At 35.3% G+C, this 72,089-nt stretch overlaps 1 long non-coding RNA gene across 1 annotated transcript; it reads right to left on the bottom strand.

Moving 5' to 3' along the window:
- Positions 1-37,915: 37,915 nt before the first annotated feature.
- LOC140685870 (uncharacterized) lies at positions 37,916-60,980 on the bottom strand. Its single transcript, XR_012059309.1, has 3 exons — positions 60,700-60,980; positions 38,518-38,578; positions 37,916-37,995 (listed from the first exon to the last, which is right to left on the bottom strand). It is a non-coding gene; the product is annotated as an uncharacterized lncRNA (long non-coding RNA).
- Between the last annotated feature and the right edge of the window lie 11,109 nt (positions 60,981-72,089).

The raw sequence follows: 72,089 nt of genomic DNA, 5'->3' as shown, positions 1-72,089 counted from the left end.
ACAGGATAGTTTGTGACAAAGTTTGGATGTGATGTTGACTTTTTAGTCTCCTTTTCTGTGATGAGTCAACAACCTTCCTGGCTTAATGAAGCACCTGGAGAGGGATTTATGACAATTAACTTCCTTCTGCAGGATCTTTCTTTAGGCAAAAAAAGAGAAGTTCAGAGAAGGATTCTTCTTGTATGTTCTGTTTTTTGAGAGCCTTCAACCCAAAACAATCAAAATGCCAAGCAGCATATTTTCAGATTGCATGTCCTGAACTCCTTCAATCCCCAATCCAAGTAATCTGCCATCTAAGATGTAATTTTTATGACACAAAAATAGAAACCTTAATTATGTCCCCATAAAAATTCTCTCTTATATACTTTTCTTTCTCTCAAAGAAATGTGAAATTCCTATCTTAGTTTCTCATCTTTCACTTTACTATATCCTAGGGTGGTTGTGTAAAACTTCTTTTACTTAAGTGTTTTACTTACAGATACATTTCCTGATCTGGAGTTACAGGTGGAGTAGTTGATTGCCATGGGTATGGCAAAGAACATATTGTACCATATTGAACAATATAGCACAGTCGTTAAAAGGGTAGGCTACAGATCTAGTTTTAATAAATTCAAATTCCATCTTTTCCTCTTACCAACTGTATGACCTTAAGAAAATTATTTAATATTTCCTGTCCACCATCCACTTATGCAATATTGAAAATGATAGTAACAGTATCACAGATGTTTTTCAAGAGATACTTGTAACATGTAGCTTGATACATGTAAGATAAACTGTGGCTAGTATATAGTAAGTGCTTATTAGATGTTTCTGTTTATCCAGATAAATGTTTACTACTGACCAGTGTCACTTGAAAATCATCATGAAAATCTACTTTAAATCAAGGTTTTAATTCTTTATTTACTATCTCTACCTCAACCCCAACTTAATAATTTAAGTCATTATGAATACTGTCCTTTTATGTGAACAAGAGTTTTGAACAAAAACTTACTACACGGTTATAAATGTTGAAATAAAAGATGTACTCTCCACACCCAAGAAAATGTAGAATGGAATAATATACTCAAGACATTTAAAAACACTCCTTCAAAGTCTAGTGTAAACTATACCCTTTCCATGAGGTTCTCCTCTTCTGCATGGATAGAGTTGGCACAGAGACATCAACTCTGTATACTTCAGCCCATAGGAAGGGGAAAAAAGAGTGAAGTTTAAGGATGTGAACCATAAATCTCACATGTCATTTTCCCTCGTATCCAGGTGTCTGGAACTTAGTCACATGCCCACATGTAATGTCATGTGCTCAATTAAAAGTCAGAGGATTCAGTAACTGAAAGGCAATAGGGGAGAATGACCAGTTGGCATGATCTGACATTACTAATATATAATAATTATAATTTATGTGTTATAAGTGCAGGTGGAATGAAAAGGACAGAGGGAGAAAAGTTAGCAAGGAAGAGGAAGGAGGGGAGGAAGGAAGGGAAGGAGGGCAGAAAGAGAAAATGATAACCATTAATAAAGTGTATGTCTGTAAGATTTTACCTGAATATTATTTTATTTATAGTAACTCAGAGTGAGGACATCAATTATGAATTAAATCATAAATATATAGAAAAGGTAGAAATTTGTCCATATTTGATACCTGGATAAGAATTGGAAAATTCAAGGGAAATATGAAGGGTTTTCTAAAAGAAAACAAACAATAGTGTAAAAAACAAACAGTGAAGAAATATGTATGATATTTGAATGGTGGGAACATCAGTATGGCTATAATAGAAAAGGAATATTAAAAGTCATTCAGAAAAGCTTAAATTCACATGTAATGGGTAAGAAATGAAATAAGAAACAATTACATTTTTAAGTAAGAGTGGTTTAATAGAAGCATTTTTAAAGAAGATCCAAAGGCAGGATTGATTTGGAGAGGAATGGCATAGAGTCAGAAAGTAAGATGAGGAGACTCATAAAGAGTCCTGAAGTTAAGGCAGGGCTGGAAGAATGGAGATGAAGGGATAACCTGAAGGATGTTTCTAAGGAGGAACTGAAACCTTTGGTACTTCATTTGGCTTAGGTGCCATGAATTCTGAGTTTGCAGATCTTCTCAGCACATAAAGGAATTGGTCTAAGAAAAAGTAGACAGAAGCCCACAATCCTTGAAGCCAGTGAGTGCCAAAAAAATGTTTCATTTACAGAAATTTTGCTGAGGAACATTGCAATTGATATCTGTTACTTCACTGGCACTTCTTCTTGGCTGAGGAATATTATTCTGGTTTCTAATGATAATACTAAGTCTGAGAACCGACAAAATTTTATTAAACAAGTGGCTCAAGTTAAAAAATAGCTTCTTCATTACTATTCAGGATTTCATCAGCACAGAACAATGAGAATGGAACTTGGGTTTCCTTCTTTAAAACAAGCAATCAAATGCTTCAGATTCTAAAGAAATTGAAATATAAACTTAACCTCTTAAATCACCCCATGATAATATTATTCCAACATCATAAACTCAGTTACAACTAAAATTTAAAATAAAGCATTTGGCATTGATTATTTACAACAAAATATTATTTCTTTTGTTTGAGAAGAAAAGATTCTAAGTATATTCTGAATATCAAATAGAGTAGCTCTGCCACAGAAATACATTAATGAATTAAAAGTTAATTATAATATTTTCAAAAAAATACAGTTACAGATCCGTACTCTTTGAAGCTTTAGGCACTTCACCACCTTTAGAATTAAGAGTTAATTAGAAATCTAAAATTAAAATTGCTTCATTAATAGAGGTTTCATTATTTTTCAAAGGAGAATTCTTAGATCTTTTATTGATACTGTTGCTTTTGAATAACATGATGAGCATAAATTACTTTTACTCTTTGAGATATTTTCAAACTAATGGCTTAATTTGCCTTGAAGTTTTAACTATGTGATGACAAAACCTAAAGAAAAAAATTACATTTAGAAATAAAAGAAGAAAGAAGGGAAGGAAAGAATGACAGAAAAAGAACAGAATCAACTTATTTGGATGATTTAAAATCAGTGAGGGTAAAAAAACGTCGGGCAAACAACTCAACAGAAAGAGAAACTCTGAGACATCAGACGCAGTGAACGGCTAGGATGAAAAAGGCAAGGTATTTTCCTGGAAATAGGAGATTTGCCCGAAAATACAAATGCTGTATAGTGAGCCTCTCAGGCATTTTCCACTGCGTGTCTCTCAAAACACCAGCTGCCAGATTTTCTCAGAAGAAACAAGGAATACATTCAGCATATTACACACACGTCCCACACACATATACACACACACAATTAGGATTTAAGAAATGTCTGTTAAAGAAGCTCCTTTTCAGAATCTTCTTATTTACTAGAACTGAAATCGAATCATAGCAAAATACTGTGGGGCATATGGTCTAGCAATAGGAATTAATCAATATTTTCTCCCCATACATTTCCAGGCACACAATATCATAAGTCATTCAGGTCTTGGTCCAACTTCAGATGTTAACATAAAAACAGTGTCACAGCTCCAGAACTTAGGTTATCTTTAACTTTTTTCCATTTCTTTCTTTAGGACATTGTGTTCTACAAATCTCAGATTCATTATGTAAAAGATCATCAAGCTACTTCATGTTCTTTTAGGGGTGTAATGAATGTCTTGTTTTTCTCCTTTCTGAAACAAATGGGAACCTTAAACTCCGTCTGCATAGGGCATGTTGGTCCTTGTAAATAAAACTTCCAATCTGTTGTTTATTTCACAGTGACCAGTAAGAACCCATCACCAGCTAAAAGGCTCCAGCTGCACTTTTCCTTTACACAGGAATGGAAGTTTTGCATTCAACTGAGCCCCTAGCTAAGTTCTCAGATCTTAACAAATATTGAATGGCTGAATTTCCCATAAATTGAAGATATAGTGATTTGTTTTAGGTTGGACAATGTACAGTTGTTTATTCCTAGGAAAAAAAAATCACTTGAAAAAATAACTCTCCTATCAACAACAGAAATAGTTAACATTTATTGAGCTTACTATATGCCAGGCAGTGTTAGCAGCCTTATGTAATTCATTATTTCAGTTTCTCACAGCTTTGCTGTTATAATGTTATCAGTTTTGTTGCCATTATAAAACTGAGGAAAAAACAACTTGTTCAGTATCATCCACCTAGTAAGAGTCTAGTTGAATTCAAATACAGTCATTCTAACTCCAGAACCCACACTGTTAATCATTATATTAGAAGACCAGTTGGATGCAGGTTATTCAGAAGATAGAAGTACTTAGAAAAGGATCAAATTAGAATCATCCTTAAATCAATCTTAAATCCAAGTTGGTGGATTTCTCTTCTTAAGCTTTAGTTATGCTTGTGTATCTCTCTCAAAATTTGAACCACACCAATAGAGTTTTAACATTTTTTTTATTTCTAAATATTCAGTGTCTATATCCTATGTCATTAAATGGCTTTCAAAGACATAATTTTAATGACTACAAGAGAAAAACATTATTCACTTGAGTGATCCAAAGAATTGTCACAATTCTTTAAGTCACTCAGCATGTGTAGCTTTGGTTAAAATGACTACAGTTTTCTTCATTTGGTGGACTTGATTTTCTCCTAAGGGATCAGAATGTTTCAGTGGATCTGTACTTTCTGTTTGCATTCTGTATAAGCAGTTCTGAAGCAGGATGAAAACATTTAGCTTAATTCTCTAACGCATCTGCCATTGAAATTCACAAGTTCATAGCGTATGGGATGGTCTTGCCTTGTCACAGAAGCAGCTGGAGACGCACCAGAGAACTTCATTAGGGATTATCTGAGAGGACAATGGAATTTCTTTCAAATATAGTTAGATTTTTTTTTCATTCTTCCAGCTTTAAAAATATGAAGGATCTCATTTGATTAACTTTGTCCATGCATACTCACTGAATTCGGTAGAACATTGGAGATCACAGTGAATATAGGACCAGAGAAGAGAGCATTTGCTTTGTTTAAGACCAAAGGATGCTTGGTTTGCATGCTTCTGTCCAGAATAATGGAGAATAGGTTCTCACTCTAAATCTGAGTTCTGTTTGAACACTTGCTGCTCATTCATCTCCTTGCTCAGTATTTCCTCCTTGGGGCTACTTAGATCTCTATGAGAGTGGTACAAAGAGTATAATCAAAATCAAGCATTTATTTCGTTTTCCTGTTTACTTTTTCTTCCACTGTGCAGAAAAGACTGTGCCATATATGGATTTAAGTAAAATAATCCATTAACAGATCACTTGAGGAAAGAAAGCTAAATTACATTCTCTGTTTGTAGAATATTATAGCTTAGTTAAGAACCTCCATGGGGCATTCTGAAAATGCACATGATACAGGCTGGAGGTGGGGAGTTTTAAAAACTAAACAGTGAGTGGGGAAAAGACAATCAGCTGAATGTTTGAAAGTACACAACTGGGCAGCCTAATTGAACATGTAGATTTAGTCAAAACCCACTAAATTTTTGTGTACTGTGAAGTATAAGCAAACTTAAGTAAAAGCAATACATCTTCTCCAAATGTGGCATATTCTTAGAGATAATAAAATAAATAAGCAGAAAGAGAGAGATGCTTTCTTTACATTCTTAGAAACTCTTATGCACATAAGTAGATTGGTGTTCTGTTTCTCTGATTCCCTCCAAAGTGGTTGTGCTTTATTAAACTCTCTTTTTAGGGGAACAGCTCACTTTCCTTTTTCTTATCAAACATATGTCCAAAATAGAAAGGACCATCTTATTAAATGAACCCACTTCCCTGATGTTGCTGTTGAATTGGATGAAGAATAGATATTTGACCATAGCCAATCAAATCGTAGAACCCTTCCCCTGGCCATAGTAATTCGTACAACTGATGGGCACACAAACTGTATTGGCCAGTTGGTATCCTTCCTCAATATTTTCTCACTCAATCTGAAAGTAAAGAATTATTTTCTCTCTGGTGATAAAACTTCAAGAATTGAGATTTTTATAGACTTACCTCCTGGTATACTGAAATGCCAAATGGAAATAATGAGTTCATCATATAGAAAAAGGAGAGAGAGAGAAATAATCCTAACTTGTTAGAGAACTTTTGAGAATCTAATGAATATAGTTTATTTCATTTTAAATGATGTTCATGAATTTTGTAATGAAATAAAATACAGTCATGTAATAAAAACAAATATGAGTCTAAATGCAGAGCCCAGTTCTATTTGACAATGTGAGTGTCTTTTTTGATTAGAAAGAATTAACGGAAAAAATTAAGTCCAGTTATCCTGATTTTTCTGACATTGCTTTCCATTTAGCCACTTGTTTCATAATTTACTCTAGAGGAATACATTGTTCACCATCCACAAGATCTTGGCTTTTTCTTGTTCTGTTTGGTAAAATCCTTGAAAACACAGATTTTATTGTCGAATGTACTTACCATAAAATGCCTTAGATTTTGTTCAGATATTTGAAGGGCCAAGAACAAAGAAAAAATTATTTTAAAAAGGGCATTAGAAGAAAAGAAAGCTCACAAAAAAATTAAAGCTGAGGAAATCCACATCATTCTCATTTATAAAAAAAATCTGATACTATGGATACAGAAATAATTAGGGTTCCTGCTATTTAAATTTCAGCCAACATTTGTTTAGCAATGATATATTTAGCTAAATAGTCATTTAGCAAGTTTCAGATTCTGTGTTAGGTGTTTAAGATATGAAAATTAATAAGTATGACCATTTTAGCAATAAACATTGGATATGTGCTAAAGCATTTATTTTTGATAATTTCTGATTTGGTATTTTCACTCGTAAAAATCTATACAATTTGTGAACCAAAACTTCTGTAAAAAATAGTGTCTGTTGAAAAGTTTAAAAAGAAAATAAAACCTACACAAATTCTCCCTTGCAGTCACTAATAGCTTAATTAAGTTATTCAAAATGAGTTTATTTGCTGAATAGGCATCATTGATGAAGTCAGAAAATTGCTGTTGCTATGAGGGAAGCATATCGGTATGATGCAGGGAACTATCATTTGGCAGATCCGAGCCTAACCAGAAGCTACAGTAAGTGTTAGCCAGTACGTGCTAGGTGTGTTGACCTTCATTTGTCTCCTTTGAAGTTTCAAAGATCAATAAAAGGTAAAGTAAATGAAACAATGGCTGACGGGCTTGTTGTGTACTGCTGCCCTAGGGACATAATTTATTCCCCTGAGATTGTTTTGGACATATATTAAGACACTGCCCATCAGCATAACATGGTTGAAATGTTCCTGTAGATTTTAAATCTGAGTTAAGAGAGAAATCAGGAAAAACTTCCTGAATTTTCCATGTGGGAAAAAACTGTTTTTTGATTTTAAAATAGTGAATGCCCTTATAATTTATAAAAATATGCAGTCATCAAGATGTCATAAGTCCACGTCTTTGATCTCTGTGGTGAATTTCTAACTAAAAATTTATGTTAGCATTCCTTCATTTTTGTTTGTACTATGTTAAGCAGTCCGCATGACCTTACAACACTGTGCAGAACCCTAAATTTTGCACTCGGAGTGTGTATTTGCTTTGGGGAGAATTCAAAGACAAAAATGAGGAATAGAAAGGAAATAGAAAAGATGATCTAATTACAATTAGAATAAATTTGTATAGTAGAAAGAAATGTGTAAACCAGGGAGAAAAAGAACAACTAGATATATTTAGGTAGAATATTATGTGGGAAACAGTCCAAGCAGGGGAATCATAAGGAGTATATTTTAGTTCAACTTTTATCCTTAGATAGCTGTGTGAGAAAACCCTGAACTGTGGCCTTCATTTTCACCTCAGACATGATTTCCAAAGCACCTCAGGATCTGTGGTGTTTAAGATCTCTGAGGTCAAAGATGCTACGATTTTATGATGGTAATGACAGGAGAGAGATGGAAGAACTTATAAGAAAGAGAGCATAGGTTAACTCTGAGGGGCTTCTTAGGGGAGATCAGTATTTTAAGAAGCATGGAATAGTAGGAAAGAGGAATTTCAAAGGGAAAAAAAGACAACATGCAAAGATATCCTAAATAACTCAACAGTCAGCCAAGAAAGAGTACTTAGACCAGATATCTTAAAATGTTTTCACATTTATTTGCATAATTGAGGCAATATGACGGGTTAGTCCAAGCACAGTGTCTGGACTTCAATCTCTGGAGTCAGAATAAAAACTCTGGCACTTAGTAGCTTTCTGATTTTGGCAAATTGTCTTCACTTCCTACGGCACAGTTTCTTTCCATTTTGGATAATTAGACTTCAAATGGATGGTAGAATCTTATTGGAAAAATGTTTCTGGTAATTTAGCTTATTGTTTTAAAACTCTGATCAGTTTAAGAACTGTTTATAATATACTAATGATGTAACAGGCACTGTTTTGGGGGTTCAAATATTAAGTAAAAATTAAAATATAATACAGGGGAATCTGAAACAGTGGGTAAGAACAATAGCCCCAGGGACAGATCACTAGGTTCCAGTGGTGACTGCAATTCTTCCTTAATGTTTGACTCTAGGAAGTCACCCTACTTCTTTGTTTCTATTTGCTTGTCTACAAAGTTTAAAAAATAACAGTATCTAGAATTATTTTGAAAATGAATTAAGAAAAAATATAAAGAACTTAGAGGGGCACCCAGCATAGAGTAAGGGTTTAAAATTATTTAGTATTATTATGGCTTAAACTCTAGAAAGAACAAAATGAATTAAGCTAAAACTAAATAGTAGTATTTATTGTCAGCAATTTGCTTTTCTAAGATAAAATTCAGGTTCTTCTGAAATAAATGAAGGTATATAGTTATTCAGTTCTCAGATCATGTCCACTGTTCGCAAATTAGTAAATTATTGCACCCACTTATCAACAGGGACATACTTGCTTTATCTCACAATACACTTCTGGTGGAGGACCTGGGGGAGTTGGATCTCTTATATTTTCTTTCCAGTTTTATTGAGATGGAATTGACATACATCACTGTTAAGTTTAAGGTGTACAGCATATCTTTTCTAGTTATCCAATTGTATGTTACATTCTGTTACCAAAAGTCCCTTTGCATGTTACTCCATGCTATACTTGGTTTCTCAACAGTGCCTTTATTTCTTTGGGCTGACTTGGAATAAGACTGTCTTAGTTAACTTATTTCTTTAAGGACTGGATTCAGGCAGGCTTCCTAAACCACCACAGAATCCCAGCCTGACATTACCTAAAAATGGCAAAGATGTGGAACAGTAGGAACTCTCATTCATTACTGGTGGGAATGTAAAATGGTACAACCAGTTTGGAAGACAGAATGGCTGTTTTCTTATAAAACTAAATATATTCTTACCATTTGATCCAGCAATTAACACTCTTTAGTGTTTACCCAGGTATGTTGAAAACTTACATTCACACAAAAACCTGCATACAGATATTTACACCAGCTTTGTTTATAATTGCCAAAACTTGCAGTTGACAAAGATGTCCTTCAGTAGGTGAATGGATACATAAACTGCAGTACATCTAGGCAATGGAACCCATTATCCAATGCTAAAAAAGAAATTAGTTGTCAGACCATGAAAAGACATGGATAAACCTTAAATGCATGTTATGAAATGAAATAAACCAAGCAAAAAAGCCCACATATTGTATGTTTCCAACTATATGATATCCTGGAAAAGACAAACTATTGAAACAGTAAAAAGAACAGTGTCTCCCAGGGTTGGGAGGAGGGAGGGATGACTAGTAGAAGCACAGAAGATTTTTTGAACAATGAAACTATTCTGCATTTTATTATTATTGTGGATACATGTCATAATAAATTTGTCCAAACCCATAGAAGTGCAACACCGAGTCAACCCTAATAGGAGCTATTGACTTTGAGTGGTTATGATGGGTAAATGTAGGTCAATCAGTTGCAACAAATGTATTACTCTGTTGGGGAACATTCATAGTTGGGGAGGCTATGCTGTGTGGAGGCAGAGGTATATGGGAAAGCTCTGTTCCTTTTGCTTTATTTTGCTGTGACCTCAAATACTTCTGTAAAAAATAAAGTCTGAATGAAAAAGCTGAATGAAGCTGGCATAATGGATGGGAAAGGGAGGTTAGGATGTCATTAGATGACACTGGAGAGACAGGAGTTGATCAAATTTTATAAGCCTCTTAGTTCACCTTATGAGTTTCCATCTTTATCTTTATCTAGCACAATGTGAAATCATTAAGATATTTTAAGCAAAGCGGAAAATAAAATGAATGGAGTCCCATCTTGACCAGATCAGTCTCGCTACAGTTTAGAGAACCAGTAACAAGTTGGTGGAAAGGATGTAGGGGGATATTTTGGAAACTGCTTTGCTAGTCCAGGTGTGACAGGAAAGTATCTTGGCCTAGTGTAAAAGTAGTGAAGATATAGAGAAGTAGATGAAATCTAGAAATTTAGGAAGTTATAAAGAACATTATAATGAATTAAATATAGAGTATAAAAGAAACAAGGGATACCAAATGTGACTGTAATTTCTGGCCCATAGAACTGAATGGATGAGGTTCCATTTATTGAGACAGGAGACTATGAAAGGACTTCAGAGGGAATAGTATGAGTTAAAATTGAACATGATGATTTTGAGGATCATTTTGGTTAGTTGTGTGAGTGTGGACCTGAAAGGGGTACATCTTAGCTGGGACTATATATCTGAAAGTCAGAGAACATAATGAATTAATTTCATAGCTAAGGATTAGGATGGAAAGAATGATAATATCTAGTGAGAAAATTATATGATATGGAGAAGAAAATAGAAGAGTTCCAAACTTGTCACTATGCTAACAGCTAATAGCCAGGTAAAGAGGATGATCCTTTAAATTTAAATGAAAATGATCTTTCAGACAGGAGGAAGTTAGTAAGGGAATCCAAAGGCAAAGAGAATATCACGAAGTATAGCATGGTCAACAGTGTTAAAATCTCCTAGGAATTAAAACCATAAAACATTACTTAGATTTGATGTTATAAAAATCACTAGTGACCCTAGTAAGAGCTGTGTCAGCAAAATTATGGAAGTAGAAGCCAGACTGGAACAGGAGGTAAAGATTCAGTACCTATGGTCAACTTCTAAAAACACTGACTCTAAATGGGGATGAGAGTTTAGGCTTTCTCATATATGTAAGAGGATGTAGCTTCTGAGGAATTGTTGGAGTGTGTCTAAGTATGTGTGTTTACATAGGAAAGGTGAAGCATATTTAAATGTCAGTGAGAGAATTCAGGTGATTATTTAGGAGATCAGTGGTCTGAAAGTGGTGTAGGGGATGAAAACGTTTCCTTTCTTCCCTTCTAAGTTCTTTGCCAGAATGGGATAGAAGCCTGGAGCTTCAAAGGGGAGGAGGGTAATTCACAGAACAGTAACAATAGCACATGTTTGGTAATTAGGTTTTGCTCTGCCATGCAGATAAGTTATTCAGATAAAGAGTTATCTCTGGTAATAGCTCTCTTTCTAGGCCAGGCCCTCTATCTAAATTTTTTAGGTAGTTACAGGAGAGATGAAAGTTTTTTCTTTAATCCCTAGGTCTTGATTGACTTCAGCTCAATCCACGTACCAAAGTGACATATTTTGGGGTGACACATTTTCGCTCCTCCCCAGGGGCAATATGAAATGTAACCCCAAATTAAGCTCATATATTCTCCAAGAATAGCATGTTTGTACGTTTTGTACTTTTCTACTTACACTTATATAGTATAATAGGGAAATAAAGTAATAAACGTATTTATTGACATGAGAAAATGGAGGTTCAAGATGTTAGACAATTTATCAGTAGCAAAAACGCTAAGTCTCTAGACTTTTTGTTCAATACTTTTTTAATGGTCTAAGGTGATGCTGAAACAGAGAACTGGATGAAAATATTGTCATAGAAGGGATGGACACCTTGAGTGGAGACAGATTTTGTTCTTTGCTTTAAGATGGAGAAATGAGAAAAATCAGAAAATATGGTTAACAAATAAAAAGTCCATATCATGTCAGCCTACTATCATATCTTTTAAGAAATGTTCCCTATGAAATTATTCTGAAGCTCTAGGAGTAATACCTGCTCATTTCTTAGGGTTGTGTTCCAGCAGTCCTCTCATGTAGCAAGGCCAACCACTGCTGATCTGTATTACTTTCTACACCTCATGTACAACATGCAAATTATCAAGTAAAGCTTGTCACAGTTGGCCTTGGCCGACTATTTCCAATATAATATTTGCATATTATATTCTTTAATGATCTATTTAATAATATACTGAACTTTAGCATTTGTAAGACTCAAAGCACCATTTCAACTTTTCTAAGACCTCACAACGCAGTTTTATTACTAATTCACAATGGCGTGCTAAATAAGGAAAACTTCTGCCAAAGCGTCTGTCATGTCATCCAGCCCAAATCCTTCCTGAGACTTGGCCTTGTTTGTTATACACAAATGCTATTGGCAGAACTCCACGGGAAAACATGTTCCTGCCAATCAAACCCCAGGAGGTGGGGGCAACCTGCTGATGGATCCACACTGCAGATTCAGTTCTGCAAAACATAAAAACTCCATGGTAAATGTTTTCTAAAACAAAATGTGGTGGCCCAATGCTGAAGTGTAAATGAAAATAAATTAACTACTCAGTCATAAGTGTTTTTAAAAATGGGTAGAAAGTTTATTTGAGGAGAAGGAGAGTATACAGAGAAAATGTGTATCACCCACTAGGATGAAGGATATATGTGCTGCATTATTTTATCATCTCTAATATACTCAGAGCATCAGTAGCTGACTAATTAGAAGAGAATAAGGAACAGGAAGGAAGTATGTATTTTTCTAGAATGAGACTTCCATAACACTCTGTTTTTTACCTCTGTCTGTAGATCATTATCACTTGGGGAGAATTTTTAAAATTCCAGTGTCCTAATGTCCTCAGCAGAGATTCTGAGTTAATGCATCCAAGGAGTGGCCTGAGCATCAGAATTCTGTCCTTTCTTTTGCTTTTACTTCATTTTTATGTGATTCAAATGTGGCTGAAACCACTACCTTAAAGTCAGCTTTCCAACTTAATCCAACTTAGTGTGGAATAAGAAGGGGCAAAAAAAGCACGTGGGTTTGTGGCTTCCTGAACCCAACCTACAGCAAGCAGTCGACCTAGATATGTATTTAGATAAATGAGGGTAAGCTCAAATTGCCAGTTGAACAAAAAGGGTTAGGACCCTGACTGCTACAAGTTGGGGTTGTTTTTTTTTTTTTTTTTACTGATTTAATTAAAGTTTTCACCTTATGAAGTTACAGCAGAGTACATAGTCTTGGATCTTTGATGATAAAGTGATTGTTTCTTCCAGGCAAACTTCATTCACATGTTTCTAGGACTTATAGATGCAATCCTTGAAGCCACAACTTTTATGAATACAAACAGTGTAATGTTCACTTCCCATCCCAGGGTGAATAAACTTCAGATCCTTGGCAATAATCTCACAAATTCTCTCCAAACTTCAAGTACTTAGATGCTAAATGATGTTTTTCTACTACGCTGAGGAAACATGCACTCAGCCATTCCCTGTCAAGGACTACCTTGCATGAGGATGTGCATTCTCTAGTCTGTCAACCTCTGATTTCTAACAGGGACACCCATGTTCTTTAAGATTTTCAAGACAGAAAACTCTTACTTTAGTATGTTATCCTCTTTACTCCCCAGAATTAATCTGTCATCAAATCCCATTATATCCTCATGGGAAATATCTCCTAGATTCTCTGGCTTCTTCCTATTACCAGGACCACATCCAGGACCTCCTTACTTCATTTTTGGACATGCTACATTCACCCTGCATAGGAGAAGAATCAGCATTTTAAAATACAAGTTTTAAGTTTTTCAAGAATAAATCACTTTCCTACAGCACTGATAAAACAATTCCCAGTAAATACCAGTAAACTTTTTTTTCTACCATGTAGAGAAAGTTAAACAATGTCTCAACATCTTCTATTCACATTTACTTGCTTCCCTTGAAAATTGCCCAAAGGGAAATGAATCCATTTAGTTAGGTGAAGCCTGAAATCCCTGTCCTACATCCTATTCTAAAATACTACAATGTGAATAGAAAGGACAGGGTGTTGGAGTAAAATATATCTGGATTCAAATGTTGTCTTTATCACTTACTGAGTGACCATGAGCAAGTTTCTAAGTCTCCTTATGTTCAGCTTGTTCCTTGTGAAATGGGGGCTAATAAAAGTCAACATGTTAAATTGTGGTGAAAGTTCTATGGGGAACAAAAAAAATCTCTTTATGTACCTGTTGTATCATAATGCCTTGAACATAGAAGGTCCTCAATATATGGAGGCTCTTATATTATTTTTTTTTCCTTTTTGTTTGTTGTTGTTTGTTAACAGCCTTTTAGTAAAACATTCTTTCTCTACCATGAAAAACCTTCACTTGGAAGAAAATGTCAGTCCTTTTTCAGAGGGGTTAATTTCCTTCTACAAGATTCAGGAACTGATGGCTAAGGTGTTATTTCTTTTTGTTTGCAGCATAAGTTTAAACCAAAGAAAACATCAAAACCTAGCCTTGCTTTGTTTAGTACGTGTCATAACTCAGAGATTCAAAGGATCTTTGCCTTTTAGCTTCCAAGTAAAAGGGGTTTATTTATGGTGTCTACAAAGGTAAGAACAAAATTTGCTAATTAGAAATTGAAAAACTTAGTCAATCAACAGGCCTTTGTTGTTAGGTTTTGATCACTACAAAAGGAGGAGTTTTGCATTTGCCTAGAGACAAACAAATGGCAATTTGTTAAAATTGCAAAAGAGCAGCAAAGGCTGTCTGTCGTTTTACTTCTTCCTAATATGCTATGAGTAGAAAGAGGAAGCTATTTACCAGCACACTAGTAATAGCATTTTTTCATACAGAAGGGGAACCTGAAAAGGCAAACTTATTTAGGCTTAAAAATTATTCAGGTTTGTCCTCCCAAATCAAACACCACTTGGGACAAATTCTTTGGTTCTCAGTAGCAGAGAACTTGTACTGGGGACAGAACCAATTTACAATTGGGAGGGAACTATCCTGCCCACTATTACACTTCTCATTTTCCTTTGGGCCATTTTCTCTACGTGAGAAATTGGCGAAGTCTGTACTACTGACAGGCAAGTTGAGGAAGAGACTACAGGGCAACGAGCAGAATGTGGACGTAAAGTCCTACTGTGAGTGAAGGAGCATGGAGGTAACATTTGAGATGATCCTTTTGTTTCATTCACCTGAATATTGGAAAGTGCTTTCTTTTGTCATAAAAATTGACTTGGTTAATTGGTGTCTTAAAATTACTGAAATAGAAATGTGAGTGGGAAGGAGTACCCTCCCTCCAACTGTGTGCAGGAGTTTGAGCCTGCAGGAGAGACGGGCACCCTGTGCTGTCCCAGGAGACTGAAGGAGAGGTGATCCTGTAGCAGTGAGCATGAAGCTTCTTTACAGTTTCCCCATTGAAATTCTTCCACATCAAATGTGATTTAGAAGGAGAATAGCAACAATATCAAAACATTACCGAAGGTTTTTCTCTTTTTCTCTTTCCCTATGCAATGCTTATTCTTCAAGCCCAGAGTCACTTCTCTATTCTCTGCAAAACTTGCCATTCCCACTTGCAGACATGGGAGTCCTCCCTTCACTGCCTCATAATCTTCCTTTGTAGAGAAAGGCTCGTTTACACTCTGGTGGCGGCCATTACCAAGGGCAAACTTTCAGCAAGGCAATTTAGAAATATGTCTGAAAAAACTTAAGCATTTATCAGGAATTTGTATGAGGAAAGTAAGGGAAATATATTCAAAGTTGTATGCACAAGGATATTAACTGAAATGTTAATTATAATTTAAGGATAATGACAGAAAAATTGGTTAAATCAGTTTTGGAAAGTCAAAAAATGTGTGTGTGTGTGTGTGTGTGTATATATATATATTCAACTGCAAAGATAAGTGTGTCAAATTTGTTAACAGTGCTTGCAACTTCCTGAATGGAGCTTAGATGAGTTCAGTTCCTTTTGCTCCTAAAATTGTATATTATTCCACAAAGATTATGTTCTACTCAGACAGTGAGGGAGAAAAAAGCATTTTTATAGTTAGGAACTCTAATTTCTATTTTTTGATCTCTTTAACTATATTGTCAGTTTCATAATGGTGGGGATTTTATGTCTTCATAAGAGCCCTCGTTTATTCCTACCATGTTAGTGATAGCTTCACATACCCACACGGTCATTTGAAGGTCATTTTGAGGTGTTTCTAGAAAGAATATTGATTCCCAGTATTGCCCTCCAACTGTTATCTGAAATCCCAAGAGAAGTAAGTCTGGAATCACTGAAGAATTTCAAACTGCACGGGACTAAAATCAGTAAGTTCCTCAAATCTGAGAATTTAATTCTAAATTTACTTTGGTTCTGAGAACAGGCGTTGAGCAATTCGGGGGCTATCTCCTTGACTGTCCTGCATTTTATCTGTAATGTATTCTACAGATCACTCTCCTTGTCATTACTCTCTTAAATCAAGCATATAAATGCCACTCAGGAATCAGAGCTGCTAGGTAGTCTGTGTGCATTTCACAGTGGGGAGAGCAGAGGTGAGAGCCCTAGCAGGAGGAGCCTGCTAATGAAGCGTAGCTTTTAACCTCTGATGAGGGGCTGTGCAGACCATGTCCAGCAGAGCATGACCTGCCTAGAAAGGAGCATCAGAAGCTCCCTGAACATCTCAGCAGCAAGCTTGCTCAAAATAGGTTTTGAATGCTCCCTTAGTAGCAATATTGTATAAACCAAATGTAACACACAAATATGAGTACCTTATCATTTGAAAGAAAAAAGTAACCCCACTTCAGTTAGTTAGTTCTGTTGAAATAAGAGTGATAACTATCCTCCATGTAACATTGTGCTACTGCATGAAGAGGTCTGGAGGCATAGCACACCTTCCAGTAAATTCTTGTATTTTTTCCCCTAGAAGCACATATCAGCCAGCACAACAGTTGTACACTTTCTAAACTGATCTAGAGGCTGACTTTATTTATATTCTCAGAGGAAGGCCTCATAAACAAATATGCATTGAACATCTACTTGAGGCTGTGTACCTTGCCAGAAGGAGATGGGAAAGAATGACAGGGGTTTAACCTCAGTGAGCCTACAGGAAAGGTGAGGGACTGACTTATTATTAATAAAAGTAAAACTTATACAATAACTTCTGAAATTCTATGTCAAGGATAAGGGTTGCCAGATTTAGCAGATAAAAATACAAGATAACCCAGTTATATTTGAATTCCAGATGGACAATGAATAATTTTTTAGTGTAACTACATTCTAAATATTGCATGAAATGTACTTACACTAAAAATTATTTATTATTAATAGGAATTTAAATTTAATTGGCTATTTAGTATTTTATCCTATAACCCTATCAAGGAGTGATTTTCAAATCTTCACTGAACACAGATTAGATGCAAAGTGAGAATGGAACCGTGATTGATAGAACTGAGGGGAAAATGCAAGATATAGTCAGGTAGTAAAGAGATTAATTTAATCCAATAAAAATGGTTACAAAAATTAGCAAATAGTTGGAGGTAAAATTAATCCCATGTTAAACTCTCGCCTTGGAATTTCTACAGGATAATGGCAATCGTAAGTCTTCTGTGAAAGGAACTGAGCCTATTCATATGTGCTAGGGAAGAAGGTTGTACTGCCCAACCCAGGTTCTAAATTGGAGTCTCTGACTTCTAGGTAACCTTGCAGCTGGTCTAGTTTGCCACCTTGTACCTTCAGATTGCCTAATTTCATAAAATTGCCCCCTTTTAAGTGAACAAGTGACTTCACAAATCAAAAAAGGATGTAAACATAAACAATGATGACATAATCAAAACCAACAGCAATAACTTTTTTTTGGATAATCTACTGGTGTTGTTTATTTATTATTTTAAATGTTACTGTTGTTTTTTAAATCAGTTACAGACTTCTGATTATAATTTGGAGGGTATAAGAGATTTGATTATGTTGGTTAATAGTATTTAATAATGTAAGAGAAAATGATCTACTACCTTTATCAGTCTGAGTTACTAGAATCACAAGAGTTATATAAGACCTAGGGTGAACTTGCTTGTTAGATTATTATGCTCTATTAGCCATTTAAAATGCTTTTCAAAAAATCAGGGGGAGGGTATAGCTCAGAGGTAGAGCACAGGCTTAGTTAGCATGCATGAGGTCCTGGATTCAATCCCCAGTACCTCCATTAAAATAAATAGTTGAATAAAAACCTAATTACCCTCCCCTCCAGAAAATCAAATATATTAATCTGGAGTACCGTTTTAGTATGCTCAAGAGAATATAGCTACATTTGTAAATGAGACTAGTTTTTAAGGAATTTCAGTCAATTAAATTTGAGAAATTGATCATTTGTCAGAGAATAAGTGGAAAGTATATGTCCTTTTTATGCAAAACTGACTGCATTCATAAATGGGAAAAATATTAGTAAGTTAAGCTTAAAGCGGAAGAAAGTTAGGTCACTTAGGTTATAATTTAAATGTATTGAATGTAATTTAAACCTAAGCAACTTTAATAGGCCTTTTTATGTACATACTATAGACACTAAAGATTCAAATGATAATAAGCAAATATATAAGAAATTGTTTATATTCCCAGAAGTCTTAATACTCAAAGCAGTTCTACAGTATTTTGAAATTAAATCTGCTAGTTAGTTAGGTCTCAGTAATTAGGGATAATTCCCAATCCTGTGATTAACATCTTTTGCTTTTCGATATTCCGAAGAACCAATCTAGGATACATTAGACTTAATAGTAACACAAACCTGCTGCCAATGTACTGTAACACCATTTCTCCCAATTTTTTTTTTGTACGTGCCCATTATAGTGATGTACTAGGAACAGTATTATAAACTCCATAAGGAGTGCAAAAGCATCATTTTAGCACAATAGAAAGAACAATATGTGGCTTCTGCAAATAATCTACCAAGGCCTCAGTTTCTTCATTGGTAAAGTTAAGTGACTAGATTTGATCCATAATTTCTTCACCAAGATTTACCGGGAAGCTGTTTCAAACATCTCCTGATTCAGTAATATTATGGAGAGGACAGGAATCTGAATTGTTGAATTCTCAGAAGTCTCTCCAGTTAATTCTAATGATTAGTCAGCCAAGTGTAAGGAACATGGGCCTCCAAAATCCTTTGCTGCTGTCAGATTCCAAAATGAGCATTTAAAGAGTTAGCATAGCGCTTTAAAAAAAAAGAAACCATAATCTAATGAAGGAGTCTGGAAAGACATATCAATGTCTTTTATAATGTCTATTTAAAATAATGCCTATTAAGAAAGCATTTTTTATTAATGGATAGAGTCACATATTTTTGCCATAAGTATTCATAAAGGATTCCCTGATTTCTTCCTGGGGTTAAGTCATTATAGATACTTACCGTATGCTTACGAGGCATTTAGGAGAAAGACCTTGGGGTTTTTAATAAGTAATATTGAATCCTTTTGACTCTTCCTCCTCTGATATTTCCAGATAATTTGGAAAGTATTTGGAAATACTTTAATATTCACTGCAAGGTATTATTTCAGTAGATTTGCCTCTATTTAGGTAAAGACAAAAGAGCCACCCACAAAGGCTACCTCTATAATCTGTTTTTTACCAAAACATGCAGAGGAATAAAGTGGAATGAAGCTACTCCCACACAAAGGGGTTCAGAACCATGGAAAACACATATTTCATAATAGGACAGATTCTCAAAATAAAAATCTCATACTGTTGCCTAAGATTTTAAGTAAACATTGTGTGGGAGCAGGTAGCAGTGGGCGAGCCTGGCTAGTTTGCAGTCCAGTATCTCAGCCCTAACATTTTAGAAATGTGCATTCTCTCAGTGTCAAATTGGCAGCAACAACCTCACTTCAGTTTTTTTTCACTGAAACATGGATCTGTGTTTTAGGACAGCTGAGCTAATTTCCCTTTGAATTGAAAACAAGTCCAATCACACTAGAAAATAATTAGAGACTTCCATCTCTCACACTATAGTATCCTAAAAGCCTGGAAGCCTTGTCCACTGATAACAGTGGCAAGTACTGCAATAGATGTTACACACACAGGCACACACTGATACCCCTGTGTGTACTGGAACATTGGGTATAACTCAGATGCCAGAAACTAAGACAGAGGAGGACCCTGGAGTAGAAACTGATCTTCATGTAGAGGACATTTTGGCGTTGCCTAACCTAGGAAACTTGGGCTTGCATTTTTCATTTCCTCTTGGGGAGCAAAAAAATGTCAAAGCCCAAGGCTACCAAAGTAAGCACATCCGTAGAAAAGACCTAAAGGACGATCTAGAGGAAAATTCACGCTTTTCCCAAATGAGTAAATCCCCGCTTTGAGCTCAGGGTAGGGAAGAAAGTTGTGTCCCTTTGAAAAATTATAACTATAATCTGACATTCAAAGATACTGTAGCATTTTTTCATATTACCTCAATGGCCTAAGGGGCCTCAAGCAGAGAATCTGACATAGGTTTGACAATTTGTGGACATAATTGCCTCCTGACAGCAGAATGGATGTCTGCAGGTGAAATAGTGTGTCTAGTGGGACAAGCCAAAAATGACAAAGAAGACATTATTGTCACAGCCAAGTCAGGTGGCAGAGGTACCTCAACAGTGTCTTTCAAGCTGCTCAAACCTAAAAATAGGTATTTTGGATCAGTCTGCTGTGTGAGATGATAAAATGAATTATTATGGTTTGAGTTGGTCTCAGACTACTGGTCTCCTTGGCAAAAGCTGACACTCCTACCTTCAGTGCAAACCTCAGGTAATTCCCATGAAGTTTCAAAAACCATGAAACCATGGTAAAGTTGACAAAATACAAAGAAATAAGACACCATGACTGAGAGAAATGATAAACAGCAGTATCAGACCCATGGAGACTACAAATTGGAACTATTAGGTAAAGAGGGCAGGTTGAAAATAGGTAAATTGTAAGAACTCATTAAAAAAATTGACCAATTAAAAATAGGTCTAAATAAAACTTCTAAAATTAACAATGCAATAATATATATTTAAAGTTCAATAGTAGATTTGATATACTCAATAAACTAGAAATTAAACTTGAATTAATTCTCTAGAATCCAGCCCAGAAAGATAGAACGGGGAATAAGGAAGACAAATTAAGGGATATGGAGTATAGAACTGTTGCCGATAGATGCAACCGATGTTCCAGGTTCTTGTCCCATCCCAGAAAGAATTCAGAGACAAGACATAGAGGTTACAAAAAGGTAAAGTGAGAATTTATTAAAGGATGGATAGTACACTCTCAGGGGAGAGCGGGCAGGCTCAGGTGAGTGGCTGCCCTGAGTTTCTTTGGCAACTTAGTTACATAGGGCGTAAAAATGAATGGGTGGAGTATTCATTGGGGAGGGAAGGGTTTGGGATCGTATTCCCTGATTATCATCCCAACTCCACCTTCCCAAAGGGAGGAGGGATTTTTGTCCTTATTTAGTCTGGATCGGAAGTGTCATGGCGTAGGTGCATGATGGGTACTTCTGATCTGCAAGGCTAGTTTTATTGAAATGAGGGCATAATGAGCAAAAGGTTACATTCAGACACTGGAAATTCCTGCCTTTTCTCACCTTTCTTTGTTCTTCTCCAGACCACTTGTCATCCCAAAAGGCATGATCCCTTATCAGCCCCAAGGTTCCTGCTTTTCTTTCTCTGCCCAAGGATCCCTGCTGCTTACATGACGTGTGGTTTCCTGCATTTGGCCTGTGCCCCTCCTTTCTGCCAAATTCCTGCCATTTCGACTGTGTCCCCCTTTCTCTGCTCATATCTAGCTATGCTCTAACAGAACAAGACAATCTAAAATATGTCTACACAGAGTACAGAGGTACAGAAGGAGAAGACAAAATTTGAGTGGAAGTAGTGTTTAATGTGACGAAATTTTCAGAACTGCTTAAAGCCACCAGTCCACAGACTTAGAAATTCTAACTAAACAAAATCCAAGTAAAAAAATATTAAAAGGAAATCCAGTTAAATATACCAGAGTGAAAGTCCAGTCTAACAATAGGATGAATATGTGGGTAAAAACTAAAGAACTGTTCATTGTACCAAACAATGTGATAACAACAACAATGTCTTATAGAGCTTAAAATAGTTAAATTTAGATTTTGATAATTAAATATATGTTACTTTTTTACTGTTATCATTAAAAATAAAGAAATAGAGTGTGTAACTTCCAGTGAAGTTGAGGGGAAGAGAATACAATGAGAAAATTATCAAGCAGAGGGAGGCAAAGAGGAGAGAAAGATGCAAGACAAAAGGCAGTACACGTATCAGTGCCCTGAGAAACAGATGCCAAAAATAAGATTAGATGTGTAAGAGATTGTTTGGGGATAAAATCAGAAGAGTCAAAGTGAAGAGCAGGTAATAGAAAGGTTTCTGCCCAATGAAGAGTCCTCAAGTCAAATCACCCATCAGCCAAATCCTGTGTCTCAGAGAAATAGGCCAACAGTGCACCCCAGCCATTCTGTCATTGGCTGGGAGCAGCCCTGGAGAAGCATGGCTTCCCCTTAAACATGAGGATAGATCCAGAGGGACAGCACTTGGGGCAATCAGTCAATTTATGGTGAATGTTTTAATTCATCAGGACTATATGATAAGTATTTACTTTGATGCATTAAAAAATTGTGAAATATACATAAAATTTGATAGATCTCAATAAAAGTTGATGAATCCACCTGCATAATGAAATATGTTTCCCAAGTTCTCCCTGTAATGATAGATTAAGAAAAAATTAAATCAGTAAGGATTATAGAAGATATGAATAAAACAGAACAGAATAAACTATAAAAACTGAATGTATGAGAAGTAAACTCATTTTTTACAGGAATTTGTGGAAGACAGAAAAACTCATCATAGAGTGCTAGAAAATATTTTGAACTGAATGGCAATGCAAATAATACATGTTGAATTTGCAGAATCCATCGAATGGGTATAAACAAGAAAATGTTGACCCCTGTCTAATTTTTAGAAAAGATGAAAACTAGTAAGATAAATGTCTAAGTAAACAAGTTAGAAGAAATTAAGCCCACAAGGAAAGAAAATTTAGAAGGAACGAAATATTGAACACTAGATATAACAGAGTACAATAGTAAGTAGAAGGAAAGAAATGTTGAACAGCAGATATTTTTAAAACCATGAGGAAAAGCAGTGAAGTAATAAGCACATAATTCAGGGAGTGGTTCTTTCTGATAGAGAAGGGAAGCAGTGGAATGAAGATAACACAAATGACTTCAAAGTGATGGCAATTTCTTGTTTACTTAAATGAGGTGGTAAGTGGGTGTTCTTCACACTTTATGTATCTGTCATAAATATTTATTTGTATATTATTAGTGTTAAATAACAGTAACTGAAAATTGTTTAATCTTGAATGCCACTGTGTGCATCTTTGAAAATCTGGGTTGTAAGAAAGGACCCCTATCCTTGTAGAGAGAAGAGGCTGGAAAGGTGGAGGCATTTGCCTCTTACTTGTTGAACATAAGTAACAGCACTGACTTACCACTAACTTAATCGAGCTCATGGATAGCAAACAGTTTAAAATGACTTTATTTGAAAATTCATTTCCTCAAATGCTTTTGCAGCTAGAAAAATTAAATTTGTGTGAGAATGTTGAACTGAAACAGAAGAGTAGTTATGCAGGTAGAGTGACATTGGCATTGGTCCATAATTACACTTCTGTTATCCAAATCTAACTATATTACTCTCCTCTTTAGAGCTCATCAATAGTCTATGCTCTTTATCATATATAATATTAATGTTACTCATAAACTCATGTTAAAAATTAATAACACTAAATGTTTACTATGTTTCAAGTTCCTTTCTAAATGGTACATGTAGGGGTTCATTTCAACCTGATGGCAACTGTATGAAGTATTACCAACTTTCTAGCAAATAGAAAAGTAGGTCAGTTCTTTGAATCCAGTAGACATTCTATTTACTAATGCATTTGATGTTGGCAATGATAATTAGCATTTTATATCCATCTATTATCTGAATACCACTGGTCAGTGGCTGTGAGGATAAAAGAGATGATGATATAGACATTGCACTCAAGTGTATTAAACCTCTAATACGATGAGATGAAGTAAACCTACATGAACTAAATAGAAAACAATGCAAATAGAAAATAATACACATATTCTCAGAAGCTTATAAGTATGCATGGGTATTTTCAAGATTTAAAGAAGTAAAACAAATACAAAAAAAACAGTACAAATTTGGGAAGTCAGGGAGGACTGGTCTCTATGATGCAGCAATAGGTGCTAAAAAATAAGGTGTCAAAGTTATGAGAAACCAGGGTAGTTGCACAGACTCAAATTAGTATTCTTAAAATATTTACCTCCCCAATTACAGAAGGAGTAATACTAACTACACAGTGAAGAAACCTGAGAGACACCACCGTAAACAATCAAGAGTAACATAACCATTAAGAAAACATACCATCATGATGCACGGGCTGATGTGATGAAGCGAGGTGATGTCTCTTCTCGGCCATTCTTCCCAGTAAGGCATTACTAATCAATCTAATCATGAAAAAAAAATCACATAATCCCAAACTGAGGGACATTCTACAAAATACCAGACTAGTAATCTTCAAATGTGTGGAGGCCATGACAGACTGAGGGACTTTCAGTCTGAAGGAGACTAAGGAGAGACAACATCTAAAGGCAGTGAGAGATCCTGACTTGGATCCTGGAATAAAAGGATATTAGTGAAAAAACTGATGAACTTTCAATAAACCCGCTAGTTGCTTTTTTTTAAAAGGTGATTATTGTTTGTTGCTGCTGTTTTGCAATATATTTTTTCCCTGTATATTTGAATTTCTATTTTCACTTAATTTATTTCTCATAAATAGAATGTTAAGTCTGTATAGTGATAGCAATTCAGGGCTTTCTCACTGTAATTTCATGTTCTGAATACAAATTTTTGTAGAAAATATTATTTCCAGTATTTTATTTAAGGAAAATTGGGATAAAGAACTTCATAATTTCCTGGAAATAAATATGCTTTTGGCAAGATTTGCAGTCAGCCTTGTGAATCTTCTCAACAGCTGTTCAAACATTCATGCCTTCTGGGTGCTTGGTCATGTCAAGGCATAGATATGATTCATTCTACCAGGATATTTCCTATACTGGCTATACTTAGACTCCCTTAAAAAGTATAATAAATATTCATTTGTGTATTTTACAAATCTAAAATCTGTATTATTATGATTTATAATGCAAAGTGTTGGTCGGATTTGGAGGCTCCTTTGCCTACCTTACCATACTTTTTTTTCCCAACACCGTTTAAATGGTACAGAATCTGTAGCCCATGCCTAAAATATGGGGGTAGTCCTAGTATTTCAATGATTATAGAAATTCTGTGATCTGTAGATTTGGAAATCTACAAAAAAGAATGGGAAAAGTCTAAAACAACAAATTACAATAACAGCTCTTTCATACACACACACACACACACACACACACACACACACACACAGGAAATTCTTGCACAACCCTTCATGAGGTTAAAACTGTATCACTGGCATTAAAGGATAATGTTTTCTAAATTATGATTTTAATATAACTATAAAATGAGCACACATCCAAGATTTGTGTAACACATTCATTAATGATGCTGCCAATAAGATATTAAAAACCAATTCAAAGGAAAATCCAAACAAACACATATATTTGTGCAGGCAGTATAGGTAATTTAGGCAGCCTACAATATTGACGTGAATTTACAAATGGGTGTAAATCTGGCTAGTATCCACAGTATAAATTTAATTTGCTTTTCTATGAGTAAAGAATCACTTGCATTACTACCAGTTTTCAGTACAGATTAATAAAATAGCTCAAAGACAATGAAAAATGCAGATATCTCACAGGGGTATGTTAGACAAATGCACCAGTAATTTTTATGGTCAATTTCAATGTCATTCACAATTTTTACTGATATTGGGTATATCAATGAAAGTCTTCCGCTAGCCTTCACTGACTAGCCTTCACTGACTAGCCCATTAATATTGCTACATGCCAGGCACTATGCCAGGTCTTAAGCTTATAAAGTTAGCAACTGTGAGGGGTCTGAGACTTTTACCCTACTTTGAAGATAACAAGTTAGCTTGCCATAGTTTCATATAAGTATACTGAGAAACACCAGACCCTGGATCATAAAGAGACGGTTTATTACTCACAGTAAAAAGCAGTAAAAAGAACAGTAACCCTAGCTGTGGTTCCTAAAGCCACTAGTTCCAACGGGTTTAGAGTCAGTGTTTATCTGTGCATGCAGTAGATTTGCATTACAAGAGAAGGATTTCCAAATTAGAGGACTCTTAGCTTTCATAGGCAGCTAGCACACCTGCCCATCCTCTCCCCCAGAGAAAGAGAGAACTCACTAAACAAACCTCCTCTGGAGGACAAAGAGAAGGCTTTCCGCCTTAGAGAGGGAGATTTTATCTTTGGAAAGGTTTAATATCTAGCTTCTAAGGCTCTCTGTTATGCAAACATCCTTATAATGCTGTTTGTTTAGGAGGTCTGGGTTATGCAGGAACATGATAAAACCATAGAGAATTTTCTCACAACATAAACTACTAGAAAAACAGATCTTCAGATTTCTGCATTTCCTATTAAAATATCCAAAATTCAAGATACTTATTTGGAATGTTCATTTGTACTAAGACTGTGGAAGCAAAGAAGAAAAGTTACTCTTCTGTTAGTGAAAGTCAGAGAATGTTCCATAGAAGGCAAAACATTTGGACTGAAATGGGAAGAATTAAGAAATATCTAAGTTGGTTGATACAGAAAGCATTTCAAGTAAAAATAATAAGATGCCCATTGGAAAGTATTTGGAAAAAAAAAAAAACATGTTCTTTGGTGAAAGAGAAGCAGTTCAATATTCTTCGTCTATAAAATACAAGGAGACAGAAAACGGTGGGAGATGAGAGTGAACAGATGTAGGAGCCTTATTGTGAAGACCATTGTATAACATGAAAATTATTTGTATGCCATTTTTTGGCAATGTATAAATACTGAAAAATGTTGATCAAGAAAAAAAAGGATCATGTTTTCAGGTTAGAAAAAATTTCATGGCAAAAATTGGTGAGAAAGTCAGGCTAGAAGCAGAGAAACTGGAAAGGAATTCCTCTTTTGACACATAATACTTAATATCTATGATAAACTGACACTTAGATTGACTTGATATTATTATTTACACAGGTTTTATTCAGGAAAATACCAGACATTCTTAGCTCTAAACCTGTCTTCAGTGGGAACAATTCTTACTCTCATATTGTAGATTGTGCTATTGTCTAGAATTAGACACTCCTATTATTGAAAATAAATTTTATGTAATTGTCTCATATTTTTGTAGAAATGAATTTGCATAGCAGACTCAAGTTTTTTGTCATCTAACATAAATATGATCTCATTTTGCCCCACTGTGAGAAAATATATTTAAACATTCAAACATAAATTCTACTTACAACATGAAAAAACATGTTCCTATTTTAAATTTAACCAGAATATCATATTAAAATTCTTTCTTTTCAGTACATGTTCTATACTAAAACTAGTACAGCACATACCTAAATCTTGTGGTTGAAGGAAAATTCCCCAGAAAATAACAAGTTGGGCTACTGCTTTACTTTTCCCATAATAGATGACAGTATTACCTGAGGTTCAGACCAAAGCCAGAGTGAAAACTAGACAACATTAGACAACATTAGAACATTAGGAAAAAAAAAATGCATCTTTCAATTACTTTAAATCAGTGTATTTTAAGATAAATTTAAAATTTGACCAAGATATTCATAATTTACCAAGTATTGGGTTTCATGTTAGGTACAGGGCTATATAAATATTAAAAAAGAAGACTTTTAAGGCATATCATTGACCCTCATAACAACATTCAAAGGTAACAACCTAAGTTGTGAATGTCTGTAGTAATTCAGAGGAGAGACAGATATTTTCCTGCATGAAGGGAAGAGTAGAAAGAAAATAAAAAGCCTCCTTTGCCAAGAGTAAAGAAAGAAGTCAGATAGGGAATTAGCATGTTGCTATTAAAATTGTGATGACCCCTCAGAGCATCTAAAGAATGAAGTCCCTGTTCTTTGGAGCTCACAGGGCCCAGTCTGTATAGTTCATTTTTTAATATATTCAGGCATTTATTAACCCTTATGTGCCTGCTCTTAATCAATCTACACATCTGAATATTAGGTGTAGTGACCCCCTACACACACTAGCTCTGAAGCATAAATTCCAATTCTGTTGTTTGTGCTCCTTGCTCAAATGCCAATTGTGTATTTCTTTCTCGGATTCTAAACATTGCTGTTTAACATAGTAAATCTTACTTTTAAAAAAGAACTTGATACTCCAAACCTTGTCCCTATTTCTATGAATCAATCCTCATGTAACTTTCTGTTATGACAATAAAAACATTAAGTATATTGTTGCTAATAATCAGTAAATTAGGAATAGTATTATTTTCTGACATATTAAGTGTTATATTCTATCTCCTTATAGCAATTTCTGTTAACTACTCTTCTATATTTTACTACTGTCTATCAATCTAGATGGAAGTGAAATACAATACAGCATCTCTAGTGGAAATGATTGTTTAACTCTCCCTTTCCAATTGGATGATGTAATTTATGCAAAGTGTGAGTGTGGTATGTGAGTGTTTCCCTCTGTTGGGTGGGAAGAGAATCAGTAAGCAAAAAACAAGGCTTACCAGTTCTCATTATGCTTAAATCAGAGGTTGGCAAACCATAGCTAGTGGACTAAACCCAGCCACTTGCATTTTTATAAATAAAATTTTACTGGAAGATAGACTCGCCCATTAATTTACATATTATCTATAACTGTTTTGTGCTTCTAGAATGGAACTGAGTCATTTTGATAGAGACTATGTAACTTGAAAAGCATAAAATATTTATTTATTATCTCACTTTTTCAAAAAAAGTCTGCCAACTAGTTTAGACAGCTTCCCAGGAGCACCCTGAATATTAGTGGCAAAATCAGTCTAGACTCTGTATTTCCTGATTCTTAGTCCCATGTTCTTTCTATTCTACCATATTGCCTTAACTACACCCAATATTCTAATGTTGAAACTAAAGAATAAATCCAAAAGTTAAGAGAAGTAAAGTTATTACAGGTAATTACATGTATAAATGGAATTTATCCAGTTTCACTAAAGTTTTCCAGAGCTACTAGTTCAACCTCATTATGTAATGTTCTGTATCACCCTCAGAGAAAATGTCATAGATGATATACATTTTTATGAATATCCAATGTCATAATTAAAATTTTCAAGCTATTATATTTTACTATAAATATAACAAAATAGCAATAATTAGGAAGCTGTACTAGTACAGGATACATCTACACTACAAAGTAAACCAAATAATTCTTTAGCTGAGACTGTAATTGAAAGGCCTTTGTCTTTTAATATGAACACCCAAGCTAACTATCCAGTAATATTCCAAAAGCTAAAAATCCTCAAAAGAACAAGATACTGGGAAACAAATGATTAAAACTCAAGAAGTCTAGATGAGTCATCCTCAAAATGTGGTCCCTGGACCAACAGAATCAGCATCATCAGGGAACTTGTTACAAATGCAGGTGATTGGGCCCCACTCAGACCTCCTAAATCAGAAACTGTGGTGATGACGTCCAGCAATATGTATTTTAACAAGATTTTCATGGTGATTTTTAGATACGCTAGAGTGTAAAAACTTCTGTTCTGTATAACATGGAGAATAAACAAACATGCTAAAACATTAATATAAATTAAATTAAAACAATAGGCAAATCATCATTATAGATAACAACTTGCACATCATTTATTTCTATTTGATAAGCCATATTAATGAACATGTCATCTTTTAAAAAATTATCAGTTTTAGTCAACAACTAGGAACCTTGCAAATTATGATCAGTAAGTTGATTCAAAATACTCATTAGGAAGAGAATATTATATGCAAATTACAGTAAACAATCTGTTTCCATTCTATTGTTTGACTGCTGAAGCCCTTAAGCTATGCTCCTTCTCTGCTCACCCTCTGCCCCACATCTGAGCAAGTAGGTAAGAAAGCTCAGTGCTCCTTCTGGCAAGCAGTTTAAACCACACAAGCCCCACTGGCATGTGCCCCACCCCCTACCCCAATCCATCATCCCTAACCACCATGAAAAACCCAAGCCAGTCTCCTTCCTCTGCGCTCTCAAGCTATTTGGGGCCTGATCAGTAGCCACTCTGTTCTGCCCAAAAACCTTATTTAGTGAGTACTAAACCTTTTCATATCTTCTTGGTATATGTGGCATCATCAGCATTGACATCTAAACCTAACTTTGAGTGGTGGGATTCTATCCTATTTCTAACAGTGACTAAAACACCAATTCAAACCTTTTTATCCTTCATTGAAAATGTATTCAGATTGTTTGCGATTTACAAATGTTAGCCACTATATATAAAAATAGAAATTCGCTGCTGTGTAGCACAGGGAACTATGTTCAGTATCTTGTAATAACCTTAAATGAAAAAAATATGAAAATGAATATATGTATGTATATGAATGACTGGGACATTGTGCTGTACACCAGAAATTGACACATTGTAACTGACTGTACTGCAATATAAGAAAAAAAGAAAGAAAGAAAATGTTTCAGAAACATAACTTGAAAAATCCTGTCAGAAATTGCAAGTCTCCTCTGTTGTAGATTTCCGGAAAGATATTATATACATAAAATTAATACTGTTATTTTAGAAGCTTGATCAGATGCTGTGTTTTCCCACCAATCAAATTCCAGTATGCCAAGATCATTGTGTTAAATATTTGTGCCACAGGGACTGAGATACGGCTACAACTACACTAGAAAATAGGAAGTAATTGCTCTCATAATCATGACCCTAAGAAACAACTGGGAGAAAAGTAGCTTCAGGGACAATATTCAGTAACTAATTGTTCAACTCTGTAGTTCATATCAGTTGAAGACACTGAGTCTAGTTATGGGATAAATCAAAGTGAATAAAACTCAGCTGGAGTTTTGGTAGCAGCAGTGCTTTTCTTCAGTGTTGCTTCCCAAAATGGAAACTACATAAAACAAAAATCATCTCAGAGCACCTTATGTTTTGGATATTTTGGATAAACTTTTCAATTCCTAGTTAAAATTGACCTTAAACTCCAAAACCTCACTTAAAAAAAAATAGTGTAGAAGCTGATCTACTGATGAGAATCAGATAATAACTTCAGGCCTTAAATATAATAAAAATAAAACATTATCCTTACCTCCATTTTTTAAAAGATATTTTCTTTGCAATTACTGATTTTATGTTAAATTCAAGGTAAAGCATTTTCATTCTTTCTGATGAGGTAGCTGCTCAAGTTTTGATCATAAGCACCAAATTCTGATGACTAAACCCAATTTGAGTACTACTTAATTGTTATCAGAAAAAGAAGCTCAGACTCTCCAGTAAATATATACTTTCATGAAAACCTAGAAGTCATGGCAGTATTTGAACAGCATAACCATTTTTCATAGAAGAAATTTAACCATTAAGTTAAAGTTTCTTTGATTCTTTGATTAACCCAAATCATAAAACATAGTGTGGTTTAATTAAATATTTAACTGAGTACTGTTAAAATAAATTCATTGACAGTGAGCTAAAAATGGTAAAATTTTGTATATTCAAAACTTAAATAATTATAATCAGCAAAGTCATCTGGGCTGGTTAATTTAGGATGGTTTTTAAATTATCCAGAAACCTGAGGCAGAACCAGGGACTGTGATCTTTATAATGTATCTCATCTGTAAAGTTCCTAATGGGACATCTGTGTCATAGTGAAGAAATATATAACTTAACGCTATTTAACCAATATTTGTTCTAAAATACTCTATCAAAAATCAGGTTGCAAGTAATTATTGAGCAGAGAGTTGAGGAAGCAGAGTTAGCGAGGTCTGAGGTGAGAACTGCCCTGTGAAGAACTGAGAGGACAGCTAGGAAGTACGACAGGTTAACAGGAAAAAGAAGACAAGATCTCGTATATATTTCCCTGTGCTATACACAGCGAAAAAAAATGTGACAATGAATATATGTATGTTCATGTATAACTGAAAAATTGCGCTCTACACTGGAATTTGACACAATATTGTAAAATGACTATAACTCAATAAAAAATGTTAAAAAAAAAGGCAGAAGAGAAGCTGCTGCATAGATTTCAGAGCATTGTTTAGAAAAATACTGGAGGTTTGCTTTATAAGGAAGCTCTTACTAGAATTAAATAAGACTCTTAACAATTGTTTGATGTCTAGATATACAAGGAAGTACACAATAAACATAATTCAATAAAAATGAAAGAGAAGTAATTTCTCTCTCATTTGATAAGTAAACAAAGTAAGATCTTATTTGAAGATGACTGTCGTAGCAGTTGAGACGATTATGGGCAGAGGAAATCAAAGGATTATCCTATTTCTGAATTTTTTATTATAATATTCTCTACACAAATGAGTACATGAATTATAATTTTATTTAGATGTTTTATTCTGCTTTCTACATTGTTTCTGCTGCAATCATTTCTTTCAGTTTTCCAACTTCTTTGTTAGTATCTGTCTTTAATTCTGAAGACTTTCCTCAAAATTTCAAGTTCTCCTTGGCTTTTGATTCATTTTTAACAAATTAAGGTACTTAGAAAATTATTGGAAGCTTTTGTCCAGAGGCCTTCACTGAGGATCACTGGCCAAGTAACTTACTGTTTCAATGTTGCATTGGTATACCTCTTTAGACTTTTACTTTTCCAGGGGCATTGTAAATTCATTTAAAGAGAAATCTTCCACTTTTCTTCAGGCTCCCAAGGGGGAAAATACTAGTAATTTGGGAGCTAAATTGGATAAGGGGACGGAGGTCACAGTTCAGTTCGGCTTTTAAAATAATCTGCCTACTAAGTGATTATTCGCACCATCTTCTATTGTTTGGTGTCCATGAGCATAGAGTGTCTCTGGTTCAGTTGTTCCAGTAGATAAATCTCCAGTGTCTCTGGTTCAGTTGTTCCAGGAGATAAATCTCCAGCCTGGGATACGGGTTGGGAGGTGAGCAGTAGCATGGTGGTGTAGTCTTTGGGAGAATATCTGGGGCACCCGACTACTCCTTATACAGAATTTAATCCAATAGTTACTGTTAAATGCCTCCCTTCAAGGTACCTTGTGTGGGCCACTCTATATTGTGTGTTGGCTTGTTTCTTGTTCCCTGCCCCCGCCTAGGGTCAATACTCAGATTTTAATTTTATCCACTCTGTCAATTAAGATTTTGTTTATCTTCCAAGATGTTCTCTCTCTTCCATTCTCTTTATCTTTGTGAGTATATATCTTTTTTAATTCATCTGATTTCAATTTAGTGGGCTTTAAGAGAGTAGAGGTAAATATATGTGTTCAGTTTTCCAACTAGTTTAGTAACTAGTCTAATGTGTACTTTCTCCCACACTGCAAACCAGTTAACTCAGTTCTGACATGATCTACCTGAAGGCTAAGGGCTCCCACAGATTAAGAACTTAGTCCCACAAGACTACCCTCTGCCTTTAGATACGAATCACCAAGTCCAGATTGTCACCCGTACTTTTGACTAGCTATAAACTAGAAGTTCCCACTACTTGCTCCTTGGGTTTAATTAGTTGGCTAGAGTATTTCACAGAACTCAGGAAAACAGTTTACTTACTAGATTATTGATTGATTAGAAAAGGATGTAACTCAGGAACAGCTAGAAAGAAAGATGCATTGGGGAAATTATGGGGAAAGGGTTACAGAGCTTCCTTGCTCTCTCAGAACTTGCCACAATCCAAAGACCTCTATATGTCCACCAACCTGGAAACTCTCCAAACCTAGCCCTTTGAGGTTTTTCATGGAGGCTTCATTACATAAGCGTGGTTCATTTGACCTTTCGCGATTGATTTAACCTCCAGCCTCTTTACCTTCCCTGGAGGTCAGGAAGGTGGGACTGAAAGTTCCTACCCTTTAATGAGAGGGTTGGCTCTCCTGGCAATTAGACCCACACTTAGGTGATTTCCAAAGTCACCTTATTAACATAAACTCAGTGAGACTGAAAGGAATTTGTTTTGAATATCAACACCTTTATCATGCTTATCACCTAGGAAATTACAAGGTTTTAGGAGCTCTGTGCCAGAAAGGAGGACAAAGACCAGATAAATATTTCTTATTGTAAATCACAGTACTACAACTAGCAATCACCAGGTTACTCTCCCGTTCTTACCTTCTGTCTCCTCATCGATGGGTGTCTTCCTTTAGCCATTTTCCCAAACTCACTAAACTCAAACCATTTTTCTAGTTCTTAATTTTTGCTCAACCTCTCCCACTCTCAATTAAAGGACCCTTTCCCCTTTTGTTTAAAGATAAACTGAGGCATATGAAAAATTTTAGGAGTTTAGTTGAGCAAAACTCAATTCAGATCAGGAAGCACCTAACCAAAGTGGTTAAAAGTTTTCTCCACCTATGGGAGGCAAGACATTTATAGGAAAGACATGGAGGCGAAGTAAGGAAATTATATGATTGGCTATAGTTTAAGTGGTTGCCTGGAAATTCTACTTGGCTGTTTGTGATTGGTTGGCCGTAGGTTTTGATTTCTTAACCTTGAGGCATTTACAGATTAGGTTTTGGTTTGCTTAAGTAGGCTCCCGAGACACCTCCTCATTTAATTACTTTGACACTTTAAAATGTTCTTTCTTCATATATAATCAATATTTTGTTCCCACTTCAAAGCCAAACCATATCTGGAATTTTTTGTGAAGCCATTCATCTGCCCATCTTAAATTAATTTATCTTTCTTCTATGTTTATGTAGCCCACAACCATACTTCTACTATAAAACCAATATTATTCTGTCTTGAAAATTAAAACTTCCTTACCTCAGTCATCTCTGTGTACTCTGTATAGTATAATGTCTATAAGTATTATTTAAATGCATATTTATTGAATCAAAACAAATTGAACTCTAAAACTTTCTAAGATACAGTATTTCTTCTGCTTTGCTTTCTTTCTCTTTTTATTTTCCTCTAGGAGGAAAATAAGCATTTTTATCCACATATTAATGTAAAGTTTTAAAACTGCTTTATTTAACATATAATATGGTTAAGGAAAGAGACCCAAAAATATGAAGCAATATATAACTCAAGGCAGGATAGAAAAGGGGCTAGATTGTGGGTTCTGTGAAGGCCCAGATAAATGAAGAAAAATTGTACTACTATTTTTTGAAGACTGCACTATCACTTGCTTGAAAACAGGCAATCATTCAAAAAAAAAGGAAATAAGGAACTACTAATCAGAGGAATACGATGATGGATATGATGCTTTCAAGCATTTATGTCAAGTCTCCTGAAGAATGGCTATGTAGGGAGAGAGTAATTGGAAACGAGAATTAGCCCAGGAATTCCAGATCATGGCATCTTAATCCCAGGAATACAGTCTTAGTGGTAATATCAAGAGCATGAATAGGGGACATACTGTACTGACAAAGTTCTGTATGTCTCTGGCTGTTTTCAGTTTCTCATTCCAGCCATTTTTTTTTTTCTATTAAGGAAACATGGTCTGGAGTTGATTGCTGCAGTTTCTGATAAAGTTGTGTATGTTGGACTCAAGCAGTCTAGTTTAAGGATATTTGATAGACTCTAATTCTCAAGTGATGAAGACCTGGGCTAGGTAATAATCTTAATAAAAAGAAAAAAAAAGTGCCCCTGTCAGGTGTAGAGACAATTCTACTATTAGATATGGAAGCATTGTTACGGAAACGACAGGTCAGTCAAGAAACAAGCACCACTCGGAGGGTTGGCGTACTCAGATGTATTACGCAGGCGGGCTCAGAGGGGCTTCTGCTCTGAAGCTCTGAGCACCTCCAAGACGTGCGCATGAGGTTTTACAGGGTAAAGTACAAGCTTGGGGTATTAGGCCAATAGGCATGGAACAGCTTTAGCAGCAGCAGCATCACAAAAGTGGAGGCGGGGAGGCAGCAAACCAACATTCCAAAGCCAGATATGTATCTTCGAAAACCCAGCTGACTAGCAAAAAACATGAACAGCAAACCAACACTAATTAACCTAGATTTACAAGTTAGTCTAGCAGAACTCAGATCAGTATTCCAATACTTAGATTTGTGAGTTATCTTATTAGACCAGCGCAGCCTCTCCTTCACATTCCTAGACTTGTGAGTTATCTTGTTAGACCAGCCCGGCTTTTCCTTCACAGCATTAGTTAAGAGATGAGATGGTATAATCTCTTGTGTTTAGACTCAGTTTTTTAAATAAAATTTAGCTTCTTGTTTTCATTTCCTTTTCCTATTTGATTTCAAAATTAAATGGTATGATTTTTAGTTGAAATTTTATCACATTTAGGATATTAGGAATCTGGAGATGCTGGTCCTCATCTTCATGTATCTTATTAACAAGAGTGCTACTTGGTTTTTTCCCTTACCAGACCATGCCTTATGAATGGGGGATTAACCATCCCATGTGAGGCAGCAATGTAGGTTCTGTCTGAGTAAAGCTTGTGTCTCTCATAGGCGTGCTGCTTCTTCGTATTCTAGGCACTGAGATATTTTCCTTAAGACTTTACCTTTTGTTTCCATGAAAATAGTTTGGAAGTTGTGATAGATTTAAATCTGAGTTTTACTCTAAGGATAGGTTTTTTTTTTTAATAGTATAGATTTTGATAGAAGGATGGTAGTGAAAGAAAGCAAGCAAACAAATGGCAGGAGGCTTGGGGCATTAGCAAAATCACCCTAAGAAGAAAGAAATAATGAATATACCAAGTGGAATGACAGAGATATTACTGCCAAAGACCAACTGTCTTTAACTTAAAATTCCATGTAGGTCCAGTCCGAGGTGAATTATGAACCCAGGTATTAATCCAGAATAATGGTATCATTTTTTTCAAAGTACATCTTCTTGAAACAAAAGATCCATGAGTTGATGTTCTCATCATTGTTTTCCGTTCCTGTCACCCTCAACATTTTCTGGATAGTTGTCATAGAACACTTCTGGTGGTTTTAGGGCTAAAGCACCTCCTGATGTCACTCCCTCTCAGGGTTCACAGTCAAACCATTAGTTAAGAAGGAGGCATTGTGCCAATGCCAAAGTTCAAGTAAAGAGCTTCACCTCTATTTCAGAGGATGTTTTGATATTTGGATTATAATGTATCCTGAGACGGCTGCTTCTGCTAATTACCTCTCTGCCTTTATCTCTGTTCCCTTTATCTCCATCATTGAAGGAGTCACACTGTGGAATGAGGATTGTTGAGTTGAAGGTCTTAATCAAGTAAAACCTTATTGCATCTTATTTTGGAATTAAGTTTCTGTAAATATTGCTATAGGGGAAAATCAATGGGTATAAATAGAAAATTTTCAAGTATGAGAAAAATAGACTTTGAGGTGAAGTATTTGAAATACATAGTTCATAAAGATAAGCATCCAAAAGGCATACATTTCTGCTTCTAGGGAAAGAAAAAGATGAACCATAAAATGCAATTGTTTTATATTAAGAATTTCCATCTTCTCACATTCATAATTGCTTTAGCTAATGCAAAAATTAAGATCTTAATATGATTAAACATTTGTTTGGGTGAACTGGAAAATGTTATATAAAGAAATGATAACACCAGGGTACAGGAAATGTACTACTTTAGAAAAGGCAGCAAAAGTTATATATTCCAGCAGTGCTAGGTCCCATGGTTCTCAGTTTGCATATGAATAATTAATATGCATGCCCCAAAAATGCCAGCTTCTGAGCATTATTTTCAATATGAATTATGCAGAAACAGTTCAGAAATGCCTTTAATAGTCAAGGGAATTACCACCCTCTAAGGTATGTAGAAAATAAAAATCATTTGTTTGAAAAATGAGATAAAAACAGGAGATCTGAATAAAAACATTCAGGAAGAGAAAGTTTCTTGATCAGCTATCTTGTTTTGTTTTTTTTTAAATGCATGCTTTATCTTCTAGGAGTTGTAACGGCCTTCAGGAATACAAAAGTGCATATGAGTCCCTGGAAAAAGAACATCATGAAATTACTCAAGTACCCGAACTACAGAGCAAATAGTAAGTAGTATGGGGAAACCCTGTGAGTTTGCTCCATAGAAGAGTCACTTGAATTGAAGGAAGAAAGAGTGAAAGAAATTCACCAAGGGAAGTAGAAATTCATGGGGTTTTGGGGGGGGGTCTTTTTAAGTTCTTTATCAAAGAATAGAGACAATGATTCAATATGTGTTTGGAAGACTTGTTGAATAAGAGGATTTATGTAGGTTATACATAAAAATGTCATCGTATGTCAAGACTAAGGTTACTTTGTGGCTTGGCCAACATGGGATAAGGGTTTTCTCCTTCTGTTAGATAGGAATGATTGCCCCTAATCATCAAGTTGGCCTCGAACTGAGAAAGAGGCATTTGAGTGCTAATCAAGGTTCAAGTAAGTCATTTCATTTGAGGAATTTCAAATGACCAGTGTCAGTGGCACCCATGAACTGCTCTTTGCTTTGAAATTTTAAAGAGATGAGACTCATTGAATTACCTCAGTTTTGTATTTTTTGTACTTCATTGAGCAGGCTTTGATGAAACACAGTGCTCTTGGTCTGCAAGGAAATACAGGAACATAGTCCATAGTTATACAACAATGTATACTTTTCCTGGGCCAAAGTTGCTAGTTCTGTAGAGCTCCAGGGAATTGAGAGAAGTCCAGGCAATAGAACATAGTGATTAATTTGAGAGCGGTTTCTGGAACCATATTACCTGGATCTAAATTCTAGAACCACAACTCACTAAGTGACTGGGCAAATTACTTAAAATCTCTTTTCCCATCTGTAAAATGGATAATACTACCTGTCTCCACAGAGTTATTGTATGCATTGAATGAGTAAATATATGAAAATCATTTAGAATTAAACCAGCACATACTAACAGCTCTATAAATGTTAGCTAATATTGTACATCATAAAGATTTAGAGTTTGAACTCTGGTCAGACTGTCATCTTGATTTTACTTCATACCAACCATGAGACCGTTCTAAGTCATCACTTCCTATTAAGGTAGCACCTACTTCAAAAGTGGTTCAGTATAATGCTACAAAATGCCAAGTTCTCAATGTGTTAGCAGTTAAGAACATCACCAATATTATTCTCGATATTTTATAAGATTTTAAACAACCATTATAAAATCCTAAGCTTTGATCCATGGACATAAGAGTAATAAAAAAAATCAAACATTTTAATCTAATGGCTACTATGCCTTCCCAACCATTTGGACTTTAAAGTCTCCAGAAGACCCAGAATAGTGACAAACTACTTTATTATCTTTAGTAGTGAAAATGTCCATCCTGAAGCTTTGTCTGGCATAAACATACAAGTGAGAAAATATGTATTTGTGTTAATGAAACAAATATGAATATGAAGAGATACTTCAGTTATTCTATTTACAATAGCTATGTATCTGTCTTGATGAAAACAAATATATAAATATAGTACTTTGACCACATGCAGAATGATGAGGTATCCTCTTCTGTCTATTGTATTAACTATCGAGCTTAGTTGATTCATTACACTGATGCCTGGATATAACCTGCCAGAAATAAATCAGTTTCAACATATGGAGACAAAATCATATCATGAGTGTGTTCTGAATTTTACTTAGTGAATTAATGGTAATAGATAAGGTGCCAGTAAATGGTTCATAACAACAAGATCAACCCTACTATGTTCTCATCATGCAAAAAGTTGCAGTAAAGTCAAGAAGAGTTTCAATACAAGGAGGGTAGGTAAAGATGTGATTAAAGATTCCTGGTTGTGATATGACTTATACTTCCCTTTTGGTTATCTTCATTGTCTTCCCAGGTTGTATAATACAATCATTCCCAAATAATAGTAGCTGGAGGACTCACTATCTTATCATCAGTTGATCAGTGGAAGTAGGTGACTGGTCATGGAATCAGGACTGAATCCAAAGTCAATCAATATTTATAGATATGTAGATACTAAGATGATTTTTTTCCCTTCACTAGTGTGGGTTTTCCTACTGCTTTGTCACAATCATAATGTCAACTTAGCACCTTTCTTCTGATTGTGTTTTTGGAGGAACTTCTAACGCCAACTTGACTGAACTAGCCAGATATGCCTTCTTCAGTATCTTATGTCTGAGAAGTTGGCCATCCACGTGCCCTGTTAGAGCATGGTTTGGTTTTTAAGCTGACTTTTTGAACTGACCCCCAAGGCCTCATTTATATCTCAATTCTCTGTATATGGCTTCTGTTAGTAACAGTTCATAATTCTTATTCCTCATGGCAACCCAAGCAATAATAAATGGCAGAGGAAGAAGGACTTTATTATCAATCAGTCTACATTCTGCTTTCCTTTTTCTTCCTCATCTCTTCTTCCTTCTTTGCCACTGACAGCTGGGAGTTGCAGGAAGGGACAGCCTTCCTCTCCTTGCCTTTTGCTGCCTATATTGCAGAGAAAAACCTTTAACCACGAGATGACAGACATGAATAACTTGAGGGATCTACCTTACTTTCTACTTTTATTCAAGCAACTTAGGAGGTAAAGTCCTGCAGAAATCACTTGCACAAAGCAGGCCAAGAACAAAATTTTGGGTTTGTTTTTTATTTTAAATTAATCTTCACATAATCAGTGTATTCAGTTGGTCAGTTTCCCAGCTTTTTGGTCAACTTCCTAGCTTTTCTGGCTTATTTTTCACTATTCCAAAATACCGATATTCAAAGACTTTTGTCTTAGACTTTCTCTGCCCCCCATCCCCTTTTCTTGATTTTAGTCTAAATTTGGAATATAGTTTAAAAATAAATTATATCATTTGTGTTGGCAAAAATTACAATTGGTACATAACATTTAAACTAAAGTTAGAAAATTTTTCTCTAGAGAGATGAGCCACTATTTCAAGAACCTGGGTGCCTAAAGACAATTGCAGCTATATATTTCTCCCAATTGTGTATTCATATGTCAGAATTATTTTCTAGCAAATCAGATACTATAGGAGAGATACTCTGACTATCAAGCTATAGATTTTAATAGGCAATGTATTAGTTATAAAAGTCAGTATTAGCTCTCTCTCTCTCTGTCTTTTCTTCTCTCTCTCTCTCACACACACAAGACATTTCTGCACTGCAATAAGCAGAGTTTGATTAACTATAGAAAACTTAAGCTTCTGACATTTCATTTACTCAATATCATCAAGAAATGAGATAAAGCTCTGAAGTCCAAAATGGAATCAGAAGGCTCTCAAAAATGGAACCACACTAAGAGGAAGCTAGTCCTCTGACTATCTTTCCTGATCTTTTAGGCTCTCAGAAGATGTGGAGAACTGGTAGCATCAACTGACCAGGGGCTTTTTATTTCTATTTAGAAGGCAAAATTCTCTGTTTCATGGGGATTATGCAAAATGGTCTAACTGCTAAAGAATTCTGAAAAGGAACTTAATAAGCCCAGAAGTTTAGAGAGAAAAACTACCAAGAGTGCATTAAACATTATCTGAGCAATCTTTTCCCAAATTGAGTGGATACTTAAATTAAGACTTTGTCTCTGCAGATAAGCAGGGCAAATACTTTTTCTTCCCAGGGCATTCATTTCCTCATTTGCAAACTCAGGAAAAGAACACCTACCTTATTGGATGGATTCAATGAGACAATATATATTAAGTACCTGTCCAATAGTAGAGGCTCAAGAAGGGTAGATTTTATGATTCACATGGCAATACAAACTTTAAGATTTGGGAATCATTTATAATGGAAACATTTAAAACTATACTAATTACTTTACTTCCTTCTTAAACCAAATATGCTGGATGAAACAATGTTCTTGGTGGCTTAAGAGCATTTCTATTGCATGTTCTAAAAGGATTGCCACTAAGATGTTAAAAAATTCTGTAGGGTATTTTGCCCAGAATCATTGTTCATAGCTCTGTCCAGCAGTTTTAAGTTGCCATAAATCTAACTTCCATGTTGAGTAACTCTGAATTTCCTTCTTAATGCTGATGTTACATTTAGAAATTGATAAGGAAAAGCAATTTCCATTCAAAGGCCTAAATAGCAAAATTTATTTTATTCGGATAACTCCAGTCAGTACAAGGTAAAAAAAAAGTGACCTACACTGGCAATAGTGAAACAATCATGTAGAAATAATTACAGTCCAAAAAAGAATTCTCAAATCCTGAGTTTTAATAAAAATGTGGATCAACCTGGGAAATAAGAGATAGCCAGGAGCAAGTGATATTGTTCAACACATGAGGTTAACTGAGAGAAAATAGAGGTCATAGGCAAAGCGTCTGCCTTAATGGCAGATGATTTCAACCCTTCAGAAAGCCTTTCAGACAAGAAATTCATAACCAGAGGGACAATGAATCAGAGGAATTTAAAGCTCATCCTAGGCTCAAAGGCTAAAGCCCTACAAAATGTGTATTTTGAGCTAAAACTTGGGAAACTGGAAATTTATTAGTTTGAGTAAGAAACTGAAGACAGGTGGCCCAGACAACAGCAGAATTAAGTAAGATATCACACCAGATAAAACAAATTAACCCTGTAGTCAGGTTTTGCATACATGGCAGATACCTATATGTGATCTCACTGCCTATGCCAAGGTGATAGAGCCATGAAAAAAGTGGAGCATAGAGTTCACATTTCATTGGAAGGCAAGGGGTAAAAACATCACAAAGAGTTTTGTGTTTCCCAGTTGTTAAGAAAGAGGCCAGCTAGATTCAGGACAAGGATAAAGAGAGGACCATTCTCTGTAGATTGCTGCAATAAGTTAATGCTGTCTGATTACCTATCAAGAAAAATGTGTTTAATTATTTTTGGAAGCTGGTGGCAAAATAACTGATGCAATTATAAATAATGGGATATGCCATGCTAATCTAGAGCTTTGTATGAAAAACAACTTGAAGAAATCATTAAAAATAATCACAATTAGCATATATGTTACAATGGGTGCTTGGAGGCAGATGTAAAAAACAGAAGCAAGCAAATGCTTGATTGGATTTCATGCTGGAGGAAGTTAGGGGAAAAAATGAAATCTTGAATAGTTTAAATGTTCAGGCTATGATTTATAATAACTAGAGAGAAGGCGAGCTCTTGGTGCTTAGAGTATGAGTATTTTCATCTTCTTTAATCTGCAAAATGTCTTTCAGATAGAATAAGTAATTTAAGTTCTCATTGGTAAACTCTTTTACATTATTCAGGGAAGATTTTCAATCAACCAACAATTATTTCTGAAACATTATGTGCCTAGTGCCAAGGTAAATGATATGAAAAATGAGAGAGAACTGTGAGATACCAACTGCTGCCTTTGAGTAGCTAATAGTCTAGCTGGGGAGTCAAAATGTTGTTATAAAGTTACTGGACTGCATTAAATGATAGCAAATAAACTCTAGTGTGTAACATACACCCAGAAGGAAGTATAAACGGGGAATGCTCAGGGGAGCTAAGGGTAGACAAGGAGGGAGACCTACTTCCACTGAAGGGATAGGCTTTGACTTGAGTATTGTCAGCAGATATATTCTAGGAGAAGTTTACTGGAAATACCACGTGTAGAGAGGTGACGTGTTAAAAAGCCCACAGGAAAAACAGGTATGTGATGAAAATTGAACACTATGTTATTCTAACAATATGACATTCTAGAAAAAGCAAACCTATGGAGACAACAAAAAATTCAGTGGTTTTGGGGGACAGGGTGGAGAAATAAATAGGCAGAGCAAAGAGGATTTTTAGGGCAGTGATAACACTCTGTATGATATTATAATGATGGCTGTATGTCATTATACATTTGTCCAAACAAATATAATGTAAAACACCAAGAGTGAACTCTAAAGTAAACTATAGACCTTGGGTGATTATAATGTCTTAATGTAGGATCATCCTTTATAAAACATGTACTATTCTAATGAGTGATGTTGGTAATAAGAGAGGCTGTGCATCTGTGGGGGCAAGAGACATGTGGGAATATATTCATAGTCTCAATTTTGTTGTAAACCCAAAACTGTTCTAAAAATTTAAGTATTTTTTTAAAAAGGTACATATTGGTAACTGAATCCTTTCAGGGCCTATTTTAACTCTATGGAACTGAGCTAAGCAAGTTTGCTGCTGTGAGAGTGCCTGTAAGGATGGGATTGAGGGGTAGCAGTGGGTTGATAAGACTTTTAGTCTCTGGCTCTTAGCAGAGTTCGCAATCCATGCTGTGTTCTTCCCTTGAGGACTCACCAGCCTAAATCCCTTTGCTTTCATAGGTTTGAAGCAACACATTAGTGGCTTTTGCAATGATTTTCCCCCCCATAGGGTTTCACTGTTAGTTCCATCTCAGATGCTTTTAACTAAATGCATCAGCAAATAATTGTTTTAAAGGATAACCAATTGTTTTGATAATGATAGGGCAAGGCTTTCAATAGATAGAGCATCATTAAATGTGGGTTCTGTAAAGCTATCAGAGTTAGGCTTTGAAAGTACACATAGTATTCAAGCCTACCCCTGATATGCTCTCTTGCTAAGTGGCTTGTTATTTCAGCTACTGTAGACAGCAGGTTCAGATCCCCTTTTGGTTTACACCCTCATTAAAGTGGCATCATCTTGCCCTCCCATGGCTGATTTCCTGGGTTTCTCTCTCTGTGTTCACTGTGGGAATTTTCTGTTAAAAATGCCATTTCTTTTGGAACTGTAGCAGTTATGGACATACTCATCTTCAGACTCTTGTGTAAGTGCCTTTTAAGGAAATAGGTACGAATCGACTCTAAGGAAAAGACATCTCACTCTCTGCTTATGGCATTTCCAAGGACAGCTATGCTAGCATCATCAACAGAGCAATTCGTCTGTTAATGAAGAGAATGACTTCTAAACGCATCCTGACAGATGTGCTTTTACTTGAACTAAAAGAAGTCTAGAGATGGAATCTGGAAAGAATATTATCACTGCTGTTCTTCCTCCTTTTCCTCTCACGAGGCAAGACCACCCGCCTCCCCCCAAACTGACATCGGCAGTCCTATAAAGGGAGTGCCCCTACCTTCCTAGAGGCAGCCAAGGGCAGCCGCACTGTGGAGCACAGCCCTTTCTTCAGCTGGGCCAGCATCTCAGCAAATCTAGGGCGGTCTATGGCTTAAGACAGGGCCAGTGTTAGCCCCTTTTCAGCAGCTCTTGGCCCCCCCTAAGGAGCAAGGAAGTGCTCTTAAATCACCACGTCTGTCATCTGCTGGGAAATAATAATAATAGTAACAGCTGCAGTAACAGTGGTAGTAGCGGAAACAGCAGTTGTCGTGGGTTTGGGAGAGGAGCAGCCCTGGCCTTCCGTAGCTAGCGGAGGGACATTAGCTGATAGTGGAGGCCTTTCTCCCCACCTCACGCTCGCTGCTCCTCAGGAAAACAGGATAGTCTTGTCTGAATGGAATATTCAGAAAAGGAACTGAATAGGTGTGACGGGGAAGCATATGGGCTCTCTTTTTCAGAGCCAGCCTATTCACAGAATGAATGCATTCTGACCTGGCTCCCTCTGCTGTGTGAGAGGAGGCTGCCCCTTTTAGGAAGTCATTGGTCGACCAGAGTTCAAGAGGGAATCAAAATAATTCTGGAACAAAATATTATTACACTTACTTAGCTGCAGATCTAAAGCCGCATTTTCTAATCAATTCATCAGTAATATTCAAATCTCCATCTGACCCTGTGCTTATAACCTTTTAATTGGTTCCGGTCTAAGGAAAGGAACAAGGATATTATTTATGGGCATCTAAACACTTATCAGTGATAGCATCCAAAGCTTAATATTTATGAGCCAGTCACTGTGTTCCGAATACCATACTGAATACTCAGTATTCCGCTTAGTGGCCAATCTCTCAGACTCTGGAAATGAAAAAAAAATGGGTTCAGATCTCATACATCATGTGTTCTATAATTTGGAAGTATTACATACCCTTTTTGTTCCTCACTTTTCTCATCTGAAAAATAGGAATTACACTAGCTCTTACCTCACAGGATCATTGTAACAATTCAATGGATTACATGTCATAAACTTAGAAAAATGCTCAGTACATATACACGCTGATGAGAGTTAACTAGCATTCCTTACTACAGCTTAGAAAAGTAGGTATTTAATTTGTCTTAATGCTATAGATGCAGGAACTGAGACTCAGAAAACTCAAATATATTTCTCAGGAAGTGCTCACAGGTGCCAAATGAAAGAGCTAGGATTTGAAGCCAGATCTAGCTAACTGTAGTGCTTTGGTTCCAGCCTCTGTATTTTGTTCTCAGAAGGGATACTTACTAAGACAGAACTGTATGAATTAAAAGAAAAGGAGGAGAGGAAGACAAGATCCCTTCCTCTCTCGTATTTTTCCATAAAATTTTCCATATATGTCCACCATTGCATATCGTAGCAATCTTCTTTGCATACTCCTTCAATAATGTTCTTTCTTAGTATCTGTATATAATCAAATATCCACAAACATGTTTTCAAAATTTCTCACTTTAAGGTTGTCACTAAAGTTATATGTGAACTATCATTCAGATATTTGTAAAAAGTTTCCATTCTTAAAACAAAAAAAATTTTACCCCTCCCTTTTCCTACCAATATGAGAAAACATCTTAGGTATGTTTAAAGGCATTCTTTATAGTTGGAAAATTGCAAATATGGCAATGCTATTTTTTAACAACAGCAACAAAATCTGTTAAGTAATTTAAAAGATAAGTCTTGGCCAGTTAATTTTTGAATTGTTTTCTGTATACTCAAAGCCCGCAGTTGGGTCATATTCCTTGGAAATCAGAGCGTTTTTCTATCCAGCCTTACTTTTTGGTGGAACATTGTTTCCAAGGTAGTAGTATGTTTTAAGGCCAAAAATTGTTTTAAGTGAAGGGAAATGGCATAAGATTATGAACAATAGTCTTACTACAGAGGTAATTCTCTTACTCTGTACTTACTGTGTCCAGTCCTAATTGACAATGATTGGATTGGCCCAATTTACTCTCTTTCAACCTATTGGACTGTCAAGGCAAGAAAGATAATAATGGAAGGCTGAACAATGGCCAGCAGCAATTTTGTCTTTCAGCAGTCAGGAAAGAAAAAAATCTAGGTGAGCCTGAAGGAAGACATAGGTCTATTTGAATCTGAAGAAGACCCTGAGGGACCAGAAGGAACCATGTGTAGACAGTATGATCAACTCAATTTAAAAAGTAGAGATATTCACCAGCAACCCAGCTGTTCGATCTAGTTGCTTGACATATTTCTGAGGAAACCTTGACAAATTGTACTTGATTTGCTCTAAATCTGGTGTGATTTTTTTTTTTTTTTGCCAGCTCTTGTACTTAAGCTTGCAAGAAACTTCACTTCCCTTATGACATTTCCAATAGTTTCTATGTCGTCCTCTCTGATACGCAGAGGAATGGGGCCAACAGAGTTGCTTAGATAAGGCAGAGCTTGACAGAAACAGCAGTTCTCCTCTCTGGATGCCAGCCTTCGCTCACATGAAAATCTAAGCTCTGACTCTGAAGCTGAAAGTAAAAGGTTGTCACCAAAAGCAGACAGGTGGTTTGTCCAAGCTTATTAAATACATCTATATCTGACAGTAATTGTTTCTATTATTCATCCTTACCTGAATGATAAGGACTTCTTAATTAGTGCCTGAGAAAGTAAATGAGGATTTAATTGACAGAAACAGTGCACACAGTTTTGCTATAATCAAGTTGGTCATGTAATGAAGCACAAGGCAGTTTACTGCTCTACGGGAACACAAACTACTGAACCACTCCAATAGACATTTTCTGAGTTTCAGCCCTCAACATCATAAACAATGTGGCAAGTCAGCAGGCCCACGGTATCTGAAATTTCCTTGATGCATCCTTAATTTCAGCTTGTACATTCTTTTAATAAAGTGTTTGACAGGGATAACATTGAAAAACCTCAATAAATAAGGAGAGGTTGATTACTAAGAGGGCTACCATTTGTACTTGAGGAAATGCAGCAGGGAAGCCAAGTCATTCTACAAAGTTATGAAAGACTAAGCCATGTTTATGAGGAAAGCAAGCAAAGAAAAAATTAATGAAGCCAGAAAAGAAGCCTCAGGAGAAAGAGAAATGTTTAAAGAAAGACTAATGTTGAGTTTTGTTTTGTTTTGTTTTTTCCATTCTATGAAGGGGCTTTCTTTTCTCTGACAGAATTCTTCTTTCTCTAATATCTTGATAGAAGGCAAATTATCTCTGGTAGATTCTTGCAAGCTCTATTGCCCTGAGGGCTATGGTTTTATAGCTTTTAGCTCTCAAACCAAGACATAATAGGGATAACAAACATAAATAGTACCCATTTGTCTTTTTCTTCATGATTTACTCCTCGGGCTCAGTGGGCATCTGCCCTTGGGCATACCAGTGTATGTTTCTGGCTCCCTTTTCCACTTATTGATCTCAATAACCTCATATGCTATCCTAGCCTAGTCTCTCGTCTATATCATAGTACAAAATGCCATTTTAAACAATTATTTCATGAATGGTTCCTCACTGATATGGCAGTAGGACTTCTATCCAAATTTATTATTAAATTTTTATTAATTCAGTTTACATTTCCATTGTACCACCACATATACAGTATTTGCTGAGCCCATAAAAAGTCTATTTTAAAAGATGTATGTTGATTTTGTGATACGTGTTCAACAGTCTAGAGGTAAGGGACACAACTTGTCTTCTTTGGAGAGAGCTGATAATTCTCTCTTTCTAAGTGCTGCTTATGTGAAGAACAAAATATTTGATGCAATTGAATCTAAATGTATCCAGATGCTTTTTGTAATATGATAGTTTTTACAATTTTAGATCCAGAGGGACCCTTACAAATTGCTTAGTCTAGATCAGTCTTCTCTTTTTTATGTGGAGAGTCTGAAAATCAGATATTCAATGACTTGATCAAGATTGCAAATTCTTAGTTGAATATTCAGAATTAGTACCTCAACCTTCTCAATCTTTGTAGCTAGTAGAGAACTCTTCTTCTGATATTTTTCTCATATTATGAATTTGTTTTTTCAATATAGAGATTTAAAAATATTTTGAGAAATAAAATATAGTTGGTGATAATCACATATTTTAGATATAAACAACATTTTTGGTCTACACTGCTCTGGTATTTTTCTTATATAAATATATAAATATTACATACTTATACTTTAGTGGTCTGTCAAGTTGATGTCTTTCTTCTTGATTGCATAATGTTGGTTGCCTTGACTATGACAAAATGGAATGCAAGAGAAAGACTTTGGCTTATTTTGATGTTCCTAAAGTTATTTTTTACAGAAAGATTATATAAGAATATTCAAATAATATTAAGCCATACAACTTTTTTCTTATGTAGAAGCCCAGAATAATCTGAGCAGGAATGGGGAGGCTTGACGTTCATCTGTTGTCCCTTCTCACACTGGGCTTCAAAAACATCTTAGAGAGGCTCTCGAGCACTGGAAACATGATTTAAAAGCCATTACCACAGAGTAGGGGTGGGGTCTGTATTTGATGCATATTGATGATGTTTTCAGTTCCTATTCTGGCCCTTTTTATAAAAGTTCCACTCTTTCACCACACTTGCTTTGCATGGAAAGGTGATGGTAAAACTGAGCTTGGCCTATAACCACAAACAGCTTTCTGCTGTCAAGGACACTGAAGCAGTTTCTTTCACAGGGTATGTGGCAGTTATAGACAGAAAAAAAAAGATTCTGTAAAAGCAAATCTTCCTTAGAGCAAAGCTGGCAAATGCCATAATTTTATTTTGCCATGACATTCCAGTAAGACCAATAAATGCAACATTTCACAGTCACTTCTGCCTGATCTTGAAAAGATGTGGCCCTCAAATGGATCATGGGACAAATTTTTGAATTATATTATTGATTCATTATATCTTAAATCAACTGCTTTTAATGGATGGAATCTGTATTCTATAGGGCTATTTAGGATGTTTGCAGAAACTAACAGAAACCTGTTTTAAATAGTAATTGAAGCTTGATCTCTTACTGCCGTGTTGTTACCTGAACAGCTTTCCCATGAACTACCAAAGCCTGATAAATATTGTTAAATCCACATATAATTAAATAAAACAGAAAGCAATATTACAAATCTGGACCATCATATTCCTGCATGTTCATGAGCATTAATCGAATGAAAACCAATGACATTAATAATATAATATGTAAACATTAAAATCAGTTAACAGCTCTACTAGGAACATACTGTTCTATAGATTTAAGTGATAAGTAGAAGTATGTAACCAAGGAACCAATTAATCAGTTTAGGTCCGCCAAAGAGTACCCATATCTCAGGATCAAGGCATATATTTTCTTACAGCATTTAGGTTAGGAAATAAAGGGGAAAAAATTGTGTTCTGTAAAGGTTCTGTGGCTGACTCATCTTATGTGCTTATAGAAGAAAAATAAACACTTTGCTAACTTTATCCCAAACTGAACACCAGATCAGAGAGGAAAGATGCCTCTTAGATCAAGAAACCAGACTTTCCTGAGAAGACTCTAGAATGTAAACCACAGATTCTGAATCTCAACTAATTTTCCACATCTGTTCACACCCCCAAAACTATCTACACATTTTGAATCTAAAGAAAATAATATATTAAAAAGCAGTTGGCTCATAACATCAATGAAAAAACCACTTTTCTTTCCAATAATATTTCTTTAATATTAAAAAATTATGATTAATTTTGAAAATTTGAAAAAATTTTTAAATATTTTTAAAAACTTACTCTGGCTCCATAGAATGACTTGATCAAAATAACAGGTAATAATAGCTGTTGGCAAAGATGTGGAGAAATCTGAACTCTCTTATACTGCAACATAATATAGTACAGCTGCCTTAAAACATAATTTAGGAGCTCCTCTAAATGTAAAACAGAATTACCAGGGGACTCAATAATTCCATTCTTAGGTATATACTCAAAAGAAATGAAAATATATTTATACAAAGTCTTATATACAAATGTTCACAGCAGCATTATTCATAATAGCCAAAAAAGTGAAAACAATCCTACTATCCATCAAGTAATGTGGTATATCCATACAATGGAATATTATCCAGCAATAAAAAGGATGAGGTATTGATACTTGCTACAATATGAATTTTTAAAACATTTTTCTAAGTGAAAAAATTCAGTCACAAAAGAACACATAATGTATGAATCCATTTATATGAAATATCTGGAATATTCAAAAATTCTATTAAGAGACAGAAAATAAATTAATGGTTGCCCAGATTTGGAGGGCTTAAGGGAAAATAGGAAATGATTGCTAACGGGTATAGAATTTCTTTTGAGGATGGTAAAAATGTCCCTGAACTGATTGTAGTGATGGTTGCACTGCTTTGAATATATGAAAAACCACTGCATTGCACATTTTAATTGGGTGAATTGTGTGGTATGTAAATTATGTTCCATAATGCTGTTTTTAAAAAGTAGTTGATTTTATCAGAGTAAATGTCCATTTCTTCCACATGTTTTAATTTCATGGGAAAACAACATCAAACTCAGAATTCAACTAACTACATCACTGAAATCAGACACTCTTCAAATTGACAGTTACAGTTTATTCACATTATCTTTAATTAATACCAAAATACCTGGGATGTCTTGATCCCTGGGATTAAAAAATCAAAATAATTTTATCAGTTACCCAGATTATTCTAGAAATTAAGATATTCAGCATCATGAAGACAGAATGGAGAAGAAAACTGAAAAATTGCATGAGCAGTTTGGTATATTCTAGTGACTAGATCTCTGTTACGATATGGAATTAACATGACTTTTTGAGGGAATTTTAACATGGATTTTTTTATTCCAGCCTAACAGAATCAGACATGGTGTATTTCTCATAAGATGATTCAGAGACTTTTCCTCCCAATGTTCTTTTTAAAAATAAACGAACAACAACAACAAAAAAAAAATTAAGAAGAATAGTTATTTTTGTAGATGCTCAGTTGATTTGTTTTATCATAACTTTTAGAGCACCTACAAGGCTACAGATTTGCAACACTAAGTCCAAGTACTATCTGTAGACAGATAGCCAAGTTTCCATCCAGGAATAAAAGTGATTGACATATCTACAGTTTATTGCCAATTTACTTTAGATAACTGGGATATTAGAATTCATTAGGATTTCTACAGGAAAAATGGTCACCAAAATCCTTTCAGAAAATATATGGTTATAGATTAAAACAACAAAAACAAGTACCCTGCAGACTGTTTTCTGAGTATTTAAAATTCACAAGTGGGTACTTTGTTCAGTATGAATTTGAATGTTAGAAACAGACAAAATATATTTCTCTTTTGGATTGAATAAAATAAACACATGGAATTGTTGAGAGGCAGTAAGTGTTATACTTAAAAAAAGACAAATGTAAAAGTAAAACCACAGTATTTGAATACCAATTTTTGCCTATATGACCTTGGGCAAAGTATTTAATCTCTACCCTATTCTTCACCTGCTAAACTGGATTAGAAGTATTAGTTACCTTAAAAGCATCTGATAAAATGCCAAATGAAATGAAACAGTCAACATTAAGCCCTCTATAATAGTCACTAAAATGAGCAGAGCCTTCATTCAAATTACGCTAATGGTATTGAGACCAGTGTTTTCTTTTCTTTTCATACCAACAGTAGAGATATGACATCCCTCTAGAGTAAAAAAGATACTCTTAATAGTGTCAGAGTAACATGAAAACATAAGGCTTACAAAATTCATAAAGATATTGGCCAAAGTGTAGATGAACCTCCATCAGATTTTCAAAAAGATGACATGTCAAATAGTTAATTGTTCAAGAGATTTAAATACTACTTAAGGCTTTGGATGCCACTTTGAATGGCACCTGAGTTATAAAAGGAGAATCTGTGATTAAAGAGCATGAACCTTGTTAAAAGTTAATTTCAATGTCAAGATTAGTACTGAATAGAGCAACTCAAAATAACAGGTGTTGCCTCATATTTGTGTGCATTTATTACACAGGTATTAATCAAGAAGTGTCAACATCTTCACTATAGAGGGAAGGCTTTGGAAAAAAAATTTGATGGTCAACAACCAAAGAAAAATTATGAAACAAATCCAGAGGAGCTAATTATTTCCTTTTCCATAAAATTTGCAGGTACATTTTTGCTGAGGTAGATGTCAAGTGAGATTTGATAAATACAGAAGTCCCCCCTTTATATCATCATCAAAACGAAATGCCAGATCAGATTGTTGGGTTACATATTTAGAAGAAAATGTAGATATATCTTACTTGATATAAAGATAGACAAATAGTTAAGCAAGAAACAAAGGGAAAATCATTTTAAAAAACAAAAATTACACTGTACAGGGCATACCTCATTTTATTGTGCTTCACCGATATTGTGCATTTTACAAATGGAAGGTTTGGGGGAACCCTGCACTGAGCAATTCTGTTGGCGCCATCTTTCCAACAGTATTTGTTCGTTTTGTGCCTCTGTGTCATAGTTGGTAATTCTTGCAATATTTCAAACTTTTTTATTATTATTATATTTGTTATGGTGATCTGTGATCAGTGATTTTTGATGATACTACTAAGACTTACTGAAAGCTCAGATGATGGCCAGCATTTTTCAGCAGTAATGTATTTTTAATTAAAGTATGTACATTGTTTTTTGGACATAATGCTATTGCACACTCAATGGACTACAGTACAATATAAACATAATTTTTATATGCACTGGGAAACCAGAAATTTTTGTGACTTACTTTATTGCAATAGTCTGGGACTGAATCCACAGTATCTCTGAGCATACCCATATTAACTTCTATAATTTAAAAAATTATCCATAAAAACTAAAAAGCAAATACCAGTATGCAGAAATTATTTCCAACATATGTCATGGAAAATGGGTTAATACCGCAAAGTATTGAGCTTTCATGAGTCAATCAAAATTATAGAAAATGGATAAACAAAAAAGTCAGAGAAAGAAAATACAAATGGTTAATAACACATAAAACATTTAAACTGATCAATAACAAAGTCTTACATTGAAATAAAATTTCCTGTACAGTCAGCAAAGATATTTTTAAATGAAAAGGCATATAATTTAAAAAGGTGTGAGAAAGTAGCCATGGGCTAAATTTTTTAACAACTATATAGAGATATAAATCACATTCCATACAATTCACCCACTTAAAGCATACAACTAGTTTTTAGTATATTCAGAGATATGTGCAACCATCACCACAGTTTCAGAACACTTTCATCACGTCTAGTATCTTTTACCTATATCCTCACATCTGTGGTTCCCACCCCAAAGACTTAAATAACCACTAATCTACTTCCTGTCTCTATAAATTTCCCTATTCTGGACTTCGGAATTGGAATCATGTACTATACAGTCCTTTGTGATAGGCTTCTTTCACTTAGCATGATGTCTTCAAGGTTGACCCATTTGTAGCGTGTACCAGTACTTCATTCCTCTGTGTGCCTATATAATATCCCACGGTATGGATTTACTCCATTTTGTTTACACATTCACCTGTTTGTAAATGTTTTTGATGTATTATCTCCTTTAATTTTATATAGAATCCTAAGAGGTTTATCCATTTCAATCATTGAAAAATTGAAATAACTTAGTACATCATACTAGGTTAGTAAATGGAGCTGCTTGGATTTAAATGCATACTGCCTGTTTGTAGAATTTGCACTCTGTCTCCATCCCCTTAAGCATGTTTATCATAGGTAGACCAATAATTTTACTTCCAGGAATTTTTCAGAAGGGAATATTTAGATACTTATAGACATATTAGTATACATCAATTATTTATTGCATCATGTATTAAAGGGAAAATTTGAACATAACTATACTGTATAGTAACTGTGGATTTGTTAAATTATGGTACATGAATACTATGGAGTACTATGCAGCTATACAAAACAAATGGAGTTTTCAAAAAAGTAATTAATATATAAAATTGAAGAGACCATAGTCTTAAGTGTAAGGAAAGATTGTTAAATACTGTGTATAGCTATATATATAGCAGACCCCAATATATGTTCATCATTTATAAAGTAGGTATGACAATAATACCAATTTTATGGGACTATTGGGAAGACTGAATGTGTTAATGTATTCATTGGGTTTAGAGCAGTGTATATACATACATCTAACTGTTAGGTACACACACACAAATATCACAGAATAAATGGATACACACAATAATTTTGAGTGGAAATTTTAGGTGACCTTGATATTTTTTATATTTTTTGTTTTATTCCATCAATTCCACAAGAAACCTCAAAAGGTTAAAGTCTGTGGAAAGAAACATCTTAAAGTAGTGAAGCAACAAAACAAAGAGAAACATTTCGTTCAGTTTTGTTTCCAAAATATTGAGGGGTGATTTTAGACCGAGTAACCACTTAGGAACATGAAGCTGGTGATACTCAAACCAACCTATCTTCCTAAATGTGAAAAAGGGATTTCTGTTTATAGGCCTAGGCCTGTTTTGAAAAGAAGATTACTAAAATGATCCCAGTGAAACACAGATGCTCAGCGATCTTGAAATGAACGGTAGGCTGTGTGGCAGGGTATTTTTGCCGCTGTCAGATGTTGCTTATTAACCCCCCACCTAGCTTAGCGTGCTGTTAGACTGGGGAAAAGCCTGCAAAACTGCTTTCTTCCCAGGAGACAGTTTGTTGACATATCAGTTGCAGAAGAAAGTTTTCTGAAATCACTCATACCGTCTCCTTTTTAATAGCCCGTGCTTAATTAACACCCTCTCTCCCTCCATTTCAAACCAATATAAGACAGCTGTCAAGAGGTGATTTAACTTGCCTTAACTAATATTTCACTAGAAACTAAAAGCTTTTATATCACTTTTACATCCTGCAGGTACAGGTTAAAAAAAAAAAGCCTCCTAAGAGGAATTCATTTTCATGTACTCACCTGCCTATCAACTAGCATGTCAACACCATCAAAAGAAGCACTATAATTGTTCAGACTTAGGGAGATAGGGTCCACTTCTTTCTCTAACTGTATTTTTACAATGTATTCATCTCTGAGTATAAAATTAATACTGGTAAACAATTCCTTATCTGAAATTGCCCATAGAAAGAAAGAAAGAGAGAGAGAGAAAGAAAGCAAGCTGTGAAAACAAAGATTTTACAATTAATTTTTTTGTTACTGTAAAAAGATGTGCTTTTTATTGAAGCATAGTTGATTTACAACGTGTTAGTTTCAGGAGTACCGCAAAGTGATACAGACCATAAATATATATTATTTTTAATATTCTTTTCCATTATAGATTATTACAAGATATTGGATATAGTTCTCTGTGCTCTACATTAGGACCTTGCTGTTTATCAGTTTTATATATAGGAACTCATTTTGTGACAAAAGTTGACCTGACCTAAACTGACATAAAGCTGTACTAGTTCCACTTACTGTGAATATGCACAGTATTTTCCTGCAGAGTATTAATGTGTTTGATTACAGGAGGCTTTCTCAGCCCCACTGACAGGAATATCTTAATATAAAATATACATACCACATAAACATCCCTGAATTCAAAATTTCTCAATTCCAAAATATACTTGGCTGTACTCGTTTTGAAAAAGGGAGTGTAGACCTGTATATTCTTATTGCAAAAACATTATACAAAAAAGTGTGAAAAATAAAATTAGGATAAATTGTTATATCACTACCAGAGCTAACAAATGTCAACATTTTGGTGAATGTTTTACAGTTTTTTTTTCTATAGTTATGTATATGTAAAAGATGAATGAATGTACACTATTTTGTGAATTATTCCTTCAGTACTGTATCATAAACCTCTTTCATCATAAATAAATATCGATCTAGCACATTATCATAATGAATATTGTATACGTCTACTGTAACATATTTAACAAAACCTTTATTTTTAAGGTATTTATATTGTTTCAGAGTAATTACACTATAAACAACATTATGTTAAATATCCTTATAGGTATATATCATTATTTCAATAGGACAGATTTTAAATGGAGTTTCTTGATAAGAGAACATAACTATATTAACTTTGGATACATATTATTCAAACTGCATTACAGAAGCACACTACCAATTTATATCTTCAGCTTCAGTATGAAATAGTGCTCACTTTCCCATACCATCACCAGCATCAAGTATTAAAAAAAACTAACACAATATTGTAAACCAACCAATCTTCAAGTTTTAAAAAAAATTTTAAAATGTTTATCACAAGCCAATACAGGCCAAAAATAAATAGTTTTTATTATACCATTACCTGAGAGGACTGAATATATTGGACAACATAGTAATCTAAGGAGATAACGATGTAACCTGTTTTCTATTCTGTACAATTTTAAAAAAAGCAAAGTCTATTTTAATTGATTATCAAATAATACATTACTTTCTATTGGACTTTTAAGATGAGGGAATCGTTGATGAAGAACTAGGTGTCCAAACTTTTTCAATAGCCAGAATTCAAAATGGAATAATATATCAGGAGTTTTGTTAGATATACTAAAAATACTACCTCCTATTTGTACAACAAAATTAATTCATTTTTGATACATGCAATGGTACAAAACTCTCAGGAAATTTGTGTGTGGCGGGGTGGGCAATAGCTGTGCTGTATTGAAAGGATGAGTGACCACTAGATGAGACTTATCAAAGGTGTCTTTTCTTTAATTTACTTACCTTTTCACCTTGGTAAATTTGCTTGACTTTCTATGTATTTCAGATTTTCTTATAGGTAAATTTAGAATATTTTATATAAGAAGGTATTGTCAAATTAAATGAATCATCATATGTGAAAACAATCAAAAAATAACGTGCATGATAAATGCTAGCTAAATTTGAATAAAAGCAAGTTCTCATGATAATGTTAATTTATTCAATACATATTTTTGTGTGCATACTTATTATTCTAGGATTCATCTCCTTTGTCTCTGTTCTGTAGAACACAGTTGAGGAAATACAGATTCTGTTCAAATTACTGCCCTGCCATTTAATGACCTGTCCATTCTTTAAGTTTCTCACATGCAAAGTGGGGATTTTAAAGGCTACTTAAAGAGTACTTGTAAAAATTAAATAATGTAATGCATTTAAAGTCTAAGGGTAGTTCCCATAGTCAGTGTTCAATTATCTTGAGAGTGTTGGTGGTGAGAAGTCAAATTTCCCATCCCACTGCCTTACACAGAGCTGAAGCCATTCAATACCAATTTGCTTCCCTTTTATTTTCTCTCATTGGTTCATGATCAGAGGTACATTACTTACTGAGCACCAGTCACTGAGTGATTGCAGAACCCACTAGAAAGTCTTAATGATAAGGTGAGAATTGATAAGCTAAACCAATTCCCACCCACCCCCTACACACAAAACAAAACAAACAAACAACCAAAAAAGCCACATGTATTTTACTAAGACCAATCAATTCCTTAATGATACAAATGACAAAGATATGAAACATAATGAAATATAAAGAGACTATGATAGAATGTGGCATGATTACCAGAAAATCCCAAATAGAAACTTCATGGAAAAATTAAAGCAATTATTTTTAAAATAGCTACACTTCCCACCAAACAAGAAAGGAATTTTAAAAGTCTATACTGTCAGTAAAGTACTTTGCTTTCCAAGGGATGTCTAAGATTCATAATTACATAATTGTAATTTTTTTAAAAGACACAATTTATTCTAAGTTAATAATGTTTAAACCCATAAATTTCAAAATGATGGATATTTATAGTACTGTGTCTTGTTCATAATGACTACATATTTGCAAACTATTATTTTATACTTTAAAACCGTGGTCATTGATATTTAAAGAGCCATGACTATATCATCAAATAAAGCACATATTTGCTCAATTACCTAGTAAGCTTGAGTGCACAATGACATTCAGTCTAAATCATGAAAGCAAAAAAAAACAGTAAAGTGATTGTAGTTTTCAGATGTCTTTAAAGTTTGGATTAGCTATCTTCGTGGAAAAAAAAAAAGCCGTGATTTATTTATGGAAATATTCCCCTTGAAAAGGTCAGGGGCGAATCCCTGAGGAATCACTTGCTCAACTAGTCCAATAAATTATTTTCACCTTTTTACTTTCTGAACCACAATAGGATCGGTTTATAGGACAAAAAGGAACTAACAAGGACTGACTCTATAGCTTTAACAGAAGAGAGATAGACAACTGAGCGGGCAGGAGAGGTATATGATCATTAGCCAAACTCCTTTATAGGCTGTGAATCTAGTTTCAAGAATGGTTCATAAGAAAGAAAGAAGTGTATTTTTTTTTAATGAAAATCTCCTGTTTGCCTTAGTAGAGGTGGTCTCACCTGCTCTCCTGACATTTGGGGTTTAGATTTGCTCATGCAGCAGGGATATGATTGCCAGTTGTGTGAAAAATGCATTCCGAACAATTGCAGAGTGTGAAAAACAGCTTTAGTATTTTAAGACTGCTAACATCTTAAGGTGGAAGTACTCAGTTCTTTCATCTAAGAAATCGATATACAATATACTGCCACATAGTTGTCATCTTCAGTACAATAGGTAGTGGCTAAATAGTAACATTTTTATTTTATGAATTTGACTTCCATATTAAAACCTCTTCCCAAGTATTGCAGAAGAATTTTGAAGCATGTTGTGAATTTAATGATTCAGGAAGAGTTTGAGTGATTGTTAATATCTCATAGATAAATAAGGAGTTTAGACAGAAAAGTTACATAACCAAAGCCACAATGTATTCAGAATTTTCCCCTAATGTGAACTTAGAATATTTAGTCCTAACTTCTTTTATTTGTTATCATTAGACTTATTCATAGCATCTAAATTATTAGGAATTCAGGTTAGGTTTAAGGGAGTGAACTCCACTTCTAATACTGTCCCCCACTTTTAGCACTGTCCCTTTGTCTGTACTAACTATAGACAGAAGGGAAGACAAGGAAATGGGCAGAAAGGTCTAGCCAGCTTGGAGAGTTGTTGACTATGCAAGCAGCATCAATGTGGGTGAGGCCTGGCAGATTCCATAGGAGGAAGGCATAGGTTAAGGATGGAGTCAAAACATCTTTGCAACATTGAGTTGATGGGAATGGTCCAGTACCCTGAAAAACACCAGGAGCTGATAAAAATATGATCCTCAAAGGTAAAACCCACTTCTGTTAAGTGGAAGAGACCTCCTGCTTTTTTGTGCAATAGGAAAAAATGTTCTAAGAATATTTCTCCTCAGTGCATGGACAGAGGTTAGTTCATAGTTAGAACCCTATTGTTCTGCCTTGGTAGTACACCACAAAACAGAAGATCTTTCTATGGTATAATAGGTAATTAAATGTCATGAGGCAACCACTAAGAAATTTCATTCTGGTATTAGTAACTAACCAATCCCCTCCCTTCCTTTTGAGCTACCAAAATCAAAAGTAATTACGCCAAACACTCTCTACTGAAAAAAAAAGAGGAGCTTCATTGCTTTCAATTCAAAAAGGTAGTATAACAAAGGAAATAATATATTAAACAACAAAGATAGGGACTGCTTTAGGGACTGGTTTATAGTTGTGTCATGAGATTGCAAGGGGAAAAACTGGCATTCGTTCCTTTCTGCCACTCCAGCTAGTAGTCAAGGTCTGGCTTCTGAGCCTTGGGATAGAGTCAAGACAGGTGTTACTTTCTTGAGATAACATACAGATGTGAAGACCTGACCCTGACAACTTCCATAATTGATTTGTTTGAATCAGTGTTTTAATTTTTATGGGATGGAAGGAACCACTTACCTTTGATTCCCTGGGCCAAATGTTTACTGTTTACTCCAAGTCTGTGATTACTGTTTTGCCTTCTGCTACCAAATAATGGAGTTGTGAAGTTAGCTCACTGGTTTGATCACAGGCAGTAGGGAAAGTCTAAGATTGGTTGCTGCCACCATTTGCAACATCAGCTGATGTCAGGGGCCAATCAATGTAGACAGAATAACCAAAAATAGAGTAGTCTAGTATGAGCAAAAAATTCCTTTTGCTGAGACATTTACACTGAGAACTAGAACCATTTATTTTCCGGTGAATATGTCTCCCTAGCCACTTAGAATGAGCAGGTGAGAAGCTCTGTTTCTATGGTTTTATGTGTGAGGTAATTGTTTAAAAGAGATCATGTAAAGTGGTGATTGCCAAATTTGAAAAATTATTAGAATCCAAGTTGATCAGTCAGCTATAGTATGAATTACCAATATTTCACATGACATGACCCTTTGATAATTTGATCACAGATAAAAATTGATCTGTGTGGATATAAAATGCATGGAAAGTGTTATATATATTAAACAATCCAATTCAAATACGCAAAGGACCTGAACAGACATTTTTCCAAAGACTTACAAATGGTTAACAAGTGTATGAAAAGGTCTCAACATCACTAATCATCAAGGAAATATAAATCAAAAGTATAATGAGATATCACTTCACATGTGTTTGGATGACTATTGTCAGAAAAATAAAGGATGACTGTTGCTGAGGATGTGGAGTAAAGGGAATTCCTGTTCACAGCTGGTGAGAATGTAAATTGGTCCAGCAATATGGAAAATAGTATGGAGGTTCCTCAAAAACACAAAAATAAAACTACCTCAACAATCCTTTTGGGTATATACTCAAAGAAAATAAAATAGGAAATAGCTGTGCTCCCATGATCATTGAAGCAATATTCACAATAGCCACAATATGGAAACCACCTAAGTATCTATCAATAGATGAATGGATAAAGAAATCATGATTTTCATATATATAAATACAATTCAGCCTTTAAGTGGAGATCTTGCCATTTGCAACACTATGGATGAATGTGGAAGACATGCTAAGTGAAATAAACCAGGCACAGAAAGAAAAAATTTTGCAGGATCTCACTTATGTGGAATCTAAAAAAGTTGAATACATAGAAGCAGACGGTAGAAAGGTGGTTACCAGGGGTGGGGTGTGGGAATGGGAGATGTTGGTCAAGGGCTACAAAGTTGCAGTTATTTAGGCTAAAGAAGTCTTGACATCTAATATACGGCATGCACTGAATACTGCAAATATGCTAAGAGTTGATTTCACACATACACACACAAAATTGGAACTATGTTAGAAGATACCTAGCTTGACTGTAATAGTCATTTCATTATGTATATGTATATGTATATCAAATCATCATGTTGTAGATCTAAAATATATACAATTTTTATTTAAAAATTGTAAAAAAGGTTATATCTCACTAGAAGCAGTCACTTTATGTCTAGTTCTCTTCCTCCTCATTTCACTATCTAAATCACAGTCCCCTATTCGGAATACTGTATCCTTCCTTTGACATGAAATACACAAGAAGGTCCTAGCCTAGGCAGCTGTTATTGTAATATCAAGCTCCTTTGTTGTGCACGGTCTTCACTTGACTTTTTCATAATTTATCATTAACCAGTCTTCTGGCTCGTATGTTTAACCCATTATTCCTCAATTCGCTTGCCTGGGATTTAGATCCCTACTCACCTAGGCTGTCTCTTGATAATTTGTCTGAATTTTTCAATCTAGTCTACTTAGCTTTGCTTTTACTTTGAAGGAAATTCAAGATTTACTCTACTTACTAGTTTTGAAAGAAAGAAAAAAGGAGGCTTATCAAATAGCACCTTCCCATTATCTGTTTCCATGCACTTGCTGCAAAACTCGAAATGAGACTGGAGATTTTAAATAGACTTGGGTGGGAGAACATGAGCTTAGATATTGCTGATATGTTTCAGCTGACCCTTGGAATTTGAAGATAATAGAGATCAACAAATTTCTTAAGACAGCCAATAGCTTTTACATCTTCCTAACACCATAAATATCTAGTCTATCAATCAGATGATATGAGCAAATGAGAAAGTGTGATTTGATTCTTTTGTTATCGTTTTCTCAAAGGCAATTGAAATTGAGAATTATAAAAAAGTCTTGCTGAAAAGAACTCAAGTATTCTTTAAAGTCTTCGTGTTTAAAAAGAAAAAAAATCTCACTGGGGTTTAGGTCAAAAGCTAAAGATCACTTGAGGAGAAATTAGAACAAAGTAATTTTTCTTCTTATTTAAACAAAATATTTGTTAAGCACACAGACACACACAAGAGATGCACAAACACACCTTTTCTTTCATAATAAGAACCTTGAGATTCTTCCATATAACCACTTTTCCACTTAACACCTACACTCTAGGCACAGCCTTTTCCAGTGGTTTCCACATATCATAGAACTTTATACTGCTATAGACCATTGGCCAGAATCCTCAGAATAAGTAGAGCTCTGACACCAGTTAGAACTCCCCAGGCTTGGACAAGTGGTTCTGTGGAGACTCCTTTGAAACAGTATCTATATCTGTATCCTAGAGCCCAGAGCCATCAGATGGATCCAGTTTGAATGTCAGTGCTTTCTGTCATCGCACAGGCTATCCTCACCCATGTTCCCATTTGCTTCCTCAACATGTCTTTTTTTTTTTTTTTTAATGCTTCTGCCTCCTTGTATGTGGCCTATTTTGGGGTTCCCTTTATACAACTCTTTTCTTTCTTGTTTGCACCTTAGGTGAAAACAAAATAAATGTAAATAGTAAATTATCATGTTACCTCATTTAACAAAATAGAAGGCAACAAAGGGTATCGACTGGCACAGAGACGATTTTATAAATTTCTCTTAAACATGAAGTTCTGAGAATTGTATCTGGATTAAAGCATTAAGTCTACACTCTGGATGAGAGCTATGTATTCCTTTAAATGAGTGGGGCTTGGGAGTGTTCTATAGGAACATAATTTTACTTCTGAAATCAAATATTTCCTTCTCTAAAGCACCTTGTTCTTAGCCTCATCATTTCTTTTTCAAAGAACATCCTTCTGCCAATCACCCAGGATTAAAACCACAGACTCAGATTTGACTGCTAGTCCCTTGCCCCTTAATAAGTTGTCAAGTCCAATCAATTCTACCTATAAAACTTTCTGCTATCTCCTCCTCTCTATTTCTACAACCCTATTTCAAATCCCCCAAGATCTTCAGAATAATGTGTAAAATCTAACTGACATTTAATGTTTTCTTTCTCTCTCCTAGTCCTGCCTTTCTAGCCTGTTTAGGGAGCAAATGCCTGTGTTATTTCTTTCACCTGGGCCTTTGCTTTTCCTTCTGCCTGAATACCCACTCTATCTTTTCCATTTGTCCAACCCTCACTCATCCCTCAGATGGCAGTATACAAGTGCCTCTGTGCTGGAAAGCCTTCTTCTATTTCCATAAATTAAATGACAATCATCACTCCCTCCTCTGAATTCCTATACACTTAGTTATATTCTCTATCATTCTCTCCCTCTCTCCCACGTCCTTCATCTATTATATATTTTTTTCTTAATAGACTATAATATCCTTGAAGGTAGAGAGAATGATCAATCTGGCTTCATTTTGCATTATCTTATGGAACATAAATAGATATTCAATACATATAGATAAAAATATATATAACATTTTAGTTGTAACACTTCAATACATAAATTGATCATTGATTCTGTCTAAATATAAATAGATCCATAGGGCAGGAGATTAATTAGCATACCTAGATGGTGGGATTTTGCCCTGTTTTACATTATTGCCATTTACCCAGTCACCTTTGTCATAAATGTGCCAGCTGTACTCTGAATGAGTCAGAAAGATGTAAAATCCGTCCTTTGAAAAGGATCTTAAAAGGAGTCTGGAGTGTCATGAGATTCAAAGAGGGTGAGGTGGCAAGGAAGGAGGCTTATGTCGTGTTTCACAGTTCTAGTCACTATGACAGCCTCGTTAATGCATTAAGTTAGCCTGAAACTGCTTATTCCATTGCAGTGTTATTCACTGTAGACCTTCAAAATCAGCATTCACATAGCCTGTTCACTCACCTGCTTCACACCTGATGCAACTCTTACTCCCTCAGAAATGACCAGCCAACCCAGCAGTGAATTAACAAACTAAAAGTTTATTATAACAGATTTTTGCATTCATTTGCAAGTTCAATGAAAACTGAAAAAATCAATTACAGAAAAGAAATTTAAACCAAAACTGAGAGAAAAGGGAAGAATATAAAATAGTGCACTTTTGATTACATATAACATAAAAGCTGGAGGGATTTTAAAAAATAAACTCTTCTCACTTGGCAAGAGCTGTTCCTCTGGTAGCATTGCATTCTCAATCAGAGAACTGCCAATGGCTATTTGAAGAAGAAAAACAGGAAAAGGAGCTTTTTACACAAGAGAAAAACAATATTTGTCAAGGGCAGTTTATAAAGGAATATCATTTCCAGATGACTCCCTTGTACAGAGTAATAAAAATGATTTTAAAATTTAAACAGAACCCTTGCAGACAAATAGAAGACTTTTTTTGTGAAGGTAGACTATCAAGAACCAGAGTTCACCTTCAGTCAAGGATATGATCTAGAGGAAAATAAAAACCATAGAGAGAATATCAAAGCCCAGCGATATGTAGTGGCAAACACAGAAAGTGTAACTGGAAATATGTTTACTATCTTAATGAATCAATAATGATCTTTGAGTCTTGCTTATAGTCATACACTTCTGCATTCGGCATGCTGCACCAGAACTTGAAAATCTGAGAAAACAATAAAATTTGAAAAAGATTTTTATTTTCTTGAAAGCCAAACAGCAACAAAGAGACAAGAAGGAGAGAAAAAGAAACTGTAAAGTGTATCAGGAAGCCATAAAGATAATGGTTTGCTTGCAAAAGAGAGAGGCAGGAAAGTGCAAAGTAGTAAGTTACCTGCTGGAAGAACTGGGAACACTTCAGGTCAAATAAGCTTAACCCAGGTGGATGGGCAAAAAAGTGCTCCCACCCTCCCTCCTGCAGTTCATGTGTTAAAGCCCTAACCCCCAATGTAACTGTGTTTGGAGATAAGGTCTGTGATGAAGTGATAAAGGTTAAATGAGGTCTTTAAACGTGGAACCCTAATCCAATAAAATTGTGGACTTATTAAAAAAAGGTCTCTCTTCCTCCCTCCCTCCTCCACCATGTGACTGCTCAAAGGAGAAGGTGGCCACCTGCAAGCCAGAAAGAGAGCACTCACCAAGTTGGCTGGTGCCCTGAGTTTTTACTTCTCAGCTTGCAGAACTATAAGAAATAAATTTGTGGTGTTTAAGCCACCCAGTCTATGGTACTTTGTAATGGTGTCCCGAGCTGACCAATACATCTGGATAAATTGTCAACTTGACTCTAGCCTTAAGAAGGGAGAAATTAAAGATTCTTGCATCCATTCAATAAATAAATCTTTATCAAGCCTATTCTTTGTAAGTCATCATGCTAGGTGTTGCCGCTTCAATGATAAACCAAAAAGCCAGGTACCCTGTCTTTGGAGACTCAGAGCCTAGTTTGGAAAAAATACTATTTTAAAAATTACAAAAATATATAATTACCAACTATAATAAATGCTTTGAAGAATTAAGAGGAGCTATGGACAGAAAAAGCAGTGAAACCTAATTCAGTCTGAGCGGCCAGAGCAGTGACATTAGAACTAGGAGGGAAACAGTCAGTGCGAGTTGATGGGGCTGAAGAAAGGGAGCAAGGTGAGGGCAGGCTGGCACAGAGGGAGAGCTTGCTATGCCAGGGAAATGGCCCAGGCAAAGGCCTCTTGGAGGGAGTGATGCATGAGAGGCAATTCTATCCTTGCTTGTCTTCATGGATTCCATAACTGAGTATTATGAATCGAAGTATATGAAACAAAAGCTTCTGAGAAAGTAAAACTATTTTCTGTGTCAGGAAAAACAAAGTGCCCTCTCTTAATGGGGAAAGAAATAAAGATGCTCTTAAATCCATCGGAGGTATCCTAGGGACTCGAGGACAGGGTGACCTATGAGGCAGTCAGTAGCATCTGAAAAGGTTGCCAAGTGGAGACAAAGATGAAATGGATCCCTTCGAGTTTCATTGCTCTAGCTGAGCTTCTTCACCCAAGTGGCCTCTGTTGTTGCCATGGGAACAGATCTCGGCAAAAGAAATCAATGAGTCAAAGAGTGGGAACAATGATACCAAACTTGATTTGCCCCAGTGTCTGACCTCTCTAGAACATGACTCAGTGTTGCCGTGGAAAGTGAGAAGAGAAATAAAGGATGCTCCCCAGAGAGGAATCGGTTTGGCCCAACTCTTTCTTCTACGCCAGGCTATACAATCCATTGTTACTGCCAAGTTAATAAATGAAACCTTGGAGCATTTCCTTCTCAAGGCCCAATTGGCTGTGATTTCAGGGAATGGAGTGAGATCATGCAATGGTTTCTGCAGTCAAGGAGGAAGATTTTACTAGGAAGGGGTGTCAAGGAAGGCAATGATCCAAATCTAGTACAGTTTTACACAAAGGCAGACATATATGATCATAGGAACCTTTTTATTCTGCCAAATAAAGATTGTAAATATAGCTCTGAATATACCAGTAAAGCATCCCTCATTTATCTTGGGTTTTATCTATCCAAGTTCAGATATACCAGTTAGGAGTAACAGTGAAAGTTGGATCAGTCCTTTAAACCTAATGTGAGATGGCTTCTTAGATCCTTTCCAGAGATTTTGACCAGAGTAGGGTAATTTACAGGGCACTTGGCTAATGAGGTTTAAAAGTAAAGTAAAAGAAGGTTCAAGAGGCATAGACTGTCCTCCTACACTCACTAATTTTGAATGGGGACAGACCTGATTCCACCCCACAACATTCTCAGCTTCATCTTCTCCCAGTCCCGGCACCCTGATGTATTCTTTAAAGAGCAATCACAAAGAAATTTCTGTAGCCAGTATTTTATTCATAGAGCTACTTTGGAATATTAACTATATTTTCAGTTAATTTTTAAAAAGTCAAAGCAGCCCTTATTGGAGACTCTAGTGCCTCTGAATCTGAAGCACCTAAAGAAAGAAGTGGTCTAGGGGACAAAGCAAGTTTCAGCAGTTGTATTTGCAGTTTATTGATTACCTGCAAAAAACCCCCAGAAGCAAAATGGGTCCCTGTCCCTGAAAATGGACACCCAAGAATGCTAAGAGACTGAGAGCATATTCAATAATGCGAAGTAGCAGCCGTGCATGGCAAATCCATTCCACAGCCCACTCATTTCTGTCTGCACTTCACAGATTGAAAAGAACGAACATTCTGTCTCAATCCAGTGACCAGAAGATATTCACAAAGACCTCTGCATTAGCATCAGTGTATTAAGTACTTGGAAAATAGGTCACAATTTTGCTGAAGCAAATCAGCACATGGAATGGCATGGCAAACACAGATGAAAAGTGAGAGTTTAATATACTTTGGGTCTGACTTACTAACACTAAAATAATTCACCTCTTTTGAAAAGTCCTCAGCAGCCTGCTAATCAGCATTAAGGAGAATCACCTGATTGTTTTGTTTGCCCCAGCCCAGAAGCCATTGCATTCGATATACCTCTGATTCACCTTTGCCTGGCCTGTTTTCAGGCAGGAAAACAGCATGTAAACTAAAAATCAAGCAGGCACTGAAGCCTTTCTTGCCATATGGGTTGCTGAGCTTCTCCTGTTATCCATCTAAAACATTATGAGGTTCATCCTTTGAAAATGATACTTCATTAAGACCTGGCTACTTCTTGTCATACTACCTATATCTGTGTCCTTTAGAAAAAAATCACTCTGAGCCTCTGACCTTCAGGATTTTTACCTGAAAAATGATGTAGATGATGTCTAAGTGTCCTTGAGTTCTCTAATCATGTAAGGGAAACATATTCACTCAACCATAATAAAAGGATGATTGTGATAAGTGCAGAAGCGGCTAACATTTACAGAGTTATTAATGGACTGGCTGCAAAAACCTTGTGAAAGGGTCTTCTTAACATCCTTACTTGACAGATGAAGACAGTAAGGTTCAGAGATGTCAAGTGACTTATTCACAGCTGCACAGCTGGTCAGAGGAATAACCAGGACATGATTTGCTTTTATCTACTTCTGTAGCCTGCATTCCTACAGAAGAATGGGGAACTGCTTAATGAAGTTGGAGCTATAATATAAAGCATAAATTAGGGTTTAGGCATGAAGAGATTGTTAAAGGAACAGTTCCTAGTTTCTCATCAGTTTAATATGATGGAAAGTGAATTGGCTTTGGAAATGGGAATTCTGCATTTAAGTTTCAGCTTTGCAATAAGCTTTTCCCGGAAAAATAAAAGACAAGAAAAAGAAAAATGCACTTCATTTGCCTTCACAAACTAATAACTAAGGCAGGAGATAGGAAACTGATGTTGTGCCAGGCATTGGATAAAGCACTGGAAGGTTCTGGAAAAGATAATATTTAGAAGACCAACACCTAGAATTTAGATTTTAGAATGAAGCATTGTCGACTCAGTTGCATTTGAGTCACGAAAAAGAAGAGGGTGCTAGGTGGATGGTGCTGAGTCTAGTTTGTGGTTACTCAAGCTTTTTCTGTGCATTGTGTGATTCTTAGTGTCAGAATCTACTCTGGGCCAAACTTCTTTCTATCTTTTTTTTTTTTAATGTTTACCAGTATAGTGTCTCAAATGTTTTATTTACATTTGCTTGGTTTCTTTTTTTTCTTTGAACAGCAATAAACATTCACTTGCACTAACCCTAAAGAAGATAGTACTGGGAAATAATTCCCAGAAATCACATACTGAATCCCTCTGTGGATATCAGCAATATTTGTAGTAACCTCTCTTTTCCTCTCTTTGGCTTCTCTTATTCTGAAAATGTGCTGGGGGGCAGGGGGAGATAAAGTCAGTTACCAAGTGTGGACACTTCTTTTATTTCTTCTCTAGAGAAATGATTTCTGGAAAAGAAAAGGTTTACCTATTAGAGTTAGAATTCTTGTTCTAGAAAGAGTGTGATGAGATCTTGTTTAAACACTCCACCTTCTCCCTTCAAAGAGAGAAAAAGGACTTGATAGCTAGTGAGAAACTAGAAAAAAAAAGAAATTCCCTTTATATTTCCTTTTTAAATAAGTTAATTTGGACATAAAAGGAAGATTTCTTAGAAACCAGGTTAAAAGAAGACATGTAAATCTTACTTTATAACTATGAACGTTTCAGTTCTAAGATAGAATATGCACGTAAATCCTGTCCCCCAACCCCGGTGAATGCAACTGTCTCTGGACTCTGAAATGCAAATGAGGAAGGGAAATCAGGGAAGGAACTGAGATTCAAAGAACAGGTAATGTGGCAACGAATCTGTATTTTTCCTTTCCTCCTATATTTCTCAGCCTATGTTCAAACACACTGCACATCTCAGAACTGTGCACAGACTGCAGACAGAAAGAGCTCCAAGGTTATCCCTTCTCTCTCAGTCTGTGGGAGAGGGGAGACTACAAACAATAGAGGAAATTCCTTGCTATCTTTTTGCTTTTCTCTCCAGCTTCTGTTATGGAAAGAATAGAGCAGAGTGGGGATACTAAATGTCCAGTGTTCTAGCCAAGAAGAGAGAGGAGTTGGACCTGGAGAATGTTCAGAAAGGAACAAAGAAGAAGCATCTTGAAAAAGGGATCCCATAAAATTGTGTATGAACCCATGGGCTCACCCCTGACCTCACATATGCATGGACCTGACCTTTATACTGAAGCCTTTGAGAAAAATCGATCGAGTAGATCGCCACTTAGGTCTAAGACTGGCCCTTGGATAGCAGACATTTTGGAACAGATACAAATAGCCCTGCAAAGGCTTTGAAAATGACAAACATTGAAATCAGAATCCACAGAATGCAGCTTGAAACTTCTGGCTAAAACCTAACGTGGCTAATTACTTACTGTAAAAATAACAACTGTATTCTCCACAGGCTTTAAACAAGGTCTGCATCTCATAGCATAATATTCAAAACATTCAGTATACAATCAAAAAGTAAGCAAGGGACAAAGAACCAGGAAACTTTGACAAAGTCTCAAGGGAAAAGAAAACTGACAGAAGCCAGCCCCAAATTGGCCAAGATGTTAGACTTAAGAGACAAAGATTTTAAAGCATCTCTCCTAATCATTCTATAAAAACTAAGGAGAAGCACTTCTGAAATAAATGAAAAGGTAGAAAGTCTCTGTAGAGAAATGAGAGATATTTTTTAGATAATCATTTTAGGAGTGAAAATTATATAAATGAAAAACATGACAAAGAATACCCACTGAATGCACTCAATGGTAAAGCTAATGAGTCTGAACTTGAAGCTAGATCAATGAAAGTTATCTAATCTGATTAAGAGAGAAAAAAGTTGAAAAATAAAACATGAACAGTACCTCAGGTACCTGTGGAACAGTATAACAAGGTCTACATTTGGTGTCATGTAGGTGCCAAACAGCCAGGAAAAGTGTGGTGTGGAACAATACTGAAGAAATAAAGGCAGGCATCATCCCAAATTGGTAAAAGGTGTAAGTTTAGAGATTTAAGAGGCTCAGCAAGTCCAAACTAGAAGAAAAATCAAAGAACTGTCTACCCAAATAAATTATAACTACTAAAAATCAAACATAAATAAAATCTTAAAGATAGGCAAAAACTGACATTACATATAGGAGAACAGTATCTGAATTGTTACTGATTTCTTAAAGGGAACTATAAGGGCCAGAAGTCAACAGAACATTTTTAAAGTGCTAAAATAAAAGAATGAGTGACATCAAGGAGTACATATAGTGTAAATATTCTTTAGGATTCAAGACAAAATAAAGGCATCCTCATCCTCAGATGAAGGAAAACTAAGAAAAGTTCTCACTAGCATATTTAATCTAAAAGAAGTGCTAAAGTAAGTTCTTCAGAATAAGGAAGTGATACCAAAAGGAAACTTGGAACTTGTGTAATGCAGGAAAAGCAACAGATATGCTAAATATCTAGATAGATATAATAGACTATTTGCCTCCATCTTAAATTCTTTAAAATATACGTATCAGCAGAAAACAAAAATTGTATCATGCAGCAGAATGCCCAGTGTATATAGCTATACAATCCATTACAACTAGAACTTTAGAAAGGAAAGAGGAAAGAGACATGGTTTTAAGATACCAACATTCCACTTGAAGTGGTAAAATATTAATTATAAATAGGCTCTGGAAAATTGAATGCATATTATAATTCCTAGAGGAATTGCCCCCAAAATAAAATTACATAAAGATACAGTTTTTAAAAACCTAAAATATAAATAATACACCAAAAATGTTACATTTATGGCACATTACTGAAATTTAGAAGTGA

The sequence above is a fragment of the Vicugna pacos genome, chromosome 15, assembly GCF_048564905.1.
Source record: "Vicugna pacos chromosome 15, VicPac4, whole genome shotgun sequence".
Lineage (NCBI taxonomy): Eukaryota > Metazoa > Chordata > Mammalia > Artiodactyla > Camelidae > Vicugna > Vicugna pacos.
Note: the sequence above shows the minus strand (reverse complement) of the source record. Positions and strands in the feature narration are given on the sequence as shown.